The 72089-nt window shown below is 49.1% G+C and overlaps 1 protein-coding gene across 1 annotated transcript; it reads right to left on the bottom strand.

Moving 5' to 3' along the window:
* Positions 1-42478: 42478 nt before the first annotated feature.
* On the bottom strand, positions 42479-55246 carry LOC125942824 (uncharacterized). Its single transcript, XM_049661065.1, has 4 exons — positions 54950-55246; positions 53000-53965; positions 52524-52882; positions 42479-42482 (listed from the first exon to the last, which is right to left on the bottom strand). Exons 1-4 carry the CDS (start codon positions 55244-55246, stop codon positions 42479-42481), a joined length of 1626 nt encoding a protein of 541 aa, XP_049517022.1.
* Between the last annotated feature and the right edge of the window lie 16843 nt (positions 55247-72089).

Genomic DNA, 72089 nt, shown 5'->3' with positions numbered 1-72089 from the left:
CCTTCGTGTTAACTGGCTCGTACGACACAGAAATTCGCAGCATAACACTTAACTTGCAAATTCAAAAGCAAGACTTCTTAAAACTAATATAAGAAAAAAATTGCTTCACGTTTTTGACAAACAAGTTACTCATCGGTGTGACAAATTGATTAGTTCCTAATGCGCACTCGATGGGGTCGCAGTCCGAAAGCCCTCGCGCTTCGCCGAGGACGACAAAGGGCGCCAGACATACACAGCCCTCTGCTGACACCTGCCACTCTGTGTCCTCGCAGCTTGCCCTCTCGTCCCCGAAGGGGAGGCCATAAACGCGGGAAGAATAGCCCTTCTCCCTTTGTTCTCGCTTTCGCGACGCATTCCTCCTCGGTGCCTGTTTGACTGGCTGGGTTCATACGCGCATACTCAACCGGTTTGAAACCTGAACATTTCAGCCGCACCTTTACTCGCGGAAACGCGCCCTTTTCTGTCGCAATTAGCCTTTGGTGACGCTTCCGTTTCCTAAGCCGCCCCAAAAAACCCTTTCCCGTTCGGCGCGATGGCCTGGTGCATTGTCTTACGGGCTGCGGTGTGGCGACTTTTTCAAGTTTTCGTTGCGCCGAATACTTGGCTCTCTTTTTCTGACGGCCCTGTCTGACAACGTTTTCTTGTTCTGCCATGCGGTCTTCTGTTATGCACTTGAAACACCCGAGCGTTGGGTTCCCGTTCTGCTCGGTCGCCATGGCATTCTGCTCTACTTTTGACGATTCCGGAACATCTCCGCAAGAAACGCTCTTTGGAATCGCCACTGGCTCTAGTTCCGCGACGTCTTCGCTCTCTACATTCGGCTGTACCCGAGAGCCGATCAAGTGCCGAGGCACGAGGTCCGTATCCAGCTCCATATTGACCACATTGGGGTTGCTGGAACAAGCCGCGTCCCCGCAAGGAGCGCTCTCCGGGATGGCCGCTGACTCAGATTCGGTGGACGCCTCAAATGCGCACTCTCCAAAGCTTGAGTCCGGAGCAATATCCGGTTGTCTGTACTGTCGGGCCAATTTACCTGCGCTATCATTGAAAACTATTTCCTTAGCGAGGCCCTCCCCAACTGTACCTGTGGGATCTAGAATCGCCGCTTCCGTACTTTGCTCGGCCGCCAAGCTATCTAGGTCTACCTTTAACGACTCCGGCCTTTCGCTCATATGCACAGGCACGAGGCAGGTTTCCAGCGCCTGCTTAATCTTCTCATGGCTACTGGAACGAGCCTCGTCCTCACAAGGAACGCTTTCCGGAATCGCCACTGTTTGTAGACAGGCGACGGCCTCGCTCTTTACGTGCTTTACCTCTGAGGGTTCTGCCACGTCGCACTCCGCGTGCTCTCCATTCCCTGACGCGACCTCAACCGTGGGTTGTCGCTCAGTTACCTCAAGAGTAGGAACTCTTTGTTCGTCCCCTTGATCTTTCCGATCGCTCTCAACCGGAATGCCGAGCTGCCGGAATAAAGCTCTCTTAGCTGTATCGTAATTCCGGTACTCGTCATGAGAAAGGCGAGACAAGACGCAGGACACGTTAAAGGGAAACACGTTGTACAGTTCGAAGGACCAATTTTCACGGTCAAGCTGCACCTCCGCGCATACCTCTTCGAAAAGGGCAAGAAAACTTTTTAAGTTTTCGCCGACTTTGAATACGCCCAGCCTAGATCGTACCTGTTGCCCTCTAAGAGACTGGATTTTCTGTCGAATTTCTTCTATCCGAATCCTGTGCTCTTCCCGTTTTCGTTCCTGTTTGCTTTCGTGCTCTTCCCGTTTTCGTTCCTGTTCCCTCTCGTGCTCTTCCCGTTTTCGTTCCTGTTCCCTCTCGTGCTCTTCCCGTTTTCGGTCCTGTTCCCTCTGATGCTCTTCTTTAGCCTCTAGGCGCTTGCGTTCTTTCTCCTTATGCTCAATGCTTTCTAAACATTCCTCAAGTTCATCGTCGTCTGCCCCGACTGCTTCGATCGCCTCAATGATCTCCGGCTTTTTCTTCGATTCGGCAATTTGGAGGCCCAACTCTCTGGCCAAGTTTAACAATTCCGGCTTCTTTAGTGCCTTCAGGTTCATGGCTGCCCTTAGTGCTGCTAACTCTTCACTCTATAGCAACCTCGACGTACTCCAAACTTCCGTCAACGGTTAAAGAGAATCACTGCTCTGTACTTCCCCAAAAAATACGTAAAGCCTAGTGATATCTCAGTGAAGAAAAGCCGTGCACTCACCATATGCAGTCATGAATCCTGACACCTTCCTTCCGAAGTTGTCACCAGGACCAAGAGGAGAAGTTCTCTTAGATGTTATCCAAAGTTGGGGCCTCCGGGGTAGCGCATCCCATCGCTGCCAATCAGTTGTTGGGAGACGCTTTGATGTCCGGTTCCATCCTACCGCGATCCGCCGGTTGTTGGGGCGCCTGCTACTACAACCTCGACCGGCATCTCTTCTAGGTAGCGTAGCGCTGCCGGCAGGCTGTAGGCGTCCGGTAGATCATGGCGACCAGGCAGGGCGAGACGATTTTAAGTGCGAAACTTGCACGGTTTATTTCATGTTGAAAGATTGCAAAGAAGAGAATGAATGAATGAAAATACATGGCGGGGCCGCTTAAATGGGCCCTCTAACAATGAGGCGGGGTGTCGCTCCAGTCACGTGACAGGCAAGTCCAGTTGGGGGGGGGGGGTGCAGCAGCCGCTCCCTCTCGCCTAGGCGACGTTTTCCCGGGCTTGCCTCCGCTGGCGGCAACCCGAGGCTCCTGAAGACGTTATTCGTGGAAGGCGGGCCTATTCGCCCCCCCCCCCCCACGCACATGTACACAAAAGGATCAGTTACTCGGGCGTCCCAGTCCCCGCACCTGTACACAAAGGAATCGGACACTACTGCGGTCTAGATGCTCCGGAAGAACGTTTCGTAGAAGCCTCCCCGCACCTGCACACAACGGGATCAGCAACTACTGCGTTCCAGATGCTCCGGAAGAACGTTTCGTAGAAGGCGGGCTTAATCGCCTCCCCGCACCTGCACACAAAAGGATCAACCACTACTGCGTCCCGCCCGCGACAACCAAGCACGATGGGGAGACCTCCTCCGTTAATCCCTTTAAACGGACTGTCGTACGTCAACCGTAACACCAGGCAACTAAGACCATACCAGAGGACGCAGAGATAAAGCAAGCCGACGTCAAGCTCCTACACATGTGGGAAGCGAAACAAGGCCTGCAAAGACGATTGAGCAAACAAAAGCTAAATCGTAACATACGGAGACGCATTGCAAGGCTAAATCAGGACATAGAAAATTACGCGGACCAACTAACCAGACAAAACTGGTACAGCACGTGCGAAGAAATGGATATACAGATTGGTCTCGCCAAAACATGGAATGTTCTTAGACATCTAATTGATCTAGATAAGAGCAAAACGACGCAAAAGCACAACCTAAGCAAGATAATACATCATTACCCTGGTACAGACAAGAAGTTAATTAAAGAAATCCAAGACAAATACATAGGATCCAATCCCAAAGAAAATCTAAAGGCATACGCAAGGGCATACAACGAAGCACTCGGTCGTCCTTTTACCGTGGCAGAGGTACGAGGGACTATTCAAAACCTCCGCACAAAGTCTGCTCCGGGCCCAGACGGAGTTACCAACAAGATGCTTCGTAACCTGGATGATCAGTCTATTGAAGCTCTCACAAAATACATGACCATCTGCTGGGAAAGAGGCAAAATCGCGAAACAGTGTAAAACAGCAAAAATCGTAATGATCCCGAAGCCAGGCAAAAAACTACAGCTTGACAACCTCAGACCAATCTCGCTGACCTCGTGCATTGGGAAATTGATGGAACACTTGGTCCTCGACAGATTAAACAGATACATGGAGAACAGAGAAGCCTTTCCACACACAATGGTGGGCTTCCGCCCGAAGTTATCGACGCAAGACATAATGCTGAGAATTAAGCACCAAATAATAGACGGAAACGGCTGCTCCCGGATGGATACCAGGGCCATACTGGGACTAGACCTAACCAAAGCCTTTGACAATGTGAAACATGAAGCAATATTGGAAAACCTGGAAAAATTAGGAGTTGGGCGTAAGACGTACGAATACATCAAATAATTTCTATCTGACAGAAGAGCAATTTTAGCAATAGGAGGAGTGGCGTCGGATGAACTAGAGATGGGAAGCAGAGGTACGCGGCAAGGCTCTGTCCTCTCGCCTTTTCTCTTCAATGTCGCCATGATAGTGAGTGACATCACTTTATTTTAAATCCGGCGATTGGGAGGCCTGGGCCTGGGGCCGCCTAGATGGCCACTGGGAGCTGTTGCTCCCGCACGGCATCCATGGCTCGCTGGACGGCCCAAAGTTGGTATTGGAGTTCTGAGCTGAGCAGCGTGGCCGACCACCGCGCCCGTAGATTTTCTGGGGAGACTGCCATTTTTTCTTGATATATTGTGCATCCCCACAACATGTGTTGAAGGGTGGCTCTAGCAGACTTGCATAGCTTGCATATATCGCTGGCGTATATCTCGGGGTAGAAAGTCTTTAACTGCGTGGTACTCACATAGGTTTCTGTTTGTAATCGCCTCCAAGCAACGGACTCAGTTCTGTTCAGTTTAGTGTGAGGCGGTGGTAATATTCGCCTCTGATTTTGATAGAATTTTGTAATATCGCTAAATCTCGTTAATCTGTCTTTTTCTCTCCAGATCTCTTCCTCCGCGTTTCTCTGACCAATGGAAGTCACTCCTTGCTCAGCTCGGCGAGTAAGACCTCGAGCTTCGCGGTGTGCTACCTCGTTGGGGTTGATTGCGTGAATTGCTGGAGTGGTATGCGCTGGGAACCAGAGCAATTGCCTGCCGTTCTTTGCGTTAGAGAATTTTGCTTTGATGACTATGATGATGTGCCACGCCTCGGGAGAGATCCTACCCTTAGCATAGTTTCTAATGGCCGCCTGAGAATCACTAATTATGTATTGAGCATTTGTGGAGACCAATGCTAGTGCAATGGCTACCTCCTCTGCTGTCTCGGAATGTTTGGTAATAACTGACACGCTTGTAAGGAGTTTTCGGGTGTGATCTACGACTACTGCCACGGAGCTATTTCTGTGTGTGTATTCAGCTGCGTCTACGAAGGCTGCTCTGTCGTCTGAGCCATAGCTTCGGATCATTTTCTCTGCTCTACTCGTGCGTCTGCCCTTGTTGTAAACTGGATGCATGTTCTTGGGTATATTTGTTACTAGGAGTTTGTCGCGAATTTCTCTCGTTATCGTCGTCTTTTCCCCGTATTGATTGTGGTAATTCATTCCTAGCTTGCGTAGTATATGCCGTCCTGTTTTGGTTTTGGTTAGTCGTTCCACCTGGGATGTTTGTTGCGCTTCTATGAGTTCGTCCAGTGTGTTCTGGAGTCCTAACTTTAGGAATAGATCTGTGCTTGTACTGATTGGAATCCCTAGTGCTAGTTTTCATGCCTTTTTTATGAGGATGTTAATTTTGGTCTTTTCAGCTGCAAACCAATTGTGGAAGCTGCTATTTATGTGATCTGACTGATTATGAATGATTGTATGAGCCGTATGATACTTTCTTCCTTCATACCCTGGTGCTTGTTAGTAATTCATTTGATTAATCTCATGGTTTTCGTTACCTTTGTGTCCAACTTCCTTATGGTTTCCTCGTTTGTACCTTTGTTCTCGATTATTAGACCCAGTACCTTGAGCTAATTTACTATTGGGATATTCCGCCCGTTCTTGGTGTGTAGCTTGATTTCCTCATGAGCCTTGTTTCTGTCGTATCCTTTGGGAGGCCTGCCCCTAAGTGTGGAGCGGTATAAGAGAAGTTCGGATTTCTCTGCAGAGCATGTGAGGCCTGTTCCTATGAGGTGTTCCTCTACTGTGTTTATTGCGGGCTGGAGTCGTTTTTCTATTGATCCGTCGCTGCCATCACAGACCCAGATAGTAATATCGTCCGCATATATTGTGTGATTGAGGGACTCTATGTGATTTAGTTTTTCGGGGAGTCCCATCAAGACGAGATTGAACAGCATCGGGGAGATGACAGAGCCTTGCGGCGTGCCGGCCCCCCGATGTCGATTTCGGGTGACGTGAGTCCTCCGACGGAAAAGACTGCTTTCCTATCTGATAGAAAGCTCTTGATATAGTTATACGTCCGTTGCCCTAGTCCTAATCGCTCGATGTTTTCCAATATAGTTGCGTGGTTGGCATTATCAAAAGCCTTTTTAGGATCAAGGCCTAAGATGGCCCTTGTAGAGCGCGTTTTATAGTCGATTATCTGATGCTTAAGTTGAACCATCGCATCTTGTGTCGAAAGGTTTTTGGCAAAATCCTATCATTGTATCTGGGTATATGTTATTATCCTCTAAGAAGTTATCTACTCTGTTTAAAATTACATGTTCCATTAATTTTCCGACGCAGGATGTTAGAGAGATCGGTCTGAGGTTGTCGATCTCAAGCTTTTTACCAGGTTTTGGAATAAGCGTTATCGTCGCTTTCTTCCATTGAGCTGGTACTGCTCCTTTTATCCAGCACTCGTTTATATATTCCGTTAGGTTGGTGATCATCCCATCATCGAGGTTCCTGAGAGTCTTGTTTGTTATACCGTCTGGGCCTGGGGCTGATTTGGTGTTCAACTTTTGTAGGGCCGCGCGGATTTCTGCCTCCGTGAATTCCTCGTCTAATTTTGCGTTGATATTCCCGTTGTAGCTAGAATGGTTGCAAGGGGGTGCCTGTGTTATGTATTTCTGTTCTAATTCTTTGAGAAAGACCTCCTCCGTGCCCTCATAGGCGTGTATTAACTTATTAATGGCTTGTCTGTGGTTTTTCTTGTTATTCTCAGGGTCCAGCAAGAACCTAAGCATGTGCCATGTTTTGCCGGTGCTTAATTGCCCGTCCATGGAATTACATATCTCGTCCCATTGTTGCTTGCTCAATTGCGCAGCATATTCTTCTATTTCTTTGTTGAGGAGTGCTATGCGCTTTCTCAATTTTCTGTTATGCTTCTGACCTTGAAGTCTATTTTGCAGCGACTGCTTAGCTTCCCACACGTGGAGAAGTCTGCTGTCGCATTTCTCCAAGTTAGATTCGGGTGGTGCTATTTTTGTGGCAGCTTTGACGTCATCGCTGAGCTCTTTAGTCCATTGCTCTGTCTGTGATGGATCGTTGCTGTGTAGCCTCTCGCGATCTACGAAGTAGTTCCCAGTCTATTAATTTGATCTGTCGTTCGTTGGGTCTATTCGGCCCTTCTTTGACGAGTAACTCCGATATGCGGTGGTCGCTACCCAAATCCTGTAGTGTGTTGCGCCACGTCACCTTTTCAATATTCTTGGTAAATGTTAGGTCTGGGGTTGTGTCCCTGTTTAACGCCGTGCCTACTCTGGTTGGAGTACCGGGGTCTGTGACTAGCGTGAGGCCTAATTCTTGCGAGTCATTCCATAAGGCCCTTCCTTTTGGTCTGTGATATAGATATCCCCACGCAGTGTGTGGGGCACTAAAGTCTCCTCCTATTACTACCGGATTTTCTCCAGCTAGTTTGAGTGTTTTCTGGAATAGGCTCTTGAACTTGTGCTTATGTTTAGTGGGATTGCTATAAATGTTCAGAATAAATAAGCTAGGTCCTGTCTTCTTTGGTGGGATGAGTTCCAATAGAATATTGTCTATGTGCGCTATGCCTGTATTGTGTTGCACGCATACTATGTTTCTTTTTACAAGCGTGGTTAATACCCTGGTCTCCCCTTCGGCATAGCCAAAAGATCTGTATCCTGCCAACTTTGCGACCCCATATGTTTCCTGCAGAATTATGACGTCCGGCTTATCTTTGTCTTTTAAATACTGCTGCAAAACTGATTTTTTGTTTTTGTAACTTCTACAGTTCCATTGCCATATCCTGAACCCTTTTGCAGCGCGCCTCATTGCGGGTGCGACCATGGGAGGGAGACGGGAGGCTGGAGAGAAGCTGATCTTATATAATTTTGTGGTTGCGAAGTGGGTAAGGATTGTGGTGCTTCTGATGCACCAGAGGGGAGTCCATTACCTGGTGACTGGTTTGCCTCTAGGATGTCTAATCTACTCATAATTGCTGCTATTGCCTTAGCCATTTGGTTCATCATTTCGTCCCGTTTTTCATGTGCCTTTTGTATCTCTATTAGGGTCTTTTGGATATTGACTAATGCTTTATCTACCGCCGTGTTATCTTGTTTATCACTTCTGGCTTGGGCCTTGCGTTTGAGTGGAGGGGGGTTATCCCCTTCGTCCATCTTATTGTCCGGGACTTCAGTTGGATCGTTCGTGCTCGCCTGTGGAGCGGAAGTTACCTTATTTAATTGACTTTTTGCGTCCTTGAGACTCTTTATTTCATCGCTCATACGTGCTAGCATAATCCTCAACTGCGCGTTCTCGTGTTTTAGTTCCTTTATCTCGTTATTAATGGCAGTATCCCCGCCAGCCCCCGGGCGCTTGCCGTCGACCACGTCTGCCCAGCTCACCGTGGTTGTCATGCTTGTTGAAGTGCGTGGCCTAGTTCTGGACCTGGATCTGGATCCGGGTCGTGTCCCCGGTGTCCTGGAGCTCGACCTGGATAAGGATCTGGGGGTGGATGGAGACCTTGTTCTCGATATGGAGCGTCTTTCCCTGGCGTTTGGCCTTCCACGAGACTCTGCCCTGTTTTCTCTTGAGGTAGCATCTTCATGTTCTCGTTGCAGTCTCTGCCATTGTCTCTGTTTAACGATGAAGGGCTTCTTGAATTTGGCTTTGCACGTCTTATCCATGGTTGGATGGTCCTCGCTGCATAACTGGCACTTAGGTTGGCACCTATGGTGTTTGTCTGGGTTCGCTGTTCCACATCCAGCACAAATCTTGTTGTTCGGATTGGGACATACATCTCCTCTGTGTCCAAGTCTGTTGCATTGGTTACAGAAATCCACTTGTTTCTGGTACAAGGAGCATCGGAGCAGCGCTGCCCTGTATCGGACGTACGTGGGCACTTTGTATCCTTCCAAGAGCAAAATCACTGTGGTGATTCTCTTTACTGATTATCTTTGCTGCTATCGCCGTTGGGTTTTTGTTCGTAACCACCGCTGCTGTGATGTCTCTTGGGCCCTCGTTGAGTGGGATTCCTCTGATGACTCCTTTGGCCGTCATGTCCGGCGCCATGATAGGCCTCTCAGAAATACTTAATAACATCGAAGATCTAAATCATAGCCTATACGCCGATGATATTACGCTATGGATAGCGGGAGGCAGTGATGGTCATATTCAGGACACACTGCAAAAGACGATTGATGCGGTATAAGCATATGGTGGGGCGAGAGGTCTAGGATGCTCCCCGCAAAAATCTGAGCTCCTGCTATACCAGCCAACATCAAGAGGGAAAAAGAAAACCGAAGTCCCCAATATACAGCTCTTCGCAAACCAAGGACAACCCATACCGCTGGTTGCAAGTATAAAGATCGTAGGTATGCGGATTCAGAACAACGGCTACAATATTGAAACCATCAGACAGTTAGAAAGCAATACATATCAGACAACGCGTCTTATTTCGCGCATAGCAAATAAGCACCGCGGTATGAAAGAAAATAGCTTGATCAGACTAATTCAAACCTTTGTTCTCAGCCGGATCGTCTACGTAGCGCCATTCTTAGACCTTAAAACTGAAGAAAAGAAAAGAATCAACGTCATGATCAGGAAAACCTACAAGCAAGCTCTGGGGATCCCAGTCTCCACTTCGAATGAACGTTTTGAAGCACTGGGGCTCCATAACACCATAGAAGAATTGATAGAAGCTCACAGAACTGCCCAAATGGAGAGGCTCTCAAAAAGTCAAACCGGAAGACATATTCTGGAATCACTGCGCATCAACTATGAACCCAGAACTGACATGAAAACAGATATACCTGCGGACATTAGGAGACACCTATATGTCCCTCTGTTACCCAAACACATGCATCCTTCGCACAACGAAGAACGAAGAAAAGAAAGAGCCAAAGCATTAGGAAGAAGGTTTGATAATTCTAAAGATGTGCTCTATGTAGACGCAGCTGACTACGAACATCAAGATGCCATGGCAGTGGCAGTAGTCAATAATCAAGGACATGCAATTGCGCCAGGCACAATTCTAACAACAACGCCAGAGATAGGAGAAGAGGTTGCCATTGCACTAGCAATGACATCTTCTCCCAAATATAAAATTATAATAAGTGATTCCAAGACAGCCATATTAAATTAGGCTAAAGGACACATCTCGCCAAAGGCGCGAAAAATCCTCCAGGCTGGTTTCCGCGGAGACCGAGCTAGGAGAATACAAATCATCTGGGCACCAGCCCACTCTGGCCTGCCAGGCAACGTGAATGCGCATGACGCGGCTCATGGTTTCGCAGATCGAGACGACGTCACCAACACCAACACGGACGCATTCGCAATCCGCCGGTCGGGCAGAGATAGGCTGGTTTCCTTTAGTCATAGGCTGGTTTCCATTGATCATTACAGACTATCCAGGGCTAGATATCCGGCAGCACATTGTTCATTAAACAAGTGGCAATCAGTGGCTTGGCGGCTAATACAAACCAATACTTTCCCCAACCCCATTGCCTTCAGTAAACTATCACTCAGACGTATACACAGACATATGTAAGCATTGTAACAACCGAGCAGATCTTCAACACATAATCTGGGCATGCCCAAAGAAACAATATAACAATAACTGTTCGAAACCACAACAACCCAGTTTAATACTAAGAAATGAGGAGCAATGGGAGACCGTGCTGCTCAGCTCGGACGCGGATGTTCAAGCAAGAGTAATCCAAATGGCTGAAGACGCCGCCACGGCTCAGGGGCTGCTGGCCACCGTCTAAAAGGGGGGACGGGGGAGGCTTCTAGTCATTACCCGCTCCTCTAACCACATTTTGGGCAAAATAAAGTTATTTCTCTCACTCTCTCTCTAAATCTCCAGAATTCGATCCTGGGTCCTCTCTACCAATACCGCCATACCGTATTGCGATCGTAGCGAACCTGTTTCTATAACCCCGTAATGCCCACGTTCTACATGAAAGATAACGTAAAAAAACTTAGTAACATCTATTTGCGGCTATAGAGAGGGTATTTCTGAATAAACCAAACAATTAAATGTTATTTTAGGTAAATCTTTATTATTATGCTAATAATTAAATAATAATCATTTTTTTAACTTTGCACAACACAGAACTCGCTCCAGAGTATCAAAAACACTACTACAAGCTATGTATCACGTTTCCCGTACTTAAATCAACATTTTGAGGTATCCACTTCTGCGTAGCATAAAAGATACATTGGGCATTTAGACGGCTAAACATATGGGAGTAAAGTGCTTCCAATACATTTAAGCAAACCTCGTATTTAACATCATTGCCGCCCTGATGATGACACGGCTAGCTGAAGGCTACCAAACTGCAGTCGTCCGCCCATGTTAGGGGCATTTCGATAGTATTTGCAGAACAGGAAAGCGTGTCCGCCACGCTGTCTCCTCCAATGAACAGTGTCCCCTTTACGGAATTTGAGGACCGTGGTGAAAGAGGCGCATCGGGAAGCTAAACGTGCCGAAAAGCATAAAATATATCTGCTGCCACCACAGCAGTTCGCCGCCGTTGCCAGGCAAAGAGAGAGGCGAGTCCGCATGATAACGAGGCCTGGCGATTCCGTCGTCAAGAACATTCTTAACAAGGGTTTTCTTCACAAGCCTATATCTGTCACTGTGCAGTCAGCAACACGCGCAATAATGAATGTTAAAGCGAAGAGCTTTCTTTGGATACCCGGGCTGTTTTATGGATGGTCGTCGAGTATCTTGCCTGGCAAAGGAGTTTTAGCGTGTCCGGTATTCCGGCAAACGCAGGTGGACTGCGCGTTTTGCCTGATGGAAGGAGGCATAAATGAGCGCGACCGGAGTGGTGCAGCCACCTTGTGGTGCAGAGCTCAACCAGGCAAACCCAAAGCTAATACTGTAGTAATCAGGTGCATTATATTTAGCTACTGCTGTAAATTTCCGCAGCTGTGTAATCGTGTCACACATATACACTGCCGAGAATTTGCACCAGCAGAGAAGTAGAATACAGTCGGTCATTGAAAGATTGGCTCTGTTTAACTAGGCTTGCTGCTGAGTTAGTTGGTTCATGGAATATCGTAAAATTAAAAGGAGCACGAAAACCAACACGGACAAGACTTAATAACACAAGCGGTCAGTAAACACTCACACCTCTCAGGAAAATATGAAATGATGAACTGAGAATTCCGGATCTGCACATGCGCGACACAAACGTCACAGAGGTGCTTAAAGCGAAAGATTTCCGCCAGTGTTTTATGAAACATGAGGACCTTGTCAGCTCAATGTTTCAAGCAACCACGTTTCTCCCTTCAAGTTCACAGACGTGTCACTAACCGAATTGTCACCCCTCTATTGATAAAGAATGTCTCCAACCTTGACTTCTAGGCTTATGAACAGCCTTGTTAAATAATTTGTCAGAATAAATTTGCATTGTGACACTGTTTTAAGTCCTTATTTGGCCCCTAATTTTACCATGAGCCTGTATTTATGATAATAGTAGCAAAATTAGTAGTACCAAATCTCAACAATAATTACCCATTACTGCTGAGATATCTAGACACAGTGACAATCAAACAATCAATCAATCAATCAAATAATTTGGCATTCGTCACAGCATCTGCACATGACGAATGGGAGGACAAGAACAAAAAGCTGCTAAGAAGCAGCTTAACATGGTTCTTGCCCCTATCCTTGGCGGCCAAAAACAGAAACACATATAAATACATTGGATAAGTACACAAGTTTTAGTTCGCATGTATACCAATTTGGCATAACTAAAGTAAATAGTAGGACGTTTAGACGTTTTTATAACTGCGCGAAAAAACGAGGACACATGAAACACACACGACACCACGAGCGCAGTGGTGTCATGTGTGTTTCTTTCATCTGTCTTATTTTTTTCGTGCAGTTATAAAAACGTCTAAAGGAAATACAAAACAATAAATATTAGAGTGCAAAGAAAAAATACAGATAAAAAATTTATGTCAATTACGAAATACGTACATTGTGTTAACAAAAGGCATTGCCTCGCAACAATATAGAAACAATCTGATAATTTTGCACAAAGAAAGCAGGAAAATACAAAATTTACTATAATAAAGAATACATCAACTCTTTTTATAATTAAGTGCAAGTTTGAAACACATTACAAGGATGACTTCATTGTGAATGTTAGACACCTGATAGCTCAAAAGAAATTTTGCAAGGCCAGGGCACGATGTAATTATCCCACCCAGAACATTAACAGAAGATACAATGTGCTTTCCCAACAAATCCATGCCTAAGCATAGAAAAGCCGGTGTACTACTCACGATTCCCATGGTGGTTGAATGACAGATTTTTCTTTACGCATACCTGTCAAGTCTCCCGAAAATTGCATAAATTGTACCAATTTGGGCTCATCTACGATTTTACAAATGTTGAATTAAGGTTTGAAAAATCAATTCTGTTTGCGAAAAAGTTTTGCTCATTGATTTCCAACCCTTCCGTTTGAAGTCTTGTGATGGTGAAAGCACGCAACAGGGGTACCTTCTTCAAGTTTATGCAGACATGCTCCTGAATCAGGCGAAAACGGCTACAGAAATGTTGACAAAAAGTCGGTTATCTAAAAGCTAAGTGTTGATTGTTAGTCTCTGCTGTTCCAAATTTGTTGCTGCTTGTGTGCTGTCTCTAAAAGTAAATTATCGTTAAGTGCGTATGTATCCCACAAAAGGCATGTGCACAGGGCAATTAAGCTTCTAAAAAAAAGGCGTGCTATCTCCCGCCCTCCCTTTCTCTCCTCTTTGGCCGTGTCCGAGGGATTTTATGAACTGTGGAGTTCTCAGTTTTGCAGGTATGCTTTAGCAATTTTAGAAGGAAACTTTGCAACCACAGAATGACAAGACGAGCTTTTGTCAAGCAAGTATATATACATAGGTAGATAGCAATTAAGTAGGAATCTTCTACAGCCTATATAGTGTATTTCTGCGGTGGTTGTCTCAGATTATATACATGTATATATATGTGTATATGTATAGATATATTTATATATACATATAAAAAAGTTGGGGATTCAACAAGACTTCTTACTGCTCAAGTGTCACAGCAGGAGTGGACACAACAATTTGCATGTTAATGTCAGTATAATTAGGTATTAAGTTTCACTCTAATTAGCATTGAAATAATGACTTTAGGGGGCATGCTGTAATTGCAAGATTGAAGCTAGCCACTCTGAGAAACTCTGAGCAATGGACCAGTTTCAAAGAATAAACGCTCAAGATCTGGTATGTCACTGCTGTGCTAGGTAATGTTTCCACACTGGAGAAAACTTCAGTACAGAAAAAATTGGAACATCGCTGTATTTAACGGCCGATTACGAGCTCATATTTCTCGAAACTGGCGATTTATAACCAAATGTTAAGCCTAATTAGCCAGTTCTCAGTAAACAGTTGTACTGGCAATGGTGCATATTTTTATTTTCACTACTTCTGTGAAGCTTGGTCGGCAAAAGTTACCCTTTTATGCTGAACCTCCCATTTTTATTATTCTGAGAGAGTCATTGCAGGAACACACTGTGCAATAATCTTTCGATCATTTGATGTAACACTCTGCATATCCGAAATATGTTTCCTTTTATGTGGGGTAAATGTGTTTAGTAACATCTAACGTGAACCTTGGATTTGCAGGTCGCAACACAGTGCGATGCAGTAATGTTTTACGGCCCACTTGTCAAGGATGGCTATGGCTGCTGTTATAACCCACAAGCACACACCATCACATTTGGCCTGCCATCCTTCAATAGCTGTGCCACCACATCCACTGCAACGTTCAGGGATGCCCTTGAGGAGAGCTTGACTCAGATGCACGATTGCCTCAGGCTTGCACAGGCATCAGAGTTATAGGAAAGATAGTTATGCATCAGTGTGCTATTGTGCAGCTCTGAAGAAAGTTTGGGTGCTTTCTCAGGGGTTAATTTAGTGAACAAGTGCATTCTAAAGAAGTATTGCTGCAGTGCATGTTTTTTCATTGCTTTAATCAAATTGTGAAAAGGGATGTTGCTAGTTCGTGCGTGTCTGAATAGACATTAAGAAATTTTACACCGTTACGTTGATCTGAAAATTCTATAATGTCATGTACCAGGGTTCGACTTAACAGTGGCCAGAAAATGTTTGCGTGGTATATGCCATGAAGTCAACGCCTTGGTAAAAAAATAGTGCTTTACATTGCAGTTACAGTTCGAAAAACGGGTAAACTATTTTTTACCTATACTCTTTACTATTTCATGAATAAAAGGTGTAATAACATTGATCCATTGTGCAGCCTATTTGGTGTCATATCTACCTTCCCACTTCTGCAGAGGATACAAAGTGGGTGACATTACTATACTTGTGTTAAGCATTAATACAGTTAAACCTGGATATAACGAAACTGACAAACTCCCGAAAAACTTCGTTATAAAGATGATTTCGTTATATGCACGTTCGGCACGAAAATTTGAAAAAGAAACGCTTACCGTATTTACTCGATTCTAACGCGCTCTGAATTGTAACGCGCACCCGTTTTCCGTTTTCGTCGAAGCACTCATCCTCGGAATGTCACACCAGGTACCGGATGCGTGGACGCGTGTCGTTTTGCACAAGCGCGAGGCATCGAAAACGAAGAGCGAGCGTCACGATGGCGTCGTAGCCTCGTATATAGTGTTACAGTAGAACCCCGCTGTTACGTTCCCGGGGGCTGCGTTTACCCGGCTGTTACGTCTTTTCGGCCGGTCCCGGCACAGCTCCCATAGAACCCAATGCATTCGTAACCCCGCTGTTGCGTCGCAACTGTGGGAACGTTCCCGCATCATACGTTGCGAACAGCCACCCCGCGCCGGCCTGAGCGGCCATTTTGACTTTTCATGTCGCTTGGCTTGGTGGCTTGACGATGGTATTGGCCGCCAAAAGTACCGGGGGCGACAACTATGACGTATTTTCGGTTTCCGCCAGCAAAAGTATGGCCCTTGAGATCCGTGTTTGCTATAAAGATGATGTCTATGACGCGTTGTGGCCCTAAAATTGGTTTTGGCTCATAGATGTTCGGTATAAAGTCCAAGGGCGATAACGCAGTCGCCGCGCACCGTATGCTGTATGTGCGACTGAAAACGTGCGAGGGGAGCCGACGACCGCGTCTAAATCTCGCGCGCGGAAGAAAAGCAGGGAGGAAGAGCGCCTTCTTCCGTTGCGCTCGAGGCACCGGCGAGGGAGCGAGGGGGGAGGGATAGCGGGGCGGCGTTGTACTGTAAGGCCCGTTTATAGTCCGACGTTATCGGCGCGCGGGCCAGCGTCGTTCGCGGCCAGCCACGCTACGCCGGCTGCTCTACGCCAGCCGCAACGCCAGCCGAAGCGCGCCGTCGGCTGTTATCTTCGGAGCATGCGCAGAACAATCCAAAGCCCGCGTGCCGCTTTCAACGACTGTTTGCGACCGTCGGCGAAGCAAGGGCGAAGCGGCGTGGGCGCCTTTATTTCTTTGCGCGAAATGCATTGTGGGTCGGCGCAGTCGACGCGACCAACGCGCGAATGGGTCAGGAGGCAATTCGGCGCCGGGCCCGTCGAATTGGCTGTCGGGCCCGTCGAGCACACTGGCTGCGCCGGTGCGGCTTAGAAAACCTCTGTTTTCGGAGATATCGTAGACGGTGACTAGGTGGACGACACAAAGCTTTAATCACAGCTTCAGAGAACATGCAAAAGCGCTTTCGGAGCCGATTAAGCTGTGTCCAAACGGCGCAAGCAGCGTATATGGTGCTTCTTCTAAATGCGGGGCTAAATATCTATTCCAAGCTATCCAAACATTCTGCTCATGAATTCAGTCAGGATTAGTGTGTTTTGCTCTTTGTTCTTTATTCGGTAAGTATTGTGAAGGAGTGCATGCTTGTCAGTTTCTGACTCATTGAAGTTCCTCGGTGCGCGGCCACTATCTGATTATTTTCGGCCTAATCGCTCGCGGGTGTGCTCAGTTCGGATAGATTTGTTCTTGCTGCGCACAAGGCTTGAAACGTAGCTGTTTTGTACATTGTAATGCCTTGTAGCAAATATATATTACAGCTAGTAACTCGCTTAGTCTTGCGGACCGTCACAAGACATTCAGCTTCGACCATTCATGCGCCATCGGTGTAGTCCCTCATTTATTGTGCGTATACAGTGGGCATATATTCAAGTGTGCGCCCATTTGCTTATTCATGATACGTCGGCGATAGAGTGGGCGTAAATATTTCTGCCATTTGGAACAGATGTGTATAGATAACGTGCGCGAAACTTACTATGACAGGAAGTAGGGCTACTCCCTTCGTCATTTTTTAACGAGTGGTACTCACTCTTGCCGACGTTCTGGGGATGAAGCCCTTTCTTTGAAGGTTAGCGATAAAAGGCTGGCGGATGAGCAATTTTCTGTATCCTCGAGGAAAGCCGTACATCACGAAGTGCCGGTAACACGTTCGGACAGTTGCAGCAGCGGTCCGCGAACTTGGTCACACAGATTCATTCTATTCCTTAACATGCCAGTCACTATTTTTCCAGCCAACTACTGCACACGTCTTCCATCCACATGATTCAATCTAGCATGATTGGAGCACAGTGTGTTAGCGAAAACTCAGTTGCATTTCCGATAGCTGATCGCACAGAAGCAAGGTAGAAGCAGTTATGGTTTCGTATTCGTGCGCGGTCTCTGAGGAGAGGTATGGCGCGCCGCCGTGAACGCCATCTCGTTTCTCTAAAACAAACTGCTCCGCGAAAAGGGTTAATAGAGGGGTCGTTTTCGCCAACGTGACGTATCGTACGCGCGCTCGCGTTACGACGGACTATTGCCACCGGGCGGCCGTCGTAAGGCGCCAGCGGCGCGCCGGCGATATGCTGGCGAACAGCGCCGCGAACGGCAGCTGTCAGAGCACTGGCATGTGAAGCAGACGACGGGACGAAGGCGCTTGGTGCTTCCAGTGATTTGGCACTGCGAGTTTTAAGGGCTGACGCACCGGAAAACGCATTTTCGTGTGTCTTCTTTTGAGAAAGGTCATCACTTGTACGAGGCAGATCACATTCGTGGCATCAGGTAGTATATAAAGCAGAAAACGAGCGCAAATTGCGATGCAAATGCACCACGCGAACGGAGCTCACCGCGGCAAGCTAAGATGTGGAACTCCAGCAGTTATATTCCAGATGTTATTTTGCTTTACGCTTTAGCATTACCGCGTATTTAGTCATGGAATTATGCGAATAACACAAAAATTATGGACAGACAAAAAAGCAGACATACGTGTTCCTTATTTTGTTTCTTGAGCTGCTTCGCCAATCGCACATGTGTCAGTAAGTTCCCGTTCTCTGTCCGTTGTAGTTCTTTTATCTTTGCAATGCTTCCCCATTCTTAATTGCTTATAAACTAGCCCAATCTTCAGTCATGGCCCATTTTATATAGCTTAGCGCGACGGGAGCCGTCGCGGTGGCGGCGAGTGTGAACACACCACTGCGTTGGCGTTCGCCGTCGATGCACAGCACAGTAGTGTGCCGGACGCAACCAGAGTTGGGAATTGCTAGGAAGGAAAATGTACATTAAAGGAAGACTGATGCACTGATAAGACGGTAAAATCACTACAAATCTGAGTGTTCGCCTTCGTTGCCCAAGCTCTGGAGCCGTTACACTGCGGAGACGAAGACATGCAAGTGGGACACGAAGCTCTTGCGTACGAACGGCTCTTTTATTAACGTTAGAACAACTAGAGCATAGCAAATCAGCGTCGGAAATGTACAGTGCACAGCGATTGAAGCGCTGGCAGCGCGCGGCTGCCGCCGTTTTTTTTTTTTTCTTTCTTTTCGTGCCACAGGTGAGCGCCGTGGGACCAAATGCAGTCATAATGCGTTACGAAGGTTTTCGCTTTCACTCTACGACCACAATGCATTCGTTTGGTGTCCCCAGCGCTTACAGTCAGTACAAAAAGCTCTGGCGACCATGCGATTCGAGTATCGCGTTTCAATTTCTGAGCACAGAACGCGCCGTTGCCTACAGACCGCACATATGCAGACTTTCCGCCTGAAAAATGCGATGCCGCGATGAACAACGGTTAAATTGAATGGCCTAACCAGCTCCAGTCATGTTTCAGTAACTGTTGGTGCACCCAAAAACGCAACATGTTTGATCAGACCTGGTTTCACGGCAGCGCCTGCTGCGCGCGGCCCGGCCGCCACATGACATTACATTCGCGGCGCCGCCGCACGTTGGCGCCACCGGCCCAAATTCATCCCGCGCCCGGTGCCTATAAACGGCCCTGTACTCTGGCATCAACTGCGTACTGCGCGGCGGCGCGCGGTCACGCGGGCCGTATCTTGAAAGCGATCTGCTTTGGGGCAGAGTCTAGCAGTGTAGGTGCGTCGGCGGCTCGTAGCTTTGTGCGTGCTGTGTGTTCTCGGCGCTCAGTTTGCGTTGAAGCGATAGACAACAGCACGAAGGTGACTTCGCTCCCTTCTCCAGCGGCGCTTCCACACGCTGCCAGCGTTTGAAAGCGCGTGTCCGCGCTCATCGAGTGTGATGTGTCACAGCGTGTACCAGCGCGTCGGCAACATCAACTGGAAAAGGAGAGAGTGCCATCTTGGCGGGCTAGACCAGCTGCAGCAAGCGGCAGGATCAGGTTTGAATGAAGGGAGGGGGACAGGTCACGCCCGCGGTGGCAAGATCGCCAGGTCGAGGGATGCAGGCCCGCCTCGCACACGCACGCACGCACGCACACGTGCGGTCGCTTCGCAATCCGTCGCGGCGGAGAAGGTGCTTCCGGTTGCTGCTCGCGCAAAAATGACAGAATTTGGGGCGATATCTCTAGGTTGTCGGAGGGGAAAATTCGTTATATCGAGGGGGTCTCCTGCATGCACTCCGCAGTGTACACCGTGCTTCCCGGAGACTGCTGTAGCTCGACGCATTACGCCAAGGAGCTTACACGAAGTAGGAGGACCTAGAAATTCACAGACGATTACGATACTCCCTAATGCGAAATTTGATCGTAGCTCTATAGGTGTTTTCATTTCGCGATGTATTGGCTGGCGCGGTAAATGTGTCTCAGGCGGCACGTTGCACATGGAGTGAAGCGTCGCCTACAAGTAACACAGAAGCACAACGATCGCGGCGAGCAGAGTCGGCGATCGTCGAAAATCTGATCTACGGGTCAAGCACTTGGGCTCGTATACATGAATAGTCGAAGGTTGCAAAGTAATCGCTGGTGCCCGCGTGGCTTCCAGAAAGCACTACCCAATTCGCGTCGTGCATACAATCAGATTAGAAAAAGATTCCGTGATAACAGCCTAGAAATGGTCGATTATTTGTTAATTTGATGAACGTTTAATCATTCATCATGTTATGCTTTAATCGATTAATCGCTTTCGATGCAGGGCGTTTCGTCGAATAATTGATTAATCGAAATTTTTGCCGAATACTTGTAAAAAAGGTTGAAACACAGTTATCTACTTTTGGAGTGCCCTATTTTAAAGTTTAAGAGGTGGAACCAAGTTTGAAACAAGCGTATAAACGTTTGATAACGTTTACAGTTTAACTTGTTAAAGACTAAATATAGTTGACACTAGTGGCTTAAATTTTGAAAAGATAAACAATATATGAAAATGGTACTTAGTGCCGAATTAACAAAAATGGCAATAGTTAAAGGTGAATCCAACTGAAATAGGCGAGGAAATTGCAATATGCACTGGAGAAAAGAAAGTTACAGGTTTAGAATTTTAAACCACATGCTATTTTCGACAGAGTGAAGAGTGACAAATGGCTGGGTTGTTTGGTTGAAACAGACACCTTGCTTGAATGGCCACACAACCAACATGCCAGGATAGATGCTCGGACGCTATAGATTTGCTGGAATCCATATGAACTTCATCGCTATGTCATATAAATGCTCCGCTAGGCTCAGTATCACTCGCGACTTGGAAAAAGTCTACAGTCACTCAACCACAGCCGCCCAGTCATTGCTCGTGCGTCGGCATTTCAGTAGGATTTTAAAAATTTTAGCGCCACGCTAGTCAAACTCTCTCAAACGATTAATCGAATAGGTGTAATCGATTAAGTCGAATAAATGAAAGGTGGATGCCGATCAAGGTTAATCGTTTTGCTGAATGCACGTAATAAATTATTGATTAATCATGCATCGATATTACCAACCCTAGAAGAGCCAACGGATAGAACTGTTGCTAGCATTCGAGAAACTTCTGAAACATGCTGGCGCATAGTGCATCGAGTGATAACATTTAACATTTGTTAGCCGATGAAACGCGGAATATGGAGGAATAAGCTTTATTTGAAAAGAAAATTAGGCGAGCGTGGTTGGTCCCTTAGTCCAGGGCTCCACTGGCGCGAGCGGCTCGCTGGGCTTGGTCCAGGAGAGCCACTTGGGTCTCTTTTCCCTCGTCCGCAAGCCATGCCTCCCACTGCCTATTTAACATGAGTGGTTGTGATGTTATGTACGGGCTAGTAATATGTGAAGGCCTTTCCAGGCACTCCCATGTGATATGTTCTGGTGTGGGTTTGTTGGAACACCATGGACAGACGTCCAGAAATCTTTTTGGGCTTATTTTACTGAGTTGATGCAGGTTAGGGAAGCTGTTTGTTTGAATGCGCCGCCAGTCCCTACGTACTCTGCTGTCTGTTAAGGGCCTTTTGTGGATGACCATAGACTCTGCGTTCCTCCCGTTGTTGTAGTAGAATATCACGAGTGCTTGGAAGAAGTTCCGCGCAAGGCCCGGCCGCAGCTCGGTTGTTGAATCCTCGAGCTATGCGGTCTGCCGCCACGTTACCTTCCAAGCCCTCGTGAGCCGGACACCAGATAATGTCGTGGTGTTCTTTCAAGGTTTGTCCCAGAATTCTGCGTACCATTTTTGGTACCGTCCCATTGAGAAACAGCCGACATGCCGTCTGCGAGTCGGACAGTATGACTGCCGACTCGTTTCTGTGTTCCGCGTCTGCAATGGCCATGGCTATTGCAGCCGCTTCGGCCGCGCACCTGGATCGAGTTACGACTGTGGCCGTTATGATGCGTTGTTGTTGGGTAACCGCTAGCGTGTGAGTCTCTCTACTGGCTCTGCTAGCGTCTGTGTAGTACGCGGCTGAACCTTTCCCAAAACGATTCCGCAGGGTTACAGCTCGTGCTCGTCTTCTACCGGCATGGTATGTTGGGTGCATATTCTTTGGTATTGGTGCCACCGTGATATGAGATCTCGTGTCCCTGTCCAGTAGCACTGTATCCTCGTCGCAGTACAGTGGTCGCGGTGTGAAACCCAGCTTTTCTAGAACTGCACGTCCCTGGTTCGTTGAGCTGAGCCGCTCTCTTTGAGCTATGAGGACCGCGCTCGCGTATTCCTCAAAGGTGTTGTAGAGGCCTAGTCTCTCGACGTTCTCGTTATTAGCACTTTCGGGGATGCCAAGCGCTGCCTTGAAGGCTTTCCTTATGATTGTATTACCTTTTTTCATCTCCTGGTTTGTTAGTGCTTGGTACGGGAGTGCGTACGCCACTGTGCTAATTATAAAGGCGTGGACCAGTCTGATCGTTTCTACTTCAGTTAGCCCATCTTTACTGTTAGCTATCCTTCTTATCATATGGGCTACGTTCCCTGTTGTTCCTCTCAATTTTTGGATGGTGTGTGTTGTGCCTGCGTTTTGTTGTACCCACATTCCCAGAATGCGCAGTGTTTTCACCTCCCTAACGGGACGTCCATCAAGGTGGATGGTTATTGGTACAATATCGTTCTTTCTCGCGTATTTAGCCCTGACTCTGATCAGCTCGGTCTTCTCAGGCGAACATTTCATCCCTGCTCCGTCGGTGAAAGCCAGTATCTTGTCTACTGCTCTTTGTAGTGTGTCTTGTTTCTCCGCATACGACCCTCTTCGCGTCCAAAGGGTAATGTCGTCCGCGTAAATAGCGATGCCTAAATCTGGGTCCTCCTGTAGTTCAATGGCGAGCTTACGCATGGCCACATTGAAGAGGATAGGAGAAAGGATAGCTCCTTGCGGGGTGCCTCTGTTCGGGAGGTCAAAAGTGTCGGACCTAGTCGACCCCAAACCTATTGTCGCCGTTCGGTGCGTCAGGAATGATCTAACGTACGCGTATATGCGGCGGCCACAGTTTATGGACTCCAGGCACTCCATGATCGAGTCATGTGAGATTGTGTCAAAAGCTTTCTTGATATCGAGCGCCAGTATAAAATGATCACTCGGGCCTCTGATTGGGTGCAGGACGTCGTACTTCAGAAGGACGAACACATCCTGAGGTGATACGTGTGGCCTGAAGCCGAGCATGTTGCTGGGTAGAAGGTTTTTTGTCTCTATATAGTTGGATAGTCTGGTTAAGATCACTTTTTCAAACAACTTGCCCACGCATGACGTCAGCGAAATTGGTCTTAGGTTATGGATACTCCTGGGTTTACCCGGCTTGGGTATTAGGGTGATATTAGACTCTTTCCATTCTGTTGGGAGCTCTCCGCCCTCACTCCAGACTTTCTCGTTAAAGAAGTCCACGATTTGTGTTAGGGCTGCGTCACTCAGGTTTCTGATCATGGCATTGCTAACCTGATCTTTTCCTGGAGCGGTGTTTTTCCGAAATGATTGAGCCGCCGCGTATACTTCTTCCAAGGTTATGGGTAAGTCTAAGTCAGGTTGCTGTATTCCTTTGTATTTGGTGTGTAGCAGCTGTGTGGTAAGGTTGTGCCCGACATAAATCTCCTTGATCATGTTTGTTAGCGTGATATCGTCACCTTTAAACTCGCTCTCAAGGGTCTTGAGTGTCCTGTTCGTCACTGTTTTTGTGCCTCCGGGGTCAATCATGCTTCGCAAAATGTGCCATGTCCTCTTAGTGCTCAGTGTTCCTCTGAGCGAGTCAGTAAACTGTCTCCAGTTGGCGTCACACAAACGTTGCGCATACTCATTAGCTTGCTGTGCTAGCTGGGCTATACGTATTTTCAGTTTTCGGTTAAGTTTTTGTCTCTTCCAACGTTTGGTGAGGCTCCTTCTGGCATCCCACAAATGAAGTAGGTGTCTATCGACCGCCGGAGTGTCTGCGTTTGTTTCAATTTCCTTAGTTATCCTCGCGTGTGCCCTTTTGATTTCTGCTGTCCATGTGCTGACGACGCTCAGTTCACCGTGAATGTCTAGCTTTTCGCGGAATTTCACCCAGTCCGAGATTTTAGTTTTCCCGATCACCCTCCTTATCCTGGCCGCACTGAGCGATATACTCAAAATATAATGGTCGCTGCCAAGATTCTCTCCTAGATTCGTCCATGTCATGTTCCTTGCGATGTTTGTGAATGTCAGATCTGGCGACGTGTCTTTTGATACACTATTACCGATGCGTGTGGGGAGATCTGGCTGTGTAAGCTGGTATAGGCCGTATCTTTCTACTAGGTCCGCTAGCATTATGCCTTTGGGGTTCTCTTTGCTGTAGCCCCAATTAGCGTGCTGTGCGTTAAAGTCTCCCAGAAATATAAGTTGGTCCTTTCCTTTTAGAAGGCCCAAGGCGTGTACTAGTATATTCTCGAAGTCGTCGTGTTTCTCTCTGGGAGGGCTATACACATTGACTATCACCGTTTTCGGTCGGCCGCGTTTTCGAGGCCAGACCGTGATTACATGATGTTGAATGGGTTCGTTCCCTGCATAGCTAATGCTCAGCGCCACATCCTTCTTTGCGAAGGTCGCTATTTGTGGGTACTCCGGGTTCTTATAGCACACATAGCCCTTCAGGTTTGCCTGGTGTTTGCCTACCTCCTGTATGCATATATTATCGGGAGAGACTGGAGACGATTCAATGAATTGTGTGAAATTGGCGAGTTTTTTCCGCAATGAGCAGCAATTCCACTGCCAAATTTCCACTTGTTCGGTCTGTTTACTATTGCTGTGTCTAGCCATGACTGGTGTTCTCGGAATCTGTTACGACTTCTTTGGGCTGTCTGGTGGGAGCACCTGGGCTTTGACTAGGTCTCTTGCGAGGGTTCTGCGTCTGACTTAAGTCACTGATGGTGCGTTCCATCTGCCCCAGTTTGGCAAATACAAGCTGCATTTGCTGTACTAGGTACGCTATCGACTCTGTTTATGGTTGCTGCGTTGTCGTGGGTTGCACAACGGGCGCGTTCGCCGGGCCTGGAGTGTTATTCGATTGATTTAAAAGAAGTGCCTCGAGGCGTGCCATCCTACACTTAACCTCCTGTAATTCCGTTTTGAGTTGTCTGTTCTCATGTACTACCCTTTTGTACTCGGGGTGTTGCGTGATCGGTGGTGTAACCGGTGTATGTTTGGCAGTGGGAGATACGACTTGCGCCCAGCTTACCTGATTCGCTTGTGGCTTGCTCTGTGCCATGGATGCCCTGGGTGATTTGTTTCTTGGATGGGCTTTCGCCTTCGTGTTCTCCTCTATGGTTGGTCTCGGCCTCGACGTGGACCTTCGATGCTGCTGCTCCGGTTGTCCGGGATCCGTGCGGTTGTTCGATGGCGAGCGGGTTCTTGAGCGGCTACTGCGGGTCAAACCTCGTCCAAACTCCCATTCGGATTGTTCGTCCTCCGAGGAGAACCAGCGATGGGCTGGTTTGTGTGGTTTCTTGGGTGGTTTCGCTGCCTGGTATCGTACAGGCTTGAGGCGTCTTGGGCAGCTGCGGTCTCCAGTTACGTGGTCCCCAGAGCAAATTGCGCATGTCGGGGTACAGTTGTGGGTTACTTCTGGGTTGCGCACTCCGCAGGTACGGCACGTGGACAAATCTGGCTGCGGGCACACGTCGGTGCGGTGGCCAACTTTCCCACATGCTCGGCAGAATTGGACCGTGTTACGAAAAGGAATACACTCCTTCTCACCTCCTCTGTAGTAAATATATCTCGGTAGCACGTCCCCGAAGAAAGTAAGGACAGCACTCTGAGAGTCTCCCAACATCCGGGCCTCTACCAGCTCCACGCCCTGGGTGCGAAAACGGATGCTTTCTTTGATAGTCTCAGACGAAGTGTGTGGCTCTATACCATGGATGACACCTTTCCTGGTTCCTTCGCCTGGTGTGACGTAGGCATTGACCGGGTGCAGTCTTCCGTTGATCTTCAAAGACGTGACGCCCCTCATCGCCATTGCGACGGTCGTATCCGGGGTGGACGCTAGTGCTATGTTGGAACCCGGCCGGATGCGGAGAATGAACTGGTTCCATCTGATTTTTTCTCGGCAGGCCTCCACTATTGTGTCGGAAACCGCTTGGCTGGTCATATTCCTCAGTGGCAGTCCCTGGTGAGGTCGGAAGACCACTTTCAGATCGTCCTTGGGTAGGGGTGGGGGCCTGCGTCTCGCGGGTCGACCCCGGCGTTCTGGCTGGTTGCCTGCTGTAAGCTTGCTGTCCGCGGAGAAGTCCCCTCCTTGCCGTACGTTCCGCTCTTTTGCCTGTTTCTTCTTTGCTCTGAGCGATTGGAATATCTGCCAACCCTCCTCTGCGTGGTCAGTCTCCTTTTTGGCGGGAAAATGCGCGTTGGCGTGCGCGGACGCCATGGTGCAATTACCGGGCGGTTGTACATCGTCTCGGTTTTGGGCGGCAAAGTCCATAACCTCATCGCTCAAAACCAATGTGGTTTGTTGAGTCACTGGCTGCGATTCTTCAGTCGAGGTCATAGTCGTCGTGGTAACTACGGCGACGTTGTCGTTGTCGTCTTCGGGCGCGCGTCTCCCGGCGTCGCCGCCGCTCCCCTACTCGAGCTAGCGGAGGCTTCACATGGGCGAAATCACAAAAGGCCGTGAAATGGTGAAAAATGGTCCAAATTCGGTGAAACTGGAATCTACCGATGCCGGAGCACTTCCCCTACAAGCAGGTGACAATTTCGGGGCGGTTTCAGGGGATGAACCACACGAAAAAGGAGATCATGCGGAGCTCGATGTGCACGCGTCTGCACTGGTCGGCATCCAGTTGGCGTTCCCCCATGAAACGCGGTGACCGAAGAAAGATAAAGTGAACAGACGACACACGATACACTGGCGCCATCTCGTAGCGATCGTCGGCACTACGCTTTTCTCTTTCATCCTTCGCTGTTGTGCTCGTTCGCTCGGTTACGCTGCTGATGCTCACCGTAGGAACGCGCCTTGAAAAGCTGCGCTCAAAGAGCGGATATGGTTTGACGTGTGCGGACATCTCTCGGCATGCACGGAGCTGAAAAAGAAATGATGGAGACACCTACAATGACGACTCACAAACCCAGCAGCTCAATGAATGAGCCAGTTGTAGAGTGAAGATCGCCACATTTCCGTGTATTCTGGGCCTAAGGCAGCTCTTGCCCACTGCTTTTCTACAGATACTGCTGCTGCCGCTCCTGGGACAGATGCTGTCACTGCCTGCAGTACAGCTGACTGATACCCATGCTGACGAACAGCGCATGAGTACTGTACCTTGCATGGACAGCCTGCTAATCTGTCGCGACTTATCGAGTCTGCAGCATCACCCGCCGCCGTTTCTGGACAACTTCATGCTGCTCGTCGGACAACATGGGACGACAATATCTACACCGCCTTCTCAAAAGCGCGCGCATTTAGACGAAGTTTCGGGCCACGACATTGCCACAATTGTTCGGCGCCCACCAACTGCTTTTCTACGGGTCAGTTACTATCAAACTCGCTGTTACCGTAACAAAAACAATAATGTTTGCTTTCTGGCGGTGTCGTGGTCACCCAACCATTTCTGCACTGCTCTTGTTTATGTTTTGCGATTGTTGTTTTTGAGTGGGGATGTTGAGGAAAACCCCGGACCCATAGGCGGAAAGTTTTCATTTTTCCGGGGGTGGGGGCGGCTGGGGCCCGACCAGCTTTCGGAAACCTAGCCATGTATATATATATATATATATATATATATATTCTACAGGTTTTATTCGGCAGAGCTTGGAGCAGCGCAGCGTCAACAGCTTCCCAGCACGAGAGCCGTTGCTGAGCGAGAGCGCTCGACCCACTAGCGTTTAGAGCCAGTAGCGCTGTATCCACTAGCGTGTCTCTCTTCTTCACTACAATCACCCCCGGGAGCGATAAGGGAGCCGTCCGGTGACCTAACAGCTCGTCACGATGAGCGGGTCGAAGTAACGTTTGAGACGGTCGACATGGACAATGTCTCGTCCATGGCGGCGCATGTCTGAAGACGGCTCAACTGGTTCGATTACGTAGTTCACAGGGGATGCTCGTTCGAGAACACGATAAGGGCCTTCATACTTCGGGACCAGTTTTGATGAGAGACCAGGGGCAGTGAAAGGGACTGAGAGCCACACGAGTGCTCCCGGATCGAAGGTGACCGTGGAAGTGGCGTCACCGCGAGAGCTCCTCTGGCGCTCTTGATCATCGGAAGTAAAGGCCCGTGCTAGGTCGCGGCACTCTTCTGCATGCCTGACCGTGGCAGAAATAGGCACACATTTGGATGCATCCGGCCGGTACGGTAGAATGGTGTCGATGGTGTGTGAAGGGTGTCGACCATACAGTAAGAAATAGGGTGAAAATCCAGTGGTGCTCTGTGTAGCTGTATTATACGCGTAGGTCACGAAGGGCAGAATGGCGTCCCAGTTCGTGTGGTCAGAGGTGACGTACATTGAAAGCATGTCGCCAAGTGTACGGTTGAAGCGTTCTGTGAGGCCATTCGTTTGAGGGTGGTACGCCGTAGTCGTACGATGAAGAACGTGGCACTCCTTGAGAATCGCTTCCACTACTTCCGACAGGAAGACGCGTCCGCGGTCGCTGAGCAGTTCTTCAGGCGGACCATGCCGCAGGATGAATCGGCGAAGTAGGAATGAGGCAACATCGCGCGCCGTAGCTGCTGGGAGAGCGGCGGTTTCGGCGTATCGTGTAAGGTGATCTACTGCCACAATGTCCCAGCGGTTACCAGCCGACGTTAAGGTAAGTGGCCCATACAAATCGATGCCAACGCGCCCGAACGGCCGGCTAGGGCAGGGTAGAGGCTGCAGACCAGCTGGCGAGAGTTGGGGTGAAGATTTCCGGCGCTGGCAGTCGGGGCATGAGCGAACGAACTTTTGAACGTAGTTGTGCATTCCTCGCCAGTAGTAGCGTTGTCGGAGGCGCTGGTACGTTTTGAAAAGTCCCGAGTGTGCACACTATGGATCAGAGTGGAACGATGCGCAGATTTCAGAACGCAGGCTTCGAGGTACTACTAATAACCACTGGCGGCCGTCAGAGGTGTAATTGCGTCGGTGAAGCAGGTCGTCGCGAATGGCGAAATGGCGAGCTTGACGGCGCAACGCACGAGTGGTTGGCGGCGATGACGGGTCAGCAAGGAAGTCTATGATGGAGGCAATCCAGGGGTCCTTGCGCTGCTCGGAAGCGATGGTCTCAATGTCGACGGAAGAAACGTCAAGCTGGGATAGTGAGCAGCAGGCATTGTCGTCAGGCAAGGGAGAACGTAAGAGGGCGTCAGCGTCAGCATGCTGGCGTCCGTTGCGGTACAGTACGCGGATATTGTAATCCTATAAGCGCAGCGCCCAGCGGGCGAGTCGACCTGAGGGATCCTTCAATGACGACAGCCAGCATAGTGCATGGTGGTCCGTGACGACATCAAATTGGCGACCATACAAATAGGGCCGGAACTTAGTAGGCGCCCAGATGATTGCCAGACATTCTTTTTCCATGACGGTGTAATTGGTCTCGGCTTTAGTAAGCGTACGGCTTGCATATGCCAGAACTTATTCAGGGAACCGTTGTTTGCGCTGCGCTAGGACAGCGCCGAGGCCAACACCGCTGGAATCTGTGTGTACCTCAATAGGTGCCGTTGGGTTGTAGTGGCGCAAAATGGGAGGAGACGTCAGCAAACGACGGAGCTTAGTGAACGCGCCGTCGCACTCGGACGACCACGAATGGAGTGGTCCGTTGCCTCCGAGGAGCTTCGTCAGGGGCGATATGACGGCGGCGAAATTGCGAATGAAGCGCCTGAAGTAGGAACAAAAGCCTACGAAACTGCGCAATTATTTGATGGACGTCGGTTTAGGGAATTCGGCGACGGCACGAAGTTTGGCTGGATCGGGGAGGATTCCATCCTTCGAGACGACGTAACCTAGTATCGTGAGCTGCCGCGCAGCAAATCGGCACTTCTTTAGGTTCAGTTGGAGGTCAGCGTTTGCTAAGCACGTCAAAACACGCCGTAGGCGTTGAAGGTGCGTGGTGAAGTCAGAGGCAAAAACAACAACGTCGTCGAGATAACATAAGCATGTGTGCCACTTCAAACCGCGCAGAACTGTGTCCATCATGCGTTCAAAGGTTGCTGGCGCATTACAAAGTCCAAACGGCATGACGTTAAATTCGTATAAGCCGTAGGGTGTGAGAAAGGCTGTCTTCGGCCTGTCGACGTCAGCCATGGGTACTTCCCAATACCCGGAGCGTAAATCTAGAGATGAAAAGAATTCTGCTCCTTGTAGGCTATCGATAGTGTCATCGATTCGCGGCAGTGGGTATACATCTTTGCGAGGGATCTTGTTCAGGCGCCGATAGTCTACACAGAACCGTACCGAGCCGTCTTTTTTCGTAACAAGGTCGACAGGAGATGCCCATGGACTGTTAGAGGACGAGAACCGGCGTATTCAGCATGGTATGGCCGATGGCGGACTGTTAGAGGGTTGGGTCACTTCGCGGAGAAGCATATCGTCCACTTGTTCATTAATCACACGGCGTTCTGTGGCAGAGACGCGATATGGGCGTTTCCGCAATGGCGGTTGGGAGCCAGTGTCAATATGGTGCGTGACAGCAGACGTCCGGCCCAGCGAAGGTTGCCCGACATCCAAAGAAGAACGAAATTCTTCTAAGATGCGCAGAAGCTGATAACGCTGAGCTGGGGTGAGGCCATCGGCAATAGATGAATCGAACACACCAGTGGGCAAAGGGTCGGACGTAGAGAGAGAACCGAGCGTGTTGTAACTGGCGCAGGACGTGGCTTCGGTAACATCCGTAATTTGTACGTCGTCGATCACCTCCACATGGCCAAGACATTCGCCTTGAAGCAGCATCACGGGGTATGAGAAGGGGTTACAGACGAAAATTGCGGTGAAGCCCTGTTTGACGTTCACAGTTGCAAAAGGTAGCAGCAGACCTTTTCGAGTATAAAATCGGCCAGACGGAGAAAGTAGGGCGACGGCGTCAGAGAGGCTGCTGCAATGCATTGAGACAGTCACTGACGAGTTGGGAGGAACGCTGGTGTCGTTCCTGACAAGCAGTTTGTTCGTAAAAGAAGCATTATCGACAGGCGTCATATCTGAGATCGGCGACAGTTCTAGCTCGGCCCGTGCATAATGAATAACAGCATTGTGGCGGGCGAGAAAGTCCCACCCCAGGATAACTTCGTGGGAGCACGAAGAAATCACAATAGAAATATGGCGTATACAACGTCCTCGATGAGAACACGAGCGGTGCACACCGCTAGCGGATGAATACGCTGTGCGCCTGCTGTGCGGAGGGAGAATCCGGCAAGGGGCGTCGTGACCTTTCGAAGGAAGCGACAAAGCTTTGCGTCCATAACTGACACAGCGGCTCCGGTATCCACGAGGGCATATGTGCGCACAGCGTCAACTAACACGTCTATCACATTGGTTGGGCTACGTTGAGGACTTTAGCGTTTCGACGGCGTCGCAGCCCTTGCCTCATGGACTGCGACGACTAGTTTTCCTCTTCCCGAGCTTCGGGACGAGGCCGCATCGGTGATGGGGAGCGTCGACGGGGAGAGGGTGAGCGGCGGATGTTGGCAGACCGGCGGAATGTTGGTGACGCAGCACGAGGTTCATCATCGTAATATGGGCGCGGTGAATCCACCATACGACTTGGGGCATATGGTGGAGCGCTAGGCGACTGTACGCGACTACAGTGGCGTGCGACATGGCCTGCGTAGCCGCACGCAACACATATCGGCCGGTTGTCCGCTGTGCGCCACCGAGTCGCTGCGGTAGGCCCCATCCATGTGGGAGGACGCGTTGGACGGGGCGGCTGATGAAGTAATTGCATGGCAGGCTGTTGTCGAGGCATTGCGAGGACTTCGGCGTACGTGAGACGCCCCCGTTGAGGGAGCTGTTGGGGCTGGGTGACGACTTCTGCGTAGCTGACTGGTACAGCCGTCGGGATCTGTCGGGGCCTGGCCATGACTTCAGCGTAGCTGTGAGGCGTAGCCGCCAGAACATGCTGGTGCTGCTCAGGCAAAACCTCGTGCAGTTCTTGCGCTATGACGCGGCGAAGCGGAGGCGCAAAACTCGGCGTTGGCGCGTGCACCGGCTGCGGCTGTGCAAACTCCATCAATGAGAGTTGCCGGGCAACTTCCTCGCGGACGAACGCCTTCATTTCTGCGAGCAAAGTTGTCTGGTCGGACATGGCGGCCAAACCAGCGAGGTGTTCGTCACGCGGTAGAGATCGACGGGTCAGTGATCGCAGCCTGCGGAGTTCTTCGTAGCTCTGGCACAGCGTAATAATTTCGGCCACAGAGCGAGGATTTTTGGCCAGCAACATGTTAAAGGCGTTGTCTTCAATGCCCTTCAAGATGTTTTGGATTCGATCAGACTCCGCCATGGTTGAATTGACTTTGCGGCATAGGTCCAGGACATCTTCAATCTAACTGGTGAATGTTTCACCTGGCTGTTGAGCTCGTTCTCGCAAACGCTGCTCGGCACGCATCTTGCGAACAGCAGGGCGACCAAATACATCGGCGAAAGAAGCCTTAAATTTGGACCATGTCTGGAACTCTGCTTCATGGTTATTATACCACAGGCTGGCCACACCAGCGAGGTAGAACAGAACATAGCGCAGTTTGTCCGCTTCGTCCCACTTGTTATGGGCGCTTACCCTGTCATACGCCGTGAGCCATTCGTCCACGTCAGTGTCGTCCGCTCCTGTGTAGATAGGAGGGTCACGGTGACGAGGAATCCCGGGACACGCAGTTGGTGCGGGATGAGGCGTTTGCTCGGAGGCGTCTTGGGGCATGATAGATGGTAGGGTACGGGATCGGAGTTCCAGGATGATTGTCTGAGGTTACCCAGCACCTCCACCAATTCTAAAGGTGTTTATTCGGCAGAGCTTGGAGCAGCGCAACGTCAACGGTCAGCGCAGTAACAGCTTTCCAGCACGAGAGCCGTTGCCGATCAAGAGCGCTCGACCCACTAGTGTTTTGAACCAGTAGCGCTGAACCCACTAGCGTCTCTTTTCTTTGCTACAATATATATATATATATATATAGTATCTTACACAAGAATGGTAATATCGTGCATCTCTCGTTTGTGTTGTGGCTTGCGACGAAACATTGAACTTCGAACAGTCTTACGTAACACAAGTAAGCCACTCATTGGTTGGCATGCTCTCTAACGAGTGCACTCATATCTGATGCTTTACTATTAGTGAGCGTGAGTTTAAGTGAATGGGGCCGGCCGTTAGCGCAGACAAGAAAAATAGTATTTCAAAGCTCAAGCGAAAGTCTACTAAATTTGCAGTGCTATCTGGTCATCACCTTTTCCTGGGCTACTTTGCCTTAGATAAAAAATAATCACGAAATTATTTTGCCACAGCAAAACATTTGCTTTAGTAAGGTGACGCTGCGACATCTTATTCCTGGTTTGTGGGGCAATGAAGCCTAGACGAAGATAATTTGGGCAGACAGCAGTAGCTACAGTAGCTACACCTCCGAGCTGATAAAATTTTAAATATAATTGTTAGGTGTTACTTGCGATAACCACGATCCGATTATGAGGCATGCACGCCGTAATGAGAGTTCCAGAATAACTTTTACAGCTCCCTGAGGGTCTTTAATGTGCGCCCAATGCACGCCATACAAGCGTTTTTTGCATTCCGAACCCACCGGATTGCGCCCGCCACGGCATGGGGTTCGAATAAACGTGGCACGATGCCACAGCCAACTGGGCTGCCGCGGCGAGTACTTCGAGCCGATCATTTTTAGTAAAAAGATACACGTGACGATACCACAGTTGTCAATACATTAACTATAGGAAGTTACTCAACTGTGTATACGCGTACAAAATAATTATCAAACTGAAAAAAAATGAAAAAAAGAAAGAAGTGGCGTTTCTATAGCGTCCGCAAACTGCACACTAGGTTATTAGGAACGTGGTAGTACTGGGGGTCCGGTTACATTTCGTCCATCTGGTGTTATTTAACGTGCACCTAAATCCAAGTACTGGCGTGTTTTTGTATTCCACCCGTCTCGGAATACGTTCACCGCGACCCGGAATCAAACTACCGTAGAGGAGACGCGCCGGGTTTCGAGGCAAACAAGGGCTAGGCACTGCGCAAGCGTCATCTGTCTATGGGTAAAACTTCCGGTCAAGAGGGTCTACATATGTTAGAAACACACTTTTCTAGCCAGGCACCAGCCTTCTCAGCTTAACTTCTCGTCCTTGCATGGCTCTCCGTCGCTTTCGCCCTCCGCAGCAGATCACGTGACCTACAACAGTCGGTGCAAGGGCCACGCATGCGCCATCGATAGCAGAACAGCACGGCGGTGACGACGGCGCGACTCACCTGGACTGTCCGCATGAAAGCACTGTATCGAAGCGAAGCTCTGCTTTTGCATCTCAGTGTCCGTGGCACGCAGTGAAGTTACTCGATGTCGTGTGGCAAAGGTAAATTGCATCGGCGGGTTAAAAAAAACAAACATTCAATTTCTTGTTCTACCTTTGGCTCTGCGCAGGACGGTGGCATGACGACTAGACAATGGCGGAGATAGCATAGTAGAATGAACAGATGAACGCAGCACACACACACGCAGTTATTACATTGGAAGATACTTCAGATACAAGATCAGATAACAGCCAATCACGACTTCGTACATGTTACATATTATTACCGAAGGCGGCCAACTAATGGCCTAGAGCTTTACGAACAAAAAGCTTTGTGAATTCGGCCCTTGTTTCTAGGCTACAAGTTTCCTTCAAGAAGAAATGCATACCTACCCATGTATGCTCACTAGTTGGGACGTCAGTACCATGAATACAATAAACGGGCTCGCTTTCAGCGCCAAAGTTAGGGAAAACGTTTTCGGCAAATGAGATCTGCGGAAATCCGGAAGCTGAAGGAAGCGTTATCAAATTGAAGATTTCAGATTATTTTGCAGCTACAATATGCTAGCCTCCTGGTTAGCTCACCACCTCGGAAACACGTTGGTCCCGGCTTCAGTCTCCAGAACCGGACAAATTTTTCTTCCATTGCGAAGCTTTCTATCTCAGAAACTCGTATTGAGTGTTTCCGTTGTGGCTTCGTGGGACCCTCGAGTGGATATCAATGTATTTCCTTGTCAGAGCTGACAGAAGCAAACTTTCGCGCGTTGAACGCAAAGCCAACACTCGTCTTATTTTACCACGTCTCATGGTCATGGTATGGATAAAAAAATAAGCATATCTTAACATAGTGTTTATGCTACCTAAGACATACTTTCGGCAGCATACCATACCACAACGAAAGTACCAGCCGAACAGGCCTTCTTTTAAACACATCTTCTCACCACACGCACGCGAACACGCGCACACGCCCTACACAGATTTATGGGAACGCGCAGCTGAAAAAAAAAAAAAAAACATTAGCGGTAAGTAAACCAAGAAGACAGAAACACATGCTAGATGCCTGAAATACCGAGTTTTGGGTGCGGAGAGCGTATTTAGTGTCTATTATAGGAACTTCCAGTTCACTTCGGCATTGCTCTATATACTGCTCACGTACGTACGGTGCGCTGCCACTTGGGGGTGGTGATAGAGGCTTCCCAGCACTATCGCCGCGGGCTGCATGTCCCGCGAATAAAGAACCACCATGCGCGCGCGCGTGCACGTTTTCACTATCGCCACTACGTTGGTGCCACTATAAAGGGAAGTGTACTTGTTGAAAAAAAAGGCAAGGAAATAAACTGTTTGAATATAACACTTCGTAACACACACACACAAAAGCCACCACGAATATGATGGAAGCCGTATAAATAATTACAAAATATTACGTATGCAGTCAAGTTTGCGAGGCGCTACACTGTGTTTATTGTATGCAAATGGTAGCGTGGCGTCCCTTCTGTCAACGGAAAACTGCCTTGACCAGGAAAAAGAAAGAATGCGCTTTAACGCATCGCAGGAGAAGGTGCTCTCGCGACGCTGTGACGCATTCGTGAGCGACGTTATAGCTAGAACTCCCGTTTGATTGAGCGCCAAGGCCTGTTTTTCTTGCAGCTTCCGTGCGTCTAAAGCGAGCGGGAAGGAAGCAATTGCACGGCGATGCGTCAAACGTTGAAAGTTTTCCGTTTGTGCCACATTGTTGCTGCGTATAACACTCCTTGACGTGCATGATTATTGAGATCGATGTGAAGGAACTGTGCATGAATAATTCTGCGACGCTATTAAATTAATTCTAAGTCAATTATTTCAGCCCTTCGAAAGTAGCGCGAGCCACCGTCTCGACTGCTCCCTCAACATAACTGGCCAATAGGCACGGCGTGCTAAAAGAACCAAAAGCTGCAAAAAGGGTTTTGCGACGTCCGCTACAAAATTGAAAATCAGCGATCAGCTATGCCTGTTAAGAAGTGTAGGCACTTCTGAGTCTAGTTTTACAACGAAGCTGTCTATGGCTTGGGCTCTATGCACTTTTCGTGTCCCTCAACAGATTTGCGTGTGCAAAAACTCAGCTGCAGTATTTGATGCAAAATCGCTTCGTTCTATGCAAAAATTTACACGTCTCATCACTTGGATTTGCATTATCTGTGGATTAGTTATCAATTGGCACCATTTTCAAAATCAGTAGACTCTCGGGTAGGTAATAAGGGTTTCTCAAAGATTTGCTGCTGTGCGACCCGCCTCGGCTATGTGTACGCTCGCACCACCCTTTCTTTGTCGGCGTTCCAAGCGCTTCCGTGCCTAGTTTCCTTCCGCTCTATAGGCGTGGCGGTCCCGTCGCGCGTATTTACTTTCCGCCGGGTGTTGGTCCCGTTGCGCGTGACTACCTTCCATCTGACTCCCCGAGGTGGCGGTTGTCTTCCACGCGAATGTATGCCGCCGATCAAAGCCGCCGATCGAAATGAAAGTTTGTGTGTGTGTGTGTGTGTGTGTGTCTTTCTTCAGGATGACCGCCATCGCCGCCCAAAAGAAATAAAATTTGCTCATGCCTTTAATCTAAATTCTGTGTCATCTCTATGTCATGTGCTAAAGTGCTTCGCTGGTAATCCACCTTCACAGCAGAGGAATATCACCTGATTTTTCTAATTTTTATTTTTTGTTTATTGCAGACACATGATGCCAAGCGAGTTATTCAATGTAACGCAATGCGTAATATTGAAAACGACAAAAAACAAGTATGCAGATCCAACACACATCTTGGAGTCTATGTAAAACAAAGCTTTCGTGAGGGGGTTAATCAAGCGTTATAAATTTGCACATTTCATGCTCGCGCACCCATTATACGCAATGTGACTCACGCGGTGATCATCTCAAAAAGCTGTAGTTGGCGTTTGTTAGAACCTAATGGTTAAGAGCATCAGGTTGCTGTGCCGGAGGCCCGAGGTTTTATCCCGCTATCAGACAAGCAATATTATTACTTTTTAAATTTTTTATAGATGTGAGCTATTCGGCAAGACAGCAGCAGCCCCCAGCAGCCAGGGTCAGGAAAATCTGGGAGGGTTCGCCTTAAAAAAGGTTTGACGGACTGAGCAGCGCTGTCTGTTGAGTATGAAGTGGATTTGTGGTCGGCCGACGAGCCCTTCGCGATCACGTCGTTAGTTGCCTTTCTACGCCGATTCGCTGGCGCAAACGGATAAAGCGCTGCCTTTTCGCGGGAACAAATTCCTGATTCCGAGCCCATATTCAGGACAGAGAGCGAGAAAAAAATAGGAGATGAAAGCTAGAGCGGCTGACCGGAGTGATGGTCCGGTTGGCTACTCTGCACTGATTGATTGGAAAGGTTGGTAACAAGCACAATACGACACAGGCCTTTCACCAACTTTAATTTGTGAAATGAGTCAAAGATGATGATTGGTGAAGTGAAACATTTCAGCTATTTTGCCACCCGCAGCCAAGCACGCGACGGTCAGTTTAAATAAGTAATAACAGATAAAAAACAAACAAAGAACAAGAAAAAATAAAGTGTATTTCCAATTCTTCGTAGTTTGACGAACGCATTGGCAAAGGATAAATATTTAAAATATTTGCATATAAGATCCCCGCACAAACACGATGAAGGCTCCTGAGCACGGTTATAGCCTTCCACACAGTCCTACACTTGGTATTTACGAGAGAGAGAGAAAGTGATAATTGAAAGGCATGGGTGGAGAACCATGGCTTAGTCAAGTTGGCCACCCTGCACAGAATTTGTCGACCCTCTCTCAACATTCTCGTTTCTCTCTCGCCTTCAACAATGAGCGGCCCGCCGCTTGCCCGCGCTCACCGTCGGCCGTGCTGTTGAAGGTCATAAGGGCATTATTTTGTTTTTAGCATTTTGCGGTCAGTTTTGTGGTTTTCGCCTTCCTCACTAGCAGTGTGTTGCCTACCGTTGCACTTTTAACGCGATAGCGTTTAGGGCCCCGTGTCGCAGAAAATCCGGCGTCGGCAATGCCGCCCGCGACCGAGAAAATCGTCCCCAACCACGCAGTCCCTCCAGAGAGTTATTCAACTTTTATTGGTGCCAGCAATTCACGAGGGCGGACGCAGCCTCCCTCCGCCTAGCAGACGGCCGAGATCCTCTGGGTCTCAGCGGCTGCCTCGGCTAGCTGGACGGCCCAGACCTGGTCTTGCTGGCCTGAGCTGCTGCTCAGGCCCTCCAAATATATTTTACCACTAAAGTTGCTCACACTTTGTCTTGCATTCTTGACACAGTTATTCCTCGGAATTTTGAGAGTGACAGCCCAAAAACACTTGTCATGAAACACCCGCAGCGCATGCCTTTTATTTTAAATCTTCTCAGGCTGAAATATTAAAGGTGCAAACAAAAAGAAGGCCGGCCCACGAAAGAGGCCGCGTTTCTACCAGAAAGCGCGCCTTCGTGCATAACGTTCACCGCCAGCGTTTCCCGGTAAGCATTACGGTTACATAAGCTGCAGTTGCCGGGAAGTGTGAGAAACAGTCAAGGATTTTTTAATGCTATCGCGTTCCACTCTTAAAGGCGAAGCTTAAGCGTCCTCCAAATTTTGTCGGCTTTTTCTCGCAATGATGCGCAGCTGTCGCTGTTCGTGTGTTGTTCAATGTTGCACGGACACATCAAGGAGAAGTGAGGCATGCGACGTGAAATTTTATCGCATCCCCAAAGACAACAGGTGAGCACTTGGCAGTTTGCTTCCCGGCTTTTATTTGTGATTGTAATTGTGCGCAGTCGTACATGGCCGTCCGGTGGTGAGGCAGCAGCTAGCTGATTTGAAAACACCGCAACGATGCAGTAAATCGTTATGCCAACAAACAGCGAACATAAAGCTCCTGATAAATATAGTACCACCTGCGTGTATCGCAAGGAACACGTGTGTAGGTGTGCGCTTTGCACTTATTTCTAGCTAATTAGTAGCCATCGTTAAAAACGTGTTTCTGAAAATTAAGGTTGATGTATCACAACTATATACAGGGTGTTTTTAGGAAGCTGCACCAAATTTTTAAAGTTAGAAAAATATATATCTTGGTCACGTTATGTTTAGCATTCGAGTGTACGGATTGGCGGTCTCTAGATACAGAGCAATTTCCGCACTTACGTGCATAATTAGCGAAGGTACGGTAATTAACTTTCTAATTCTCAACAATAGGTGGCTACAGGAAATGAGTACTTTGGGGACCGTCCTCGACAATACCTATCCCAACGATCAAATTTGAATAGCGGAGTTCATGTGGGAGCTACGCGAACATTAGTTCCCCTTGGCAGGATCCTTCAAACCGAAACTGGCCACAAAAAAAAGCGTCTGTGTCGTCGAAGTTCGCACCCGGGATCACGAATCAACATGACTCGTCTGCTCACAGCACAACGAAGGCTTGCGGAAAGGGCGAGTTCCTCCTCGCACATTCGTCTGGCTGCGGCGGACGCGTCTGTGGTAGCCGGGTCGATTTCTGGATCTCTCCAGACATTGCGCGTGATGTCTCGACGGCTACCAGGCCAAGCGAGCCGCCAGTGGGGGCCCCTGAAAAAGGGGCTCTCCGGAGGGGGGCATGCTCTAGGCACCTTTTGGTTTTTATAGCGTAAGCTGTTCTGGGCTCATTCCAATAGCCGTTTCGGGTCGCGATGATGCCGCCGCCGCCGCCCCGTAGCCGCTATCGCATGCGAAAAAATTACCCGCTCCCTGCCGGGATCGAACCCAGGCCCTCTGCGTGGGGGGGGGGATACTCTACCACTGAACCACGCAAGCGCTTCCTATCCCAGAGCGGGAAAGGCGCTAGCCATCGGCGATGGAACGCGTCGGCTTGCACGCGCGACGTCGTCCCAAGCGCGTTCCTGACGCGTTCACTTAAATTACTAGGTAGTACTGTCGAACTACTCGTCTAGCTTACGCTGTGACTGTGCGGCGTGTGCCGAGCAGGCCTGACATTTTTTTTTTCGATGCTCTGTCGAGGCGACCCGTTGGCACCGTGATATCGCGCTGTCGTTTGAAGGCGGCAGCGCGTGCTCGGTTAAACGCTCGTTTGTGACAGCAACTGTCAATGGCAAACCTTTTCTCGTCAATCATTTATGTGCCGCGTTCTGAAACATTGACAGCCGTCGCGAAAAAAATGAATTTCGTTCGGAAGAGAGAGAGAGAGAGAGAAATAGAAGAGAGGAAAGGCAGGGAGGTTAACAAGACGCACGTCCGGTTTGCTACCCTGCACTGGGGAAAGGTGGTATAGGGATGAAAAGAGAGAGAAAGGAAATAGAGAGAGCACAGTTTCGCGCACATTTGAAACTTCGCACGAAGTCTACAGACGGTCGCCAAGACCTGTCGACTTGAGGTAGTGCAACAAGGCTTTCGTGGCTTTCTGTGCCATCGACGCATACGGCCATGGTCCAAGGATCTTCATTTCCGAAAATGGTCGAGAATCCAGCCGGTTCAATGCTGTCCGGAGAGCTTCACGCTCGACGTCGAACTGGAGACAGAGACATAAGACATCTTCAATTGTTTATCTGGTTCCACAAGAGTCACACATGGGCGTATCCCCCATTCCAATGCGGAACGAGTAGGCCTGTGTAATTGCCACCCCGAGCCAGAGGCGGCACAATACCGTCGCCTCAGAGCGGGAAATATTTGATGACATTTGAAGATTCAAGGATGGGTCAATTTTATGTAGATGGCACTTCGGTTAAGAGAAGACCAATATTTGTTTGTTATAGCTTTAGCCACAAAAAGAAGATTTCCTGCAGCGTCGGTCCTGGATAAGGGAATTGGGACTGGTCGGCCTTCCAGATGAGCAGACCGGGTGGCTTCGTAGGCGAGGTTATTACCAGCGATGCTGGTATGTCCCGGTAGCCACTGAAATATAATTTCATGCCCTCTAGCGATAGCTTGATGGTGGTCTTCTTTTATCTCATATTCCAGCTGCTCATGAGTCCTGTGATAAATGGCAAAATGCAGACTCTGAAGTGCTGCCTTAGAATCAGAAAATATGACCCATTTCTGAGGTGTCTCTTGCAGGAGGTATTGTACAGCAGCCCGCAGGGCAGCAAGCTCTGCCGCCGTTTATGTTGTGACGTGTGACAGTTTGAACTTGAGTGTGGTTTTCGTAGCCGGAATGACAACGGCACCTGAAGAACTGGTAGATGAGACGGAACCATCGGTATAGATGTGTATTCGGTCCCAGTAGGTCTCATTCATTAATAGCAGCGTCAGCTGTTGCAGAGCTATTCTTGGCCTTCTTCTTTACGCCCGGAATACTTAGGCGCACCTGAGGCTGTTGCAGGCACCACAAGGGTTTCATTCGGAACTTTTTCGACAAAGCAACACCGTGCTCTGCTATTTGCAGGAAGTGCGGTTCGACCCTAAAGACGCTGTCAAGCATAACAAGCCCGCTCATGGATCATCTCAGGAGCAAGCATCACACGCAGTACTTGCAACTCCAGCAGTCGTCTAAGGAAAAATCGAACTAAGGACAAAAGTCAGCAAACGTTGCTGGATCTGACTAAAGTCAAAGGTGTGCTGTCCAAGAGCGCGAAAAAGGAAACGACGATTTTCATTGCGCGCACGATCGCTCGAGACCTCCAGCCGTACGAGTTCGTGGAGAAAAACAGATTTCAGAACTTTATCCGCCACCTCCAGCCCCAGTACAAGATCCCGCACAGAACTACGTTCTCAAGAACAGTAATTCCTGAGCTGTACCGACGTACAGTCGACTCACTCAAGAAACAAATCGCGTCGGACATAGCAAACGGATTAGAGTCACTCGCATTCACAACCGACATGTGGACATCCAGGGAAAATCAAGGATACATCTCTTTGACCTGCCATTATATGACTCAAGATTTCGCAGTCAAGGCCTTCACCCTGGCTTGTTGTCACCTGCAAGAAAGCCACACAGCCGTGAATATCCAAGCCTACTTGACCGAAATCGTCAAGGAGTGGTCTCTCGACCTCAGCAATGTGCCTGTGTATGTGGTGACAGACAATGGTCGGAATATCCGTTCCGCCATGCGTCAGATGGAATAGATCCCATTTCAGTGCCTGGGACACACGTTGCAACTGGCAATCAAGGACGCAAAAGAAGAAACGCCGGTGGTTTCATCGCTGTGCAAGAAGGCACGAGCGTTAGTGGGACACTATAAACACCGCGCTCAGGCAACCCGCCGGTTCAAGGACTGCCAGAAGCACGTGGAGCTGCCAAGTATAGGCCTCATTCAAGATGTGGACACGCGCTAGAACCGTGAACACGAAATGCTGAGCCGCTTGGTGCAGTTAAGAGACGAAATATCAACATCAGAAACAAGTGTGAGCTACCTTTCCCCAAGCGAGTGGAATGTTGCTGCAAGCTTAGTGCAGATCCTGCAGCCAATTGCAGATGCGACTACAGATGTTAGCGGCCAGAAGTATGGAACTATATCATCAATTGTGCCATTTCTTTACGGGACAGAACAGATCCTTAAGTGGCACACCAACATTGAAAACAAAGCACCTTTGTTTGCTAAGAACTTGCTGAAGAGTCATGGTTCCCTCTTTATGCAGACCGAAAGGAACTGATGCTCGCAACACTATGTGATCTGAGGTCTAATTTCTGCACAAATTCATTCAATAAGTCACGGGCAGCCGAAATTACTGGTCGACACGCTCGCATGAACTCTATTTTTCAAATCTGAAGCCATCGACAAGTCATTCCGCAAGCAATGAAGGCTAGGGAGACTGTCGAACTGCTGGCGTCAAAACAGAACCAGCACAATGAGCTCATACCTTATAGTCAACAATTTGAAAAATACTTCAATGAGCCGCTGATCCCAAGAAAGGATGATCCTTTGAAATATTGGTAAGAGCTTGGAGCTTCACTGCATCCAGGTATCTCCAAAAATTTTTTGCGATACCTTCCCATCCCTGCTACAGCTATAGGTGCCCAGTGAACGAATGTTTTCAACTACCGGAAACACCGTAACATCGCAGCGAGAGAGCCTGAAGCAAGGTCATGTGGAACAGCTTGTGTTTCTGCGTGACAACTTTTAGCCTTGCGGTAGCAGTCACTCACCGTTTTGTGTGCTCAAGGACATGCACGAGCAACATGAGCAGACATCACTTCTTTGTTCTTTCTCTAAATTTTCAATGAAATCTTTTGTATGCAATATTCGATTCGATATTTTTGGCCACTATTCGCCACTATTCGATTCGAATTCCATTCGAGATGAAATTTCACTATTCGCACACCCCTAGTAGTGTGTTCTGTTCGATTTTTTTCGTGTATAGTACACGTTGTATATTGTATGTCTAATGTTATATATACATGGCACGGTGTTCTCTTTTTTTTGTTACTCTAAAATGCCACTCGTGTCAGTGAATATTATGTTATAATATTCCGAAACTGGGGGGCAGTGTCACGGTGCTGCATAGTTTCGAGTCAGCGATGCGCCGATTGACGGGCGCTAAAACATCGTGGGCGAAAGAATGGCCGAGCAAGACGGGTATTTCCAGTCACTCGGGCAAGCGGCCGAAAAATGGGAGATTTAGTTTTTGCGTTGGCGCGACCTTGACGCATGCCCCGAGAGTCCTTTCTACGACCCCCTGTGTCTACTCTGCCTCGCGCGTGCCTTGAGTGGGTTGCTGAGACGGGAGGGGTCAAGTGCTTCCCGGAAACCCCGAAATACGTGATGTCTCTGTACCGTGTCCACAAATTGCTAGCAGCGTATGTATTGTCCGAGAATATGGCGCCGTGTGACCGGCTGCAGCTTTTGCTTCTGTGCTTGTCAGCGGACCCAAGGGTGTGCGTGTGTGTCTGTGTAGTGCAGTGCGGGGGCGCGACCTCTAACAGCGAGGGTGAATGGGAGGGGGGTGGGGGGGGGGGAGGAATCACCCATTCCCGCGGCACTCATTAAAAGCGCGCGCCCAAGAACATTGGGAGGAGTCATGAAATAATTAGGTGAACAGTCACCCATACCTGCCGTTCCCCGACCTAGGAAACAAAGGAAAGGAGAGGCTATTTAAACGCAGGTTTTAGTCCCTGCTAATCAGTCTTGAAACTGAGCCCGTAATCTGCTGAGAACCAATCGAGGGGCTAGTGCCGTCTAGTATCGCCTAGGCCGCCTAGCCGCGTCGGAGCTCCGCGTAACTTGTTGACGTACGAGACGACAAACCAACGTCTGCAACGAAGCTCACGGTAGTTCGCCTCAAGTTAGCTCAAGCTGCTTGAGTGAAGTCGTCATATCTAGACTACCGGGCAACCCAGCCCAGCAATCGCATCCACCTCAACAAGATCGGCATTCTTCGGGAAAGTTTTGCCTGCCGACTTCGCGGTTTATGGACTTGCTGCTGTTGCCTGGCCACTCGTATACATCGTTGGTTTCCTTTTGAACTTTGTTTTAGTGAACTACTGTTAAGTGTATTCTTGTGTATTTGATCCGCGCCCTGTTTGATTTTTATATACACTGTTAATTGCTCGTCATATTTCTTTGTCGTCATCATTGAGCTATATTAAGTTCAGGTGTTTTACTTTTCTTGTTTTTTATTATTTTTTTATTAATTTGTCTATCGTTGTCAGTCGATACATATCTTATTTTTTTTTTACTCCCGATTCTGACTCTTTCACTGGGTTCGCTTGGGTACGGAACGACCAACCAGCTTGTATACCCCATCGACAACTTCGCGCCGAGGGCGAACGGGTGACAAGCCGTGACAGTCGTCTACAAGGCAACGCCATGATACCATGCAGTGTTGACGTTTTGAATGCCATGACAAGTGACTACCAGCTTGTTGACGTAGGGGAGCATGAAAAAGTCCCATTTCGCTACACACACTTTCAAGGAACATCTTAAGCAAGGCTTGATCGGATTTATGTATCATTACCTATGCTCCCTAGACTATACGGCTACAATGGGCACCCTGTGTTCTTCAGTGATCATTGTTTGATTTCGGTTTGTTTTGGCTACCGGCAGTTTCAAAGTTTGCGGATGAACTGGGATTTGTGGAAAATTAATAATCTGTTACTCTTACATAAGCCTTTTCTCAAGCGCGTCCCGGAAATTCTTATTAAAGTATGACGTCGCATTTCTTTATCTCTCTTTGGGCAATGGCAGATATTCAAGCAACAAATTAAAATGATTGCCATTGAAAAAGCTTCCATACTGTCTTGAAAAAAAAAAGAAAATATAATGAGTTGTGCAAGTTGCTAGACCAGCTACACGAACTTGAACGCCTGCATCCCATGGCAAGTACATTGAGGACATTTACAATGTTAAGGCACAAATGCAGACAATGGACACTGAGAGACACAGAGGTGCACTACTCCGAGCGTGTCCGTCGAATGATGATTCCTCCAGGGATCAAAACTCTTTTCTTTAATTTACATTCGGCAACACTTCCGGTCAAACCTGGTTAGGGAAAAGGTGCTGTTTCATCCCGCAGCGAACATAAAAGTACGCTGATGACGTGTTAGAACATCCAAAATTTGTGTGGAATTTTAGCGGACTGTTGCTGTTGAGCCGCATTTCGCTTCGTACTACGAGGCCGCATTCGCATGTTTACATCACGGCGTCGGGCGCCGCTTGGATGTGCTGCATTATAGAACCGCACCTGCAAACGTGTGCGCCGAATCATACCGTCCCGGTCAACTTACGGGTGCAGTGCCTCTTGCCTTGAAGCCTTAGGAACTATTGACCCTTTTCGCGGAGCGGTTTGTTTTAGAGAAACGAGATGGCGCTCACGGCGGCGTGCCATATCTCTCCTCAGCGACCGCGCACGAATACGAAACCACTACTGCTTCTACCTTGCTTCTGTGCGATCAGCTGTCGGAAATGCCAATGAGTTTTCGCTAACACACTGTGCTCCAATCATGCTAGATTGAATCATGTGGATAGAAGACGTGTGCAGTAGTTGGCTGGAAAATAGTGACTGGCATATTAAGGAATGAAATGAATCTGTGTGACCAAGTTCGCGGACCGCTGCTGCAACTGTCCGAACGTGTTACCGGCACTTTGTGATGTACGGCTTTCCTAGAGAATACAAAAATTTGCTCATCCGCCAGCCTTGTATCGCTAACCTTCAAAGAAAGGGCTTCATCCCCAGAACGTCGGCAAGAGTGAGTACCACTCGTTAAACAATGACAAAGGGGGTAGCGCCGCTTCCTGTCATAGTAAGTTTCGCGCACATTATCTATACACTTCTGTTCCAAATGGCAGGAAAACTTACGCCCACTCTATCGCCGATGTATCAAGAATAAGTGAATGGGCGCACACTTGAATATATGCGCACTGTATTCGCACAATAAATGACGGACTACACCTATGGCGCACAAATGGTCGAAGCTGAATGTTTCGTGACGGTCCACAAGAGTAAGCGAGTTACTAGCTGTACTATATATTTGCTACAAGGTATTACAATGTACAAAAGAGCTACGTTTCAAGCATTGTGCGCAGCAAGAACAATTCTGTCGGAACTGAGCACACCCTCGAGTGATTAGGCAGAAAATAATCAGATAGTGGCCGCACCGAGGAACTTCACTGGGTCAGAAACTGACCAGCCACTGCTTCAAAATATTTGCCGAATAAAGAGAAACACACTAATCCTGACTTAATTTATAATCGGAAAGCTGGGATAGCTTGGAATACACATTTAGCCCCGCTTTTAGAACAAGCACTATATACGCTGCTTGCGCAGTTTGGACATAGCTTAATCAGCTCCGAAAGCGATTTTGCATGTTCTCTGAAGCTGTGATCAAAGCTTCGTGTCGTCCACCTAGTCACCGTCTACGATATCTCCGAAAACAGAGGTTTACTAAGCCGCGCTGGCGTCATACACTTCCATTGTAAACAAGGAGGCAACGGAGGCAGTTGAGGCAAGCAATGGTGGCGTCACCACGTGAACAAACATGGCAGCGCCCAAGGGATCGCCGCGAAAAGGGTCAATATATTATGGAACTTCTTTAGTGGCACGAGCAGCGAGTGACACTCTTGTTTCTTAAGCAGTGACTTCTGGTCCGTCACCGACTTCCTGCTTGTGTGAAATTAAAAAAAATGTCGCTGAATTCAAACTAGATAAAAAAAAATAAGAACTGTATGAAATCGATGGTTCTACTTAATGTTGATGATATATAAGACATCAGAGCATAAGTTCAGTTACAAATTGAGTTAGGTCACAGGAATGATTTAAAGATAATTAGAAATTACTAATTGCCGTACACCCATGTGCGTGGGGGTTTGGCTCCATGTGCTTGGTGGTTTCCCGCCCGTTCCGTTCGCCGTGGGTGTAGACGACGAGGACGCCGGGACAAGTGTTGTGTACCGTGGAGTTTCAGATACGAGTGTATTTTAGTGTAATTTATATCGTTTTACGTCAAGAATTCACCAGTATTCTCTGTGTCTGTGTCGTGCTTCACTTTATTCACACAAAGTTAACACAAGGAACACACGAAGTTAACCCAAACAGCACACCAGGGTACATTAACGCCCAGGTGCGTGTACCACTAGCAGACACCTAAGTCAAGGATTGGGGTATTTTCTGCCTTTTTATTTCATTTGCCTAATTAGTATTGAAATAAAGACATTTAGTAGCTTTGGAATAGGGCGGTGGTGATCATCTATACAGGCGGGCTGAGCCTGCAGGCAGACCTGGCTGGCAATTGCTCCGACTGAGCGTCTCTTTCTGCGCTAATTATATCACCATATGTCCATCAGTCCTGTCTCGCGCAGAAATAAAAGCAGAGTGCGTAACACTCTCCCTGCCATTCTTTTGACGGCGGTGCGGCCAACGGGTTAGCGCGTTTGAACTTGCCGGCACCGTAGCAGACGCCCGGAAAACGAAGCTGTCGTCGAATAGGGGTGTGCAGTGATTTTCCGTAAGATTTTCAGCCTAGACTACATATGCATGATGTGCAATCATGCTATCAGATGACGCACTTCTTTCATTTCTTGTTTAATCCTAGCTTTGTTTCACCCTCGCTCTCATACGACGCCGTAAGTTAAATGCGTTGCCACTTCGGTTGCACTCTTATCTCAGCGTAAAAACGTTTTGGCTAAGAAATTACGTACGAACAGCGCAGCTTAGTGAATTCCGCCCCCATGGCCCCTGATTTCTGCAGACTTGCTCGCACTTCTTGCGTGATATAATTCGTGCCAGCTGTGACCAAGGCGCTCACAAGGGCACGAATGACCGACGCAACTACGAATGCAGTATAGCTTCTCACCAGGCTAAAAAATCATTTCGTGCAATCACGTTATACGTGAGGTGGTTGATGCGAGGCTGCTTTCGTTGGACGAGGCTCGTCTCACGTGAATGACATTGCTGCTGCTCGGGCAATACCCAGGGATACTTGCTGGTTGCGAGGAAGCATCGATGGATGTTAGGCCTAAAATCGCGTCTATATGCTGTCGTCGTCGAGGCGGTCTGAATCTTTGAATCGTCTGCGGCGTGCTGACAAATACGCTGAGATATCATGGCTGTCACAGTGACACCAAAGACTTGCAGAAACGACAGTTCACTATCCAAGGTAGTATCCCTGTGCAGAAATCCACGAAAGAATAAACAATTGCAGAGCCGTAGCGAACCCGACCATGCACGTGCCTATAGCTAAGACGACTTCGATACTAGTATAGCCTCCATTTTACTCCATTTCGACATTTCTGGAGAAGAAAACTTCACTTTCAGCCGATTTTTCAACGACTACCAGTGATGAAAATCAGTTCAGGTTTTTTACATTATATAGATTCCCACTGATGAAGTAAATATTGTGTACTGAGGAGTTTTGGAAGACTGTACGCTGTATTAAATACACATGTCGGCTACAGGTTGTGTTTAGAATGCCCGAAAGCAATACATTTTACTCCATTTCATGGTACTAAATGTGTACACTAATATACTCCGTTTTCTAAATGGCGTGATATATCAAGCGTTTCCGATTTTGCACACCGATCATTAGGTCAAGAGAATGAAATCGAGCTTGTCTACTTCGCGGTAGTGTAGTAAATATATTGAGCTGTGGATGTTTACAAGGTATTTAGCCATAAAACTTCTCCTCGGGCTCATTTATGTTAACAGTGCGTAGTGACGACCCTACAGCGCTTACACCCATGCCACAGGACGCACTGATCAGTTCGGTACTGCTATGCTATTTTTAATCAACACAAATTTGCTTGCCCGCATTTGCAGGAACTATTTGTCTTTTAACTTTCGAAGCTGAAAATATACAATCAGCTCTTACTAGTAAAAAAAGTAAAAGTTACTTAAGCGCGTCTAAAAGGGTGTAAATGTGTATTTTTTGGTTTAAGGGTTTTCGAAAAAAAAAAGGTAAACGGTTGTTTATTATAGAGTAAGAGAACTGCCGCCAAAGGAAAGGGAAACGCCGCCCAGACTGGGCCAGTACTGAATGCAGTCCGGATATAAGGAAATTCGCTGGCATATGAAGGGTTTCGGTTAACGCGGATTGTGGGAGCCCTTTGGGACAGTACAATGTCCCGATGCGGACTAGAAATGGACTAATGCAGATGAGTGCATTTTGAAAGATCTTCAGCATGACTTTACGTGGAAATGTGTTGCACGTTTTCTTCTGCTCTGCAGGGCCGTGGCTGTGGCCATATGTGCGAACCATGTAGCCAAGGACACCAGGCGGTGCGAGACACCTAATGCAGAGGTGTCCGCAGGCGACCTCTCTTGAGACGCGAGTGACGGAGTTCGGTGCAGCCGTAGCCGCGCAATACTGCAGGCCGGCCCCAATGACGTGCCGTCCAACACGAAGCTGCGCGTAGCATTGTACCAGCCCTTAGTAGCTTCTCTGCTCTAACTACCGGAAGTTAAACGAAAATTTCACCTTCACTTCGTACACGAGCCGAGTTGAAGCGCAAAATTAAGACGGGGACGACGATCTAGCACAGTCACGAACAAGCGCCAGCTCCCAAGTGCATTTTTTTTTCGCACCGCCTCGCTCAATAAAATTTTAGTTGGAAGTTGCCGCCGGAATAATTTTGACCACCTGCGATTATTTAACGTGCGCCCGACGATCTGGAAGTGAATGTTTTTTACTTGTTTTTTTCTTTCTCTCTTTCATTTCTTCTTTTTTTATTTCTCTCTTGTCATATGCGGCCGTCCCCACCAGGAATCGTACCAACAAATTCCTACTCAGCAGAATGGATGGTTGGAAACAACTTTATTCAAATCCGGCGAAGTTGAATGACCCGGGCTCAGGTCTCCCATGAGGGGACTTCGAGGCCTTGCCTCGTCGCCGCCTCCCGGGCCCGCTGGACTGCCCACTCTTGTGTCTTGAGGTTGGAGCTGCGCAGAGCGGCGGCCCACGTCGACGCAAGAGCCTCCGGAGCTACTGCCATTTTCGCTGCTATAACAGGACACTCCCACAACATGTGTGAGAGTGTCGCTCTAATTGCCTGACATAATTTGCAAATAGCACTCGGGTATTGCGTGGGGAAAATGTGCTGCAATCGCACCGGACTGAGGAAGGTGTGTGTCTGCAGTTGTCGCCAGACGACTGCCTGGCAACGTTTCAGTTTGGGGTGAGGTGGGGGCAATATCCTCCTGCCTAACTGGTAGTGCTTGGTGATATCGTTATAACTTACTAAGCGTTCTCGCGTGTTTCGCAACAGGAGGTCCGAACTCGAAGAGGGTGTCTCAGACTCTGCGCGGCGAGTCAGTTCTCGCGCAGAGCGGTGTGCCACCTCATTCAAGTTAGGGGGGCCCTCGTCGGTGGGGGTGGCGACGTGCGCTGGGAACCACATGATTGCGGTGCTATCGAAGTGCTGTCGACCAGCTTTCCTTAGGATCTGAAGAGCTTCGGAGGCAATGCGCCCCCGCGCGTAGTTACGAACTGCGGATTGTGAGTCGCTAAGAACTACCTCGCAGAAGGGGTCGGTAAGCGCAAGCGCAATCGCAACCTCTTCCGCTGTATCTGGGTATTCCGTGCTGACACTACACGCGTGAGTAAGCCGGGAGTTAACGTCTATGACTACCGCCGTAAACCGGTGTTCTTGTGTGTACTCTGCCGCGTCTACGAAGCGCGTAGTCGTCTTCCCACCAAAGGAGGCCAGCAGTGCCTTGGCACGGGCCTGGCGTCGGCCCCCGTTATGTTCGGGGTGCATGTTTCGAGGGATAGGGGCGACGATCAGCGTGTCGCTGATGTCGGGTGGAATGGCCTGTTTCTGACCGTGTTGGACATGGTAATTGAAGCCTAGTTTCTGCAGGATGTACCGACCCGTGGCTGTCAGGGACATGCGTTCGAGTTGGGAGGCTCTTTGCGCATCCACGATTTCCTCAAGCGTGTTGTATACCCCCAGCTGTAGCAGACGAGAAGTGCTCGTGGACTCCGGTAAGCCAAGGGCGATCTTGTAAGTCTTGCGTATAAGGGTGTTCAGTTTCTCCCTTTCGGTGACATTCCAGTTGTGGAAGGCAGCCACATAAGTAATGTGACTGATTGCGAAGGAGTGTATGAGGCGCATGACGCTGTCCTCCTTCACGCCCGTGTGCTTGTTTGTAATGCGTTTGATCAGGCGGGTAGCCGCTGTAACCTTGCCTTCAATCCTGCGAATAGCTTCTGCGTTTGACCCGTTGGCTGCTATATGCATGCCAAGGATGCGTATCTTCGGGACTCGGGGAATACAGGAGCCGTCTTGCGTATACAAGAGTATTTCCTCACATTGGCGTGATTCGCCGGTATGCTTGGGCCGGCGGCGCGGGCGGTAGAGGAGCAGTTCCGATTTGAGTGGAGATAGTCGGAGACCCGTGTCTTGGAGGTAGGTTTCTATTGCAGAGACTGCTGCTTGTAAGGTGCCTTCTATCTGACCGTCACTGCCCTTGTCGACCCACAGGGTGATGTCGTCTGCATACAAGGAGTGATGGAGGCCGTCAATCTCGTCAAGGCAGGCCGGGAGACCCAGCATCACGAGGTTGAAAAGGAGCGGGGATATGACCGACCCTTGAGGAGTGCCGGCGCTTCCTAGTGCATGTTCGTGGGATGTCATGCTGTCGACTGCGAGGGTGACTGTGCGGCACGACAGGAAGTCTCTGATGTAGTTATAGCTGCGCTCGCCCATGTTGAGCTTGTTAATTCGGCTCAGGATTGCTGCATGTGATACATTGTCGAATGCCTTTTCCAGATCGAGACCAAGGATGGCGCGGGTGCCACTAGTTGGGTCGTTGATGATCTGGTGGTAGAGCTGGAGCATAACGTCTTGAGTGGAGAGATGTGACCGGAAGCCCACCATAGTGGATGGGTAGGCTCCAGTGTCCTCGAGGTGGCGGTTGATACGGGTGAGGAACGCATGCTTCATAACCTTGCCAACGCAGGATGTGAGGGAAATGGGCCGCAAGTGATCCAGGCTGGACGGCTTGCCTGGCTTCGGTATCAGGACTGCCTTAGAGCGTTTCCACCCATCTGGGATGCGACCCACTCGCCAGCATTTGTTGACGTATGTCGTGAGAGCGGTGATCGAGACATCATCAAGGTTTCGTAGAGTCTTGTTTGTAACCTTGTCAGGACCAGGTGCTGATTTGCCATTAAGGTCGTGTAGAGCTGCGCGGATCTCTGACTCGTGAAATTCTTCATCGAGCGTCGCGTTTGGCTTGCCGGTGTAATCTCCGTGTTGGACATCGGGTCGTTGAGGGAAGTACTTGTCTAGCAGGCGTGTCACGATCTGTTGATCACTCGTGGTAGCCCGTTCCTTGTGTAGAAGGCGCTGCAGGTTGGCACGTTGAGCAGACTTGCCCTGCGTTTCCCCCAACAGGTGACGCAGGAGACGCCACGTGCTGCCATTGTGCAGCTGACCGTCGATTGCGTTGCAGATGTCGTACCACTGCTGGCGGCTTAAGGTGCGGCAATGTTCTTCTAGCTGGCGATTGATCAGTGCGATCTTCTTACGAAGCTTTCGGTTGTGCCGTTGCTTCTTCCATCTTGCGTATAGTGATGTCTTGGCTTCCCAGAGGTGGGCTAGTCGACTGTCGATTTTATCAACCTGGACTTCGGGTGTGACCGTCTGTGTCGCCCTGTTCATGTCGTCATTCAGTGTCTCCATCCATGCCTCGATGTTATCGATGGTCTCCTCACCTCTCTGTTCGACTCGCTGTTTTCGGAACTTGTCCCAGTCCGTCCATTTGAATAACTTAGGGGGAGGGGGTGTACCCGCCTGAGGAATCCGTGTCTCTATGACCATGTGGTCGCTACCGAGATTTTCAAAGGTATTGCGCCACGTTGCTTGAAGCACGTTTCGGACCGCCGTCAGGTCCGGCGTCGTGTCCCGTGCCGTTGACGTGCCCGTGCGAGTCGGCGCCGTGGGATCGGTAATAAGAGTTACTTCTGCATCATGCAGGTCCTGCCACAGGCGTCGGCCTTTGGCTGTAGTGTAGCCATATCCCCAGGCCTCGTTCGGGGCGTTAAAGTCACCCCCCACCAAAAACGGGTGTGCGCCCGCCAAGGCAAGCGCCCCCCGGAACAGAGAGAGGAAACGACGCCGCGAGTGAGCCGGATTACTGTATACGTTGAGGAGAAATACACTGTGTTTACGTGTCCTATTAGGAAGGAGCTCTACGAGCATGTGTTCCGCATGTGCACCGCGTACGGTGTGTTCTTGTATTACGATACCTTTCCGTATTAAAATTGCGAGTCCTCGATCAACGGGAATCGGCGAGGCGTGTACATTGTAACCTGGAAGCTTTGGTATGGTGCCTACTGTTTCCTGTATCATTATGACGTCGGGCTTGGGTTGCGCATGTCGGACGTATTGTTGCAGCAGTGGTTGTTTTTTCGTGAAGCCCCGACAGTTCCACTGCCACACCACGAGCTCGTTAGCTGGGCTGGCCATCGTGGTGCTGTACGTGTGCATTAACTGAGATAGGGCTAGTGTGAATGACGGTAGGTCCCATGGTGGGCATTGGCGTGCTTTCGCGAAGGCCTATATGGGTTTCAACCCTGTCTGTGCGAGCAGTGAGGTTATTGACCGCAACGCCAATGTTGCGGATCGCGGTTTTAATTTCAGCGAGCAGCTTCCTCATTTCTTCTTGTTCTTTGCGCCAATCAATTACTGTGGCTTCGAGCTTGTCGGGCTGTTGAGACTCAGAGCTGGCTGCAGCGCGTTTCTTTGAGGGCGGCGCCGCACTGTCGTTACCGTTTGTGACGGGAGTGGGGACTGAAGTTGCTTTAGCTATAGATGGCTGCGCCATCGACTGTTTAATCTCGCGGATTTCTTGAGTTAACTGTTGCACGATCGTGCGTAACTGCGCGTTTTCGCGCTGTACTGCTTCTAATGCCACATCTCTAGGGTCCCTCTTATTGCTATAGGCTCTGAGGCAGTAGCTCCCTGAGCCCCGCGTCTCAGCGAGCCCTTAACCGCATCTGCCCAGCTCACCTTGTCAGATAGCTCCAGGTCCCGGTGGCCGGCTTGCTTCGGACGTCGCGAGCTTGAACGACCACGGCTCTGTCCGGGGGTTCTGCTGCGTGCCCGGCTCCGGGATCGGCTCTGCTGGCGAGATCGAGTCCCCGCTGCCGAGCGAGACCGCGTCCGTCCTCGAGAGCGGGAACGTGAAGCAGGTGGGAAGTGTTCGTCGTAGTTCTGCTGCTGTAGCGCGAGGGCGGCCTCCGCTTCTGCCCTCTGTCGGTCCCCGCGTCGTTTCTTAACGAGATAGGGGGTCTTGAATCGAGCCATGCAGGTCTTGTCCGCTGTGGGATGCGCTCAGCAGAAGATCAGCACTACTCAGCAGAAGATCATCGCTACTGAGCCAGCGCGGCGGCTACAAACGACAATGAAAATGAAACATACTAGGAAACGACATGAATAGGCGTGTCATTGAAGAAAACAAAAGTAAGAAATAGAAAAAAGAAGACAAAAGAAATCTGACTTCCTGACGCTAACTAAGCAAACAATCCTCCCACTCACCGAGGTTTCAAGACATAATTTCAGTAAAGGCGACAATTCGTGCGTGCACTGGTTGCCTTGAGTTCTCACCGATGTGGTCACCATGATTTCCTACCACGGTGTTCACGTCGAACGCTGGCAGCATCTACACGCGTAACGATAGCAGCCCCTTTGTTTCCGAATTATCTGTGCTTTGATAGAAAAGTCAGCGTTGGATGGTGCCAGCCAACTGCCCATCATGCCAAAGTAGAAGGTTCTGTTTCCTCTCGACAAGCAAGAGCTGCCTTACAAAGTCGATGCTCAGGCGATGAAAGCATCTCAGTTTCCCCCGTTACCCACTAGCCCCGGACGTGGCGAAATGGAATAAATGGTTTTAAATGAATAAGCATTTTGTGCTTACCCAACGAGGAAACTGTCCGTCAGTCCATCTGTCCGTCCGTCCGACCGTCCATCCGACCCGTAAGACGATCACTTTCAAGGTAAAGCCCGCAGCGGCGAGCGACCGTGCTGCCTGTCGCTTCAACGCGAACGAAGCTGCAAAATCTCTGCGCTCAGAGCTATCAGCAGTCGCCACTCTGTGTCCGCTTCGCAGATCGCTTTCAAGACACGGTCTGCGCCGCCGTGCCAGAGGTATACGTTTGACCAGTCCTTTGATCACGGTGCATAATGGCTCGACGCGGACAGACAAGGAGCTAAAGCAGCTAAAGGGCGATAACGGCTTATGATGATCGGAACGTCACCAGCGCACCTGGCGCCGCCACCTGTAGTACTTTGCTTGCGTTATCAATGCACCTTGCGCCGCCGTCCGCACTAGTTGGTGTCGCCGCAGCGCTGTCGTTGGTACTGGCAGGATCAAGTGTCATAACACTGACGATGACACCGGGGGGGCTGCGAGGAGATTAGCAAGTAGCGCAATGCTTACACATACTTAGACAACTCCCGGAGGAGCTTCTGCGTGCATTCTTCTCTATATCTCTCTCAGACGAAGAAATGCACGGACGCCGCCGTATATTTGCAACCTGTGTTTCAGTAGAGGACAGATATGCGCTGTTTTGAACGAGAATCAACTAACTGCACTTGGCATAAATTTATCGTAGTTGCACGAAGACAATATGGTGAACTACGTCTGTTGCGAAGTCACTTATATAATTAAAGATTTTTGCTGGTTCCGTTGACTTCAATGTAACGAGGTTCTGTATACCATCAGATGAACTCACCAGTACATCATGCGCATTAAGCCACCTTTCTAAGAAAATTGATTTATACGGCCCCCCTTTTGCTGAAATCTCAGAGAACTGCAGAACGTTCATGGGAATAGGTGAAAGAAATAAAAAAAACGGCACTGAAAAATGTACAGGAGTGAAACTTTGTTTTCATATAAATACGAATTGCTGTACGCAGTAATTTTTAATATTGTAACCGACAGTTATGACAGCCGTTTCTAATAAAACTGATTTATTCTGGCCGAACCTGTGCCCGTGCACTCTAGAGACTCAACACTCAACAAAAACGCCTTCGAGCAACGCCTCCTCGAACGTCGTTCTCCTCTTTGTTACCTCCTGTCGCGGGCCATTCATCCGATTCTCGAGCACGAGCCACCGGTCTGTCAGCTCGTGGTGTGGGTACGTGCGGCGCAGCGTTGCCTTGCGGTGCCCTACTTGACGCTTGTGGTGTGGCGGTTCTTTGAAACACAGTTAGGATGCAGCGGTCGTCTTTTCGTCCTCGCAATGCTGGCGGCATTAGTCCCCCTCCGAAGAAGCATCGTCCCGATGTGCAGAAAAGGCCTAGAGCGCCCAACTGCTTTAAAAGGACCGTGGTCAGAAAATGGCCGGTGCTAGGCTTGATTACACCTGCAAATTATGTTATTCAATGCCTTTCGTAGTAAGGCTTCATTCGACATTCGTACTACGTGTACGACCTCTGGGCGAGTCCTGAGTCGTGTGGAGCACACTTGGACTTCAGGAGCTACCTCGTAGTTTAATGGACTTAGTCGGCGAAGTACTTTATAGGGACCAAAATAACGGCGTAGTAACTTTTCCGAAAGACGGGGCGTACGTATAGGCGTCCATACCCACACTTTGTCTCCGGGGTTGTACTGCACCTCTCTTCGCCTTAGGTTGTATCGGTTTGCGTCGACGTATTGCTGTTGTACGATGCGGTGCCTTGCCAACTGCCGTGCCTCTTCTGACCTTTCTAGGTATTCACTAACGTCCGGGTCGTCTTCGCTGCTGTTATTCACAGGTACCATCGTGTCCAGTGTCGTTATTACGGTCCGGTCGTAAACAAGTTCAAATGGCTTGAATTGCATCGGCTTTTGTACTGCAGTATTATACGTAAAGGTAGCGTATGGTAGAATACCGTACGTCCCACGTTGGATGCTCTATATCCATGTACATCGAGATAATGTCAGCGAGCGTTCTATTGAGCCGTTCAGTCACGTCATTTGTTTGCGAATGGTATGCTGTGGTTTTCCTATGATCAGTATGCGTTAGTTTCGTTACAGCCTGCATCAAACGGGCCATGAAAGCTGTTCCTTTGTCCGTTATGACAACCTTATAGGTGCGCCATGTCGCAATACGATGTGTGTGGCGAAAAACTCAGCCACTTCAATGGCGGTTACTTTTGTGATAGAAGAAGTCTCGGCATATACCGGGTGAGATAATCGGTTGCTACCACAATTCACCGCTTTCCTGAGGATTAAACGGGAAATGGCCCAAGTAAATTCACTCCTATCTGTTCAAATGGTAATGCTGGTGGATATATCGGTTGCAGAAGGCCTGCTGGTTTCAGTGGTGGTGTTTTGCGCCTTTGACAATCTCGACACGTTTGACAGAGTGCTGCACTAAATTCATCAACTTCGGCCAGTAATATTTTTGGCGGATTCTTGCCAGAGTCCTACTAACGCCCAAGTGACCAGCTGAAGGGTCATCATGACAAGCTTCTAAGATCTCAGCTCGTAGCGATGCTGGTACGAGAAGTAGAAGCGTCTCACCACTGGGCTCGAAGTTTCTTTTGTAGAGGACGTTGTTCTTCAGAATCAGAATCAGAATCAGTTTATTCAATACAAAAACGGGTTAATTACATGGTAAGTATATGCAGAAAGAGGTCCCGTAGTTAAAAACTGAAATGGGACCTCCTATGCATGATGACAAGAATTATTAATACAAACAATGGCAACATGTAAAGTTTACGATAATACAGGTTTTTAAAAGACAAGGCATAAATGAAAAAAAAATAATGCAGCAGTTTAATGCACAAGAACAAGGCTGGAGATTAGTCAATAATTGGGAGAACTACAAAGGGTCCTTTTCCAAGAAGATGAAAAGAATGCAGGAAATAAATAGAGAAACGCAGTTAAAGTTTCAAAAAAGTTAAAAAAGAAAAAAAACACACTACACTGAAAAATGAGAGTCGGATAAAGCTAAAAGACGACATACGAACACAATCCGTGGACAAAAACTTGGCCTGCCGGAGCGTCTCGACGCAATAGAGGGCGTCAATCATACGATCTACGCAGATGACGTGACAGTGTGGACCACGGAGAACACGAGCGTTGGCGAAATGCAAGACCGACTGCAGCGGGCCGTCCGGGAGGTGGAGCGGCACCTTGAAGACACGGGACTCGTCTGCTCACCCGACAAGTCAGAGATCCTACTCCACAGACCGCGCAAGAAAGGACCCCTCCCACAGGGCGTGCTCGACGCCCGTCGTTTACGCGTCCACGTCACGACGAGGGAGGGGACCCGAATACCGACGGTGTCCAAGTTGCGAGTGCTCGGCCTGTGGCTGGAAGAGAACGGTGCCAACCGCGAGCTGGTTTCCCGACTGCAGAAGAAAGTAGCCGCCGCCACACACCTCGTCCGGCGGGTCGCGAACAAGAGGAAAGGAATGAAAGAACACAACGTGACGAGGCTGATACAGGCGTACGCGCTGAGCCATATATCGTACGTCGCCGCGTATGCCGACTGGAACAGGAGCGAAACCGACAAGCTGAACGTGGCGATCCGCAGGGCGTTCAAGACCGCCCTGGGGGTACCCCAGTACACGCCAACTCACAGGCTCCTCGAGCTGGGCGTACACAACACGCTCGAGGAGGTCGCCGAGGCGCAGAGAATAGCGCAGCTGGAGAGGCTGTCGGGCACCAAAACGGGAAGACGAATCCTCGACCTGCTCGGGATTCGATATCATGAGGCGCGGGGACTGAAGGAAACACTGCTACCGGAGGTCAGGGACGCCATACAGACGGAAAACATGCCGAAGAACATGCACCCGGTGCATGACGTGCAAAGACGTAAACGACGGGCGGTAGCAATCCTCGAGGAGCACGGAAGACGAGAAGGCGTCCTGTTTGTCGATGCAGCCAGGTACCCGCGGCCCGCGGGTAACGTTGATGGCGACGAGGGACGACGACCACCATCGCCACTACAACGAAATGTGCGAGACGAACCGGGGATGCCAACACCACCATCTCTACTACTACTACGACAAAAACGGCAGCAGCAACAGCAGCAACATCAACGACACGGCCGGCCGACGGCGGCGGAGCCCGCCTTCTCTATGGCGGTCGTAGATACGAAGGGAAGGATCCGAGTCACGGCATCAGCTAGGCTGCCGTCGGCCGAAGCAGCGGAGGAAATGGCCATAGCCCTCGCGGTACTCCACGGAGGTACGGAGGATAGCCTGATCATAAGCGACTCCAAATCAGCGATCCGGAACTACACCAAAGGTTGGGTGTCCGCGGATGTGGCGCGCATGCTCAACGCCAGAGCCGGAGACTTCGTGTCCGGCAGGATTACGATCAAGTCCCTCAAATGGTTCCCCGCGCACGTCGGGGAGCTTGGTACTAAAGAAGACAACAGCCGCAACAACAACAATACTAACGGCCGAAAACACACCGGCATCCCGCCCAACCACAACGAGCGTGCCCATCTCGTCGCGAGGCAACTTACCCGCCGCGACGCGATCACCCAGAGGGCAGCCGCCGTTGTTGTGCGGGACCCCACCGGAGGAATTATCAACACAACCCAAATCGCGGCGGTCGGAGCTGGGGGCCACGGGGACGCCGACTGTGATATCGAGGAGTTTCCGGCCTCGTACCGAGAGGTTCTTGCACACTATAGGCAAGAACGTATGACATATCCACAACCCAACGGGCGGCTGGACAGGTCCCAGGCAGTCGACCTGAGGCGGTTGCAGACGGGCACTTTCACCAACCCCTATCACCTGCACCGCCTGTGGCCCGCGCTGCACCCATCGCCCGGCTGCCCGTGGTGCGAGCACGAACGGGCTGATATGGCCCATATACTTTGGGAATGTCAACGCCCTGAAGAAGAAGGAACAAGAGGAAGGGGGAAGATAACAGCAGGACCTTCTGAAGCGGGGCGCCTCGCTGAGAGATGGCAAGCCGCCCTCCTCAGCGAGGCACCCGAGGACCAGGAGTGGGCCGTCCAGCGGGCCAGGGCCATTGCCGAGGATCTCGAAAGATTTTTCTCCGGCGATGGACCCCTGGCAGCCTAGCCCCGGGCACCAACAGCCTTAACCGCTGGACAAATAAAGTTTATTCCTATCCTATCCTATCCAAAAACTCGAGGAACTTTCACTTGCCGACCCTCCAGGCGCTGGATGAGCAGGAGTAATTCCGGGTCAGAACGCTGATGATGAGCCATTTCCGACGTGTTCACAGCCCCAAGAAATGGGAAATCTTGCTCGTATTCAGCAGAGGTAGATTGGATCGGTGCGCGTGATAAGCAATCAGCATCATTGTGCTTGAGACCAGACTCGTAAACCACCGTGATGTCATATTCCTGTAGACGCAAGCTCCACCTAGAGAGTCTTCTAGAAGGGTCCTTCAGGTTCGCCAGCCAGCACAATGAATGATGGTCGCTGATGGCTCGAAACGGTCTGCCGTACAAGTATGGCCGGAACTTGCTGATGACCCATATAACCACCAGGCATTCCTTTTCTTTCGCTGAGTAATTTGTCTCAGCTTTCGATAGACGTACGCAATGACTTTTTCTTCTCCATTCTGCCACTGATTAAGTATGGCGCCGAGACCAACGTTACTCGCGTCGGTATGAATGTCTGTTTCGGCATCTTCATCAAAATTGGCAATTATGGGAGGACTCTGTAAATGTCGTCGTAGCTCAGAAAAGGCGTCTTCTGGTTCTTTCTGCCACACGAAAGCGACATCTTCTTTCGTAAGCAGCGTGAGTGGTTCGGCAATTTTAGAAAAGTTTTCTACGAAACGCCTGTAGTAGGCACCCAGTTCCAGTAAACGCCTGATAGCTTTCTTGACTCTTGGCTTCGGAAACTTTTCTACTGCCGTGGTCTTCTCGGGATCTGGGCGGACGCCTTCAGCACTGACAATGTGTCCGAGAAAGCGGAGCTCGCGAATACCGAAGTGACATTTTTCGGGTTTTATGGTCAATCCCGCCGTGCGAATGGCATCCAGAACTGCCCTCAGTCGCTGCACGTGCTGCTCGAATGTAGTGGAGAAGACCACCACATCATCAAGGTAAACGAGGCGCGACTGCCATTTCAGTCCGGAAAGAACAGCGTCCATCATGCGCTGGAAGGTGGTGGGCGCAGAACACAGACCAAATGGAAGCGCCTTAAACTCATATAAATCATCCGGTGTCACAAACGCCGTTTTTAGCGATCTCGTTCATCCACTTCTCTCTGCCACTACCCACTTTTAAGATCCAAAGAAGAGAAGAAGTGAGCATCGCGTAGTTTGGCGAAGGTGTCGTCGATGCGTGGGAGTGGATAAACATCCCGTTTCGTGGCGAGGTTGAGTTTCCTGTAGTCAACACAAAAGCGTAGGGTGTTATCCTTCTTTTTTACCAGTACTACTGGGAGATGCCCACTGGCTATTGGATGGCTGTATTACGTCATACTGGAGCATTTCCTGTACTTGGCTTCTAATCGCTTCCCTTTCTTTTGGAGCTACTCGGTACGGGTGTTGGTGCACTGGTCTTACGGGTTCTTCGACTATAATGCGGTGCTTTGCAATGGGAGTGCGATGGACTATAGATGAAGTAGAGAAGCATTCGGCGAACTCTTTAACCAAGCTCACAATCGTATGTCTTAGTGGTGATGACAGCTCTTGGTCAATATCGATAGATGCGAGGACACTGTCTAAAGCCCCAGATGCTGGTGATGGTGCATCGAGAGTCGATATATCCAGAGCTTGTGCATAGTCTTGGAGAGATGCTATGGCTGTTCCCTTCGCCACGTGTTTTGTGCCTCATTGCCAATGTTAGTCAAGAGGAGAGCCGCACATCCGTTACGCAGGTGAACAAGGCCCCTTGCCACACATATTTGCTTTTCCAGTAGCAGCCCGATATTTCCGTCTACAAGTCCGTCATAGTCTCGAAATGCGTCGCTCCTTACAATGACAGCCACACTTCACCTTGCCGTGCTTCACGTGTTCAGAAAGGGCGACAGCATTTTCCGTCAAAAACAACACGCGGGATTCTTGCAAGTCGATTATTGCTCCATTTGCTTGCAAAAATTCCATGCCCAGGATTAGATCTCGAGAGCACTCGGGGAACACAATAAAGCTGCTGACGTACATAAAGCCTCTAATTCCGATCCTTGCTGCGCACATTCCTACAGTCTCGACTAAGTGTCCCCCGGCTGTACGAATCGGATATCCGGTCCAATGGGTCAATACCTTTTTCAATTTTCTGGCGAGTACACTGCCAATAACTGAATAGTGAGCACCAGTGTCTATCAACGCGGCCACTTCGAAGTCGTCGACGATGACAAGAAAGTCAAAAGTAGCGTCACCATCACTGCATTTGTTCGTCGCTGTGTCACTCCCGTCGTCTCCTCGGGTTAGCAATGGAGGGCCTTCGGTTTTCCGGGCGTCAGCAGCCTTGCCTCCACAGGTCGCTGGCTCTAGTTTTCCCGTCGCGGACTTTGTGAGCGACGCCTCGGTGAAATGGAGGACGGACGCGGATTCGGCGACCGATAACGCATAAGCGCTGCCAATCGAGGCTCATGTTGCTGGGGGTACGGAATGCTTCGGCGCGTCGATAAAAATGCTTCTATCTCGTAGGGGCACTCACCGTTTCGAGGGCAAGGTGCATTCACTGAGAAACCACGCAGTCCCACTCGGCGATACTGATATTCCCGATACAGGTGACCAGCCTCTCCACAGTGGTAGCAGAGGGGACGCCGGTCTGCAGTACGCCATGCATCGCTTTTACGTGATCTTCCTTCCGGCATGGGCGGCATACTGCGAGGAAGCATCTGGAGCGTTGCGGTAGTTCGAGCATAGTCAGTGCGCCCAATGTCCTGCCGTAACACTTGGGCGTATTATATCCGCAGCTGACGCTCTGGTTGTGATAGGGGCCGTACCTGAAGCTCTGGTTCACAAATTACTTGCCGCACTTCTTGGCGTACGACATCGGCAAGTGATGACACCATTGGAGGGCTTTGAAAAAGTTTCCATTTCTGCAGCTCTTCCCTAACGACAGACCTCACCATTTCACTAGGGCGTCGATGTTGTTAGGGAGGGCTCCTGACCCAACTTCAACTGATGCGACTCTTGCATCTGTTGAACTGCCTTGCACGCTGCTGCAGCGTCTTCTCCATCGTCGTCGCTTCTGATCGGAATTCGGCTACCGTGCGGGGCGCATTACGAACCAGGCCTGCAAAGAGCTCCTGTTTAACACCGCGCATTAGGTGCCGTAATTTCTTGTCCTCAACGATGTTTGGGTCGGCTCAGCGGAAGAGGTCACACTTTAATTGTTTCGTTAGTTCATCGCCTGAAGAGCAGCCTCTGCCCTCTCTCTGCGGTCCGTGCTCGGGTAAGTAGCGAGCAGCTCTCGTCGGAAGTCATCCCACGATGAAAATGACGCTTCGTGCTTTTGAAACCACGCGCGTGCAGATTCCTCCAGTGCGAAGTACACCTACCGGAGTTTTCTCGTTTCGTCCCAGCCGTTGCATCTGGCGACACGCTCGAAGTTTTCGAGCCAGTCCTCAGCATCCTCGAATGGGTCTCCCTGAAAGGATTCTGGCGTCCGGGGTGAGTCTACGACAACGTGAGGTGGGGTCACTAGAGTAGCCATCGCACTGGCACCTAGGCTGACCGCCGTCGCTGCCCTTGTTGATTCAGCGAGAGGACCAAACTCGGGAGGCTCACGTCGTATGCGGCGACTTGTGCGTTGGTGGACAGGCGTTAATTCCGTTGGCTGCAAACTTTGGGGATCCGGGCTACCTTCCCTGACGTGTCTGCGGCTTGGAATCTTACCCAACATCTCAACCAGAAATGTAACCAACAGTTATGACAACCGTTTCTAATAAAACGCGATAGCATTCAAAGATCCCTGACTGCTTCTCACGCTTCCCGACAACTGCAGCTTAAGCAACCGTAATGGTTACCGGGAAACGCTGGCTGCGAACGCTATGCACGAAGGTGGGTTTTCTAATAGAAACGCGGCCTCTTGCGTGGGGCGATCGCGGAGATATTGCAAAGCCGCGCCAAAAAATTGCATAATTTACAGGTTTCCGTTTGTGTTTCGTACTTTTAATATTTGAGTCTGAGAAGATTTAACATGAAAGTCATGCGCTATGGGTGTTTTGTTTCATGAAGTTTGTTTGTGGATTGTCATTCTCAAAATTCTGAGCAATATAGCTTTGTCAATAATGTGAGACAAGCTATGAGCAACATTAGTGATAGAATGGTGTGACATACCTAATTATATTTAGAGCGCCTACGTGGTTGGGGATGATTTTTTCGGCCGCAGGTGTCAAAGCCGACGCCGACGCCGACACCGACTCCGGATTTTCTGCGACACGGGTCCGTTAACGCTGTCGCGTTAAAACTGATTTATTCTGGGCGAACCTGTGCCCGTGAACTCTAGAGACTCAACACTGAACAAAAACGCCTTCGAGCGTCGCCTCTTCGAACGTCGTTCTCCTCTTTGTCACCTCCTGTCGCGTGCCATTGATCCGATTTTCTAGCACGAGCCACCGGTCTGTCAGCTCGTGGTGTGGGTACGTGCGGCGCCGCGTTGCCTTGCGGTGCCCTGCTTGACGCTTGTGGTGTGGCGGTTCTTTGAAACACAGTTAGGATGCGGCGGTCGTCTTTTCGTTCTCACAATGCTGGCGGCAATATAGGTAATATGAGCAATATAATAAATATTTCATACAAAAGATCAGAAATAATCTGAAGGATGCTTCATACCTCTTGAATAACGCCGGAAATGAGCAATCGCAGGCGTAATTGCAATGTGTACGCAAAGGTGTACGTCTAATTGTACCTTACTACATGCAGCTTCCTTGTCTACGCTGTACAAACTGTTGGACTGCCAAAACTAAATGCTTTATTTTCATGTATCGCTTTGTCGTGAGGAGTAAGACGGCAGCTGCCATCTTTTTCTTTCAGATCTACAAAGTTTGTATGTATTTTCATCGACTGGCGATGTCCCTCGAAGCATTAGTAAAATGTCTTTGTTTCGCGTTCGGGAGTTCATCCACGGTTCCATTCCAGAGAAGCGAGATTATGTGAAGCGTGTTAAGGGCAGTGTGACCTTTTGATATATCCTATGTCGGAAAGGCTACAAAGCGAAACATCGAGTTATAAAGGAAACAGCAGAAAACGAAAACATAAAATAGTGTCAATTAAATATAAATACAGCAGAATTATAGCCCCGTTGAAATTATAATTCTAGACTAGGAGAGAGCGAGGCGCCTTTATAAAAAATTAATTATGGGGTTCTACGTGCCAAAAGCAAGAAACGATGATGAGACACGCCATATTGGGAAACTCCGGGTTAATTTTCACCACCTGGGGTTCTTAAGGTTCACCCAATGCACGGCAGACGGACGCTGTTGCATTTCGCCCCCATCGAAATTCGGCCGTCGCGGCAGGGATTTGATCCCACACCCTCGGTCTTGGCAGCTCAACGACAAAGCCACTAAGCAACCACAGCGGGTCATGTTTTCTTTTCTTTTCTCTTTTGTTCTTCAATATAAGCAAATTGGAAAACCTGGGTGCAGTTAAATAGTAGCTTTCTTCCACGTCTTAGAAACAATGCTACGAGTGTCACCACAATGGTGTAGTGCGGCTGAGAGAGAGAAACAACTTTAATCGAGCCCTTGATGGGGTCAAAGGCGGCCAGAGGGGCGAGAGGCAGCCCCTCTCGGCCCCTGCCTTAGACGGCGGCCAGTCCTTGCAGTCTAGCGGCGTCCGTTCCGCCGACCCAGAGCTTATCCTCCGGGTCGCTGCTGAGCAGCATAGCCTCCCGCAGGTCAGCAGCTGTAATTGTGAGTGTAGGGTGGGTGCGTTTGTGTGGACGTGTGCGAGCGCGTGTGTGTGCATACGTATGTAGATTTCAGGTCGACTGTACCGCATCACGAGATTCCATCCGATCACATGCTACAGTTTTTCTCAACGTGTTATTACTTTCTTTTATAAACAAATGCGCAAGGCTCGTAGGGAGTCGAGGGGTGTCACTAATATACTGATATGCGTTATTAAATTATCGGGTTTTACGTGCCAAAACCACGATCTGATTATGAGAGACACCGTAGTGGGGGACTCCGGAAATTTGGACGACCTGCGGTACCTTAACGTGTACCTTAATCTAAGTACACGGCGTCTTCGCATTTCGCCCTCTTTGAAATGTGGCCGCCGGGGGCGGGATTTGATCCCGCGACCTCGTTCTGAGCAGCCCAATACTATTGCCACTGAGCAACCACGGCGGGTACTGATACGCGTTATGCATTAGGGACCGTTAAATGATTCAATTGTAAAAGGAAGTTCTCTCTGGCTAGTCGGTCGCGTTTCTGTTGTTTGTTTTGTCAGCATTTCGATGCAAATAGACGTATGCACCACATTAAATAAACTGTCACTCATGCAAAATAATAACATCGACAAAAATGGGATCACGCACATTCTTTTCTCATTATCACATAGGCGGTTTAGAGCATGTATTCTTTTTTTTTTGCTGTACGTAAATGCTCAAAATATCCAGCAGCGATATATTCCCATGAGAACGGCGTGCAACTCAGGGACAAGTATGGCAGACAAATATTGCTCCTTTTGCGACAAAAGGAAGACGAGGTGCAAGCAGACGATCGTAAGAAGACTTTGAAAAGATGCACAAAAAAGAAAAAAAAAGAGATAAAAAAATCAAAGCACTGCATTATACGCTAATAATTCTTTTTAATGCGATAGCAATTATATGGACACTTTAACCGGATTTCTGCCGTCGCTGTCACCGTGAGGTTCCGTATAGATTCCAAGGGCGATAATATCGTCGCCGCGCGCCGTATGCGCGAGTAAAAGCGCGCGGGGGACGGAGAGCGAACGCACGGCGGAAAGCAAACGCGACCGTCGCGCGAAAGGCCGTGGGGTTATGGGAGGGAGGGAGGTGGGCCACGCTGTTGCGTATCTTGCAACCGGGCGCAAGGTAAACTGGCCACTCAATCTCCCACGCGAAAGCAAGAAAGCGGGAGGGCAGCACGGGAGGGAGGGGGGGCAGTTTCTACTCTGCCAAGAACTAGCTTGTACTGGCTGTGGTGGCGGTCGCCCGCAACGTCTGTTATCTCCACACGACTCTGTCCTTTGTATGCGCCGTGCATTCGCCGCTCAGTTTCCATTGAAGCGATACACCGCACGAACCTTCGCTCGCGGCGGCGGCTGCGCTTGCTGCCAGCGTTTTGACAGTCGTTGTCTGTGGTCATTCAGTGTGATCTATTCATGTTTGCTTGTGCGCGATGACACCACGCTTGTTAATTCAGTTAGAAAGCGAATCTGTCCAAGTTTATGCAGCCGATAAAACTACTATCCCTACTCCGAATAGCTCTCTGCTAATTTGCTATCGCAATTGATGCTTCGCCTTTCGGACGAAACTGCGACATTTTTTTTTTGCTTTTCAACCTTATTTGAAGCGTTCACCTTTGATTGAGTGGTTTGTCTTAAGTTGTACTGATGTTGCTATTCGCACTTCTATCTTTTGTATATTTTTTAGTGTTTTGTCTGATTAAGCGTCTGCGAAAGCTGTCATGATCTTGTTAAAATCATCTTCATTGACCGGGAAAAGTGCATGAGAACTTGGAATTCGGCAAAATAAAGTGTTTTGTTTAGTAACATGTTCGTAAAAAATTTTAAACATAAAATAAACATTTCAGGATAAGGTTAATTCAAGAGCTCCCATCTAGGCTTGTGAACGGCGAAATTGTTTCTTTTTTTGGCAAGCACTGCTTCAATTTAGAAGACGTTTGTTGCAAGTACTTAAAGGGAAGCTGAAGAGGTTTTAGAATTGGAAAATTTACTGTGGTTAGGAAGGCTGGCACAGTGAAATTCAACTCCTGCAGTTATTTTCTCGATTATGCGCAAAGCAGCCCTGCAATCGCCGGTGAAAATTTCGTTTAAGCTCCGCCCCCTAGCGCGCTGAGCGTAGCGGCGAAAGACCGGGCGCTACGATGACGTCAATACAGGGGTCACGAGAGCGCTCTATTCGAATCGCGCACCTCGCCGATACCTAAGATTACGTCATGGTCGTCTTCGCCATCACAGCCCGTTAACCGACCCGCGGTGTCTCCGCAGACGCTGCGGCTTGTTTTCGCTAAATTAAAGCGACTAGCGGTGATTTCTGGCCCGCAAAACTACAATTTTCGTATTCAGGCGACGAAAAACTATAATAATTTGTTGAAAGCTCACTCTTCTTGAGAGTGCTTCGATTTCCCTTTAAGGAATACATAAGCACGCATCTTCACGAACACGCACAGACAAACGCACCAGCATGCGCACTAACGCGCGCGCACACACACACACACACACACACACACACAACAGAGAGACGTTAATACTCATTACTCACAGTGCTTTCTTGTAGGCCATCTACTTACGGTGGCGCGATGCCAGCGCCTGCAGCAAAATGATTTAAAAGCACGGGAGAACCTATGGTAAAACAAGGAGTTGCTCTGTAATGATTGTTGGTGCATGATAAAACTTTTCAATCTTATGCAGCTTTATGTTAAAGGTCCTCTGTTCAGTGTGATTATATGGAAAGGGGCAATAAATTAGTATGTATTTTGTGATGATTTACATAATTATGTCACTAAACATGCATGCACTAGGTATAACTATGTTGATGGCGAAATTATACTTAATGGAAGCTGGGGCCACATCTACGCGCATTGCTTTTAACGTTTTATTACCAGGAACTTTCAAATACACAAGTATTGTTAGTGTGCCCTTTTTGTGGTGGCTATGAGGATACAGTTCAGATCTTTTCGCAGTGTTTACTTTCTGCTGCTCTCCTCCAACGGATAGCTAGTTTGTTTAGTCTCCCAGGCGTTTCATTTCAGACAGTTCGTTTCCTGCACCCTTTGCCTAGCCAGGCGATCAACTAGTTCGTGCTTCTTGTCGAGAGCTCATACCAAGTTTGGTTAGCACGCTGTGATGCGGTTTTCGGGGGGAGGGAACCGGGTCTTCACGAAGTGCTTGGAAAAGCGCGGAAGGAAGTCGGGTTCCATCTCACCCGGGAGCGGCATCACCTAGGCGAGAAAAAGTTTGTCGAAGTGTGGGCTCGCCCTGCTGTGATTTTCGATGAGTAAGGTGGAAAGCTTTCCATTAAGTTATGATGCATGCTTCTAAGGTCACTCGACTGGACAGCATGCGCCAGTCGATCCACGTGTTTCCGTTCGTCTCAGTGGAACACAGAGTTGGAACCTGTGCTGGCGCAACAGAGTGCGCTGCGCCGCGGACGGCTTATGTTGTCTCCATGGTTGTTTGCCTTGACACCTTTTCCGTCGAGGTAATCCAAGGGTCTGATGGGCTCGTGTCCCTGACGACCGACATGGCCGGTTGTGTGAAGCGCGAAATAGCACGGTTAGTGCCGCTCCACGGTGGCCCCCTTGTCCGGGAAGGACCGTTGGCCCAAACCAAAGCCCCCCACCGCAGTCAGCCCGGGTAGGGGGGCGTGCCGGGGTCAGTGTACCGAATGATGCTGGGTTGATGAGTACATGTACGCTCTGGGGCGCGGTACCTTCGGGTACCAAGTCCCCTTCCCATTCTGACAACGGCACTAAAAATATAAAGCTTGAAGAGTGTTATCAAGCAGATCCTGCGCACTGTGGGAGTCGATTTTATCTAAGCATTTTGCAAGATAGCTGTTTATCTTGCATCTCTTCGGGTTCCGTAAGGCGTGACTGCGGGGACCAACTTAAGGCGAGCAGTTGAGCTGCTAAGTGACGACGATCATATGAAATCGACTCGGAGTTCCATCCTGTCGTTCAACGCGAGTTTACGACATGCCAGTTGTTGGACACTGGACAGCCGTAACCGAGAGAAACACAATAGCGACGTCATCTGGGACTAAATGCTATGCAGGTATACATACCTAATATATATATATATATCATCAGCCTATATTTATGTCCACTGCAGGATGAAAGCCTCTCATTGCCATCTCCCATTACCCCTGTCTTGCGCTAGCTCATTCCACCTTGCGCCTCCAAATATCCTAACTTCATCACCCCACCTAGTTTTCTGGCGTCCTCGACTGCGCTTGCCTTTTCTTGGTATCCATTCTGGAACTCTAATGGTCCACCGGTTATCCACCCTACGCATTACACGGCCTGCCCAGCTCAATTTTTTTCTTATGTCATTTAGAATATCAGATATATTACTTTTTGCTCTGTGATCCACACCACCCCCTTCCTGTCTCTTAACGTTAGGCCTAACATTTTTCGTTCCATCGTTTTGTGCGGTCCTTCACTTGTTCTCGAGCTTCTTTGTTAACATCCAAGTTTCTGCCCCTTGCACACGTCATGTCCCACACATATATGTGTTTTAGTTGAATATGCCTTTCGATTTCTCGTGCTACTAATGTCCGCCTGATCGAATAACCCAACTCAATGAGAAGAATTATGCTACCTGCCACAGGCACCCACTGGTACTACAAAACATGTCGAAACGCCGTTGCTGTATAAACCAGCTGGCTCAGAGGATATGGATGTAAGTAGGAAGAGCAGTGTTTGCGAATGTCTTGCGTTTGTCTTGTGTGGTGTTGCTCTTTTGTGTGTGTGTGTGAAAGTGCTTTTCTGCCTTGTATTGCTCTCTTGTGACCTTCGACAAGTCGTACTGTAAGAATAATAATAAAAAAGAGAGCCTCCGTGATGAAGTTCCCAGAGGAGGTGGTGCTCGCAATGTCCCATTTAATAAAGACCATAGGAAATGTATGTCAACTCCGAGGCAACGTTAATGGCAGTTTCGAAATTTAAGAGGCGGCCTCAGCAGATTAGCGGCAGATAAATAGGCGCTACATTGATGTTAAAACTGAAAGCCTGAAAATAGAATACAGAAACTGGAAGTAACTGTTGCTGAATTCATAGCTTCAGCAGAGGAGGCAGCAATGGCGATGAATGACCATACAGGTAGAATCAAAACCAACACCCTTAGAAACACTGCCAAAAGTCCCAAGGCGCAACAAAATATTTCAAACATCTGTGTTCAACATTCAGGAAAAACAAAACCGGCTTTCATAAGGCACGATATGTTTGTCCCTTGAATATTTGACGCTGCTGCATAAGTTCAATTGTGCGTTTCAGAAGGAACGCGCAACAATAGTCCTTGAATATTCGCCGACTAGTGCTTGTAAGTCCCTGAAAA

The sequence above is a fragment of the Dermacentor silvarum genome, chromosome 1 (assembly GCF_013339745.2).
Source record: "Dermacentor silvarum isolate Dsil-2018 chromosome 1, BIME_Dsil_1.4, whole genome shotgun sequence".
Taxonomy (NCBI): domain Eukaryota; kingdom Metazoa; phylum Arthropoda; class Arachnida; order Ixodida; family Ixodidae; genus Dermacentor; species Dermacentor silvarum.
This window is presented reverse-complemented; position numbering and strand designations above follow the sequence as displayed.

Coding starts and splice junctions, on each gene's coding strand:
- LOC125942824 (XM_049661065.1), bottom strand. CDS start 55,246: ATGGCTCGATTCAAGACCCCCTATCTCGTTAAGAAACGACGCGGGGAC. Junction 53,966..54,949: donor ACCTGGAGCTATCTGACAAG/GTGAGCTGGGCA, acceptor GCCCCGAACGAG/GCCTGGGGATATGGCTACAC. Junction 52,883..52,999: donor ACGTCAACAAATGCTGGCGA/GTGGGTCGCATC, acceptor TGCGTTGGCAAG/GTTATGAAGCATGCGTTCCT.